The sequence below is a fragment of the Parasteatoda tepidariorum genome, chromosome 5 (genome assembly GCF_982258835.1).
Source record: "Parasteatoda tepidariorum strain Cologne lab strain chromosome 5, Ptep-v5.0, whole genome shotgun sequence".
In the NCBI taxonomy this organism is placed as follows: domain Eukaryota; kingdom Metazoa; phylum Arthropoda; class Arachnida; order Araneae; family Theridiidae; genus Parasteatoda; species Parasteatoda tepidariorum.
Genome location: NC_141759.1, coordinates 93,600,256 through 93,672,344, shown reverse-complemented (window position 1 = coordinate 93,672,344; position 72,089 = coordinate 93,600,256). Strand labels below are relative to the sequence as shown.

General features: G+C 29.4%; 2 protein-coding genes and 1 long non-coding RNA gene across 12 annotated transcripts; all 3 read right to left on the bottom strand.

Moving 5' to 3' along the window:
• Positions 1-16,766: 16,766 nt before the first annotated feature.
• On the bottom strand, positions 16,767-22,833 carry LOC107445011 (uncharacterized). 3 transcript variants are annotated; one of them, XM_016059319.4, is made up of 3 exons: positions 22,739-22,833; positions 20,743-20,830; positions 16,767-17,450 (listed from the first exon to the last, which is right to left on the bottom strand). In XM_016059319.4, exons 2-3 carry the CDS (start codon positions 20,822-20,824, stop codon positions 16,831-16,833), a joined length of 702 nt encoding a protein of 233 aa, XP_015914805.3. In that variant the 5' UTR covers positions 20,825-20,830; positions 22,739-22,833; the 3' UTR covers positions 16,767-16,830. The 3 variants fall into 3 exon arrangements, with proteins under 3 accessions (XP_015914805.3, XP_015914806.3, XP_042898166.2); XM_016059320.4 differs by having other exon boundaries at positions 22,765-22,827; XM_043042232.2 differs by lacking the exon at positions 22,739-22,833 and adding an exon at positions 21,406-21,447.
• Positions 22,834-26,130: 3,297 nt separating this feature from the next.
• Positions 26,131-30,654, bottom strand: LOC147809877 (uncharacterized). The gene is made up of 3 exons (XR_015433846.1): positions 30,433-30,654; positions 28,044-28,190; positions 26,131-26,312 (listed from the first exon to the last, which is right to left on the bottom strand). It is a non-coding gene; the product is annotated as an uncharacterized LOC147809877 (long non-coding RNA).
• Positions 30,655-36,803: 6,149 nt separating this feature from the next.
• Positions 36,804-65,939, bottom strand: Pex5 (peroxisomal biogenesis factor 5). Of its 8 annotated transcripts, none has more exons than XM_043042233.3 (16): positions 65,723-65,861; positions 62,969-63,156; positions 60,688-60,723; positions 59,651-59,786; positions 59,398-59,548; positions 58,330-58,462; positions 55,250-55,366; positions 51,367-51,417; positions 51,108-51,262; positions 48,484-48,538; positions 48,235-48,378; positions 46,624-46,694; positions 44,991-45,182; positions 42,165-42,330; positions 40,721-40,878; positions 36,804-37,449 (listed from the first exon to the last, which is right to left on the bottom strand). In XM_043042233.3, the coding sequence occupies exons 2-16, from the start codon at positions 63,059-63,061 to the stop codon at positions 37,242-37,244; spliced, it is 1,866 nt and encodes a 621-aa protein (XP_042898167.2). In that variant the 5' UTR covers positions 63,062-63,156; positions 65,723-65,861; the 3' UTR covers positions 36,804-37,241. The 8 variants fall into 8 exon arrangements, with proteins under 8 accessions (XP_042898167.2, XP_042898169.2, XP_087020673.1 ...); XM_043042235.3 differs by having other exon boundaries at positions 59,663-59,786; XM_087164547.1 differs by having other exon boundaries at positions 59,663-59,786; positions 65,436-65,740.
• Positions 65,940-72,089: the final 6,150 nt, after the last annotated feature.

Here is a 72,089-nt window from a genome sequence, read left to right as displayed (position 1 = left end):
TTAAAGTCTTTTTCCATATTAGAAAGAAATTTTATATTTAATTTGTCACTATTAAGAGAGTTTCTATTACTTCTTGAACCCCGTTTACCTCGATTTGTACGCTTATCTTTAATATGAAAAAGTGAATAAGTTGATGAGTTATTGTAGTTAATCTGTGTATGTTGGAAGGTATCGTTGAGCCCATACGGCAGAATTGTTTTGTATAGAAGCATGTAGTAATTTTCTTTCTGTAGTCTTAAATCTAAATCCTCTATAATATCTAAGATATTAATTTTGACTCTGTTAAATTTATGTACTCTAAAATGATTCAATTCCAGGTTATTGATAGCCTTATTACTGTTAATATCAGAACGGTGTTGATTAATTCGAATGTTAAGTGAGTTACTAGTTTGTCCAACATATTTCATATTACAGAAACCACAGGTTAACATATAAATAACATTTTTAATTTTACAAAAAGATTTGGAGCTAACGTTATAAGGAACAGTATGTTTTTTGTCAATATTAGGGCAAGTTTTGCATCTTTTATCATCACACGCTTTATAGGAAGGTAAAGTTTCGGGAATAGAATGCAATTCAAAAAATCGTTTGCTTTCGCTTTTGCTTTCAGAGTAGCAGGATGTCGATCCGAAGTTCCCCTCTGATTTAGGCTCTCCGTACCGGGTACAACATGAAGAATAATTTAAATATTGAACACATTTTTTACCAGGCGCTAAATTGTGATAATTGTTTAATTCCATAAAAATAGGCTCAAAGAGCAACATCCTAAACACACGTAACGTCCTAAAGACTGGAAAAACGAAAACAGAAGGAGAATGAAAGAAAGTTAACAGTAGATAATATTAAGCGCTAAAGCTGCATTAAATATGATCACTATAATAATAAATAAATAAATACAAGAAAACACTAAGAAAGTTAAGAAAAACAATAAGTAACATTTATTGCGCTTAAGCTGCAAGTAAACAGCACTCATTAGATAAGTTCAAAATGAAGAATAAAACAAAGAAAAATTATAGACATATGAAAAAAAGACATATTTGAATAAAGAAATATAATTCATATAAAGAAAATTATAGACATATTTTGTAATCTGGCAATCTTTCTGCGAAAACATTTTTAAATCATTCTTGAAAAATAACTGTCCATGTAAGTTGTTATGATTTTGCTACTCGCTTTATAGTCCCCCCTTTTTAATGTTTTTTCTTTTTCTTTTATTTTTTCTTTTTATTTTATTTTATTATCTGTTTTTACATGTTATATTTACTTTTTATGATCTATTTTTATGTAGTTATTTTATAAAAAAATTTTTTTGAGTGCTCCTCACACTATTGTATTAATATATTTTGCTTTGGCTTTATTGATACAATATCAGAAAGCACTCTGTTTAGCGGATATAATTGTGTGGGCTGAAGAAAAGATTATATCTTTTTTATTCCGGCTTTTTTTCCGGTTTTTTAATTAACATTTCACTTTTTTTTTTTTTTTTTTTTTTTTTTTTTTTTTTTTTTTTTTTAAATAAAATGTTGTTTGTTGTTTTTTTACTTATTATTTCCCACCCCTTTTTTTCATATGTCTATAATTTTTCTTTGTTTTATTCTTCATTTTGAACTTATATATATATATATATATATATATATATATATATATATATATATATATATATATATATATATATATAAATGGCCGGGATAGCCTGGTCGGTAGGGCCCTGGGCCCATGTCCGAGAGTTCGTGGTTTCGAGCCCCGCCGGCCGAAGACTCCCCGTGTAGTAAATGGTGACTGATTCACGCTTAATCTGTCGAGTCGTAAAGTCCACCATGTTCCCATAACAAATCAAAACCACTGAGGGTACTGGATTGGAGATCGATCGTTCTCTAATTCAGGTCAAAATTACGATCTGTGGATGAATGAATGGATGTGTGAATGGGTCCGCCCTATAAAACGGGCTGTGAGGTGTGTGTGGCTGAAGACGAATTCTTGGACATAGGATGGCGCCACTGAAAACAAGAAACGCACACTATGCCTTAAATTTGCGCTGTTTCTCCTAGCAGGCTCGCCCGTGTGGCAAGTAGCATTAGAAACAACAACAACACATATATAAAATAAAACATACCGCATTAAAAAAGATCGGCTGTATCTTTAAATGAAAATAAATTATTAGTGTAGGATTAAAATACAATGAAGATAAAAATTATTGAAGTTTCTGGAAACGAAATAGACGGGTAGAATCAAAATCCGTTTCGCATGTAATATTTTGAACAGACCCAACTAAGTTATGAATCGAGCAACGGATAAGAGCGTCTGATTCAGAACATTCCAACCTAAAATCCTTTGTTGGTTTAAACTTCAATAATTGCTCTTTCGATTTTTAAATTATTTAAAATCATTCCTATCGTTTCATATTTTGGCTATAAAGGGAGGCGATTATCTTGTAATTGTAGGTCAGAAACATTCGCCAAATAGATTTGCCAACATTTTGTTGATTTTCACTTACATATTTGACTTAGAAAAAGACAGTGGCAATCTAAAACTATGAAATGAATGATTCTCCGTGGTTAGAATTAACTTACTATTCAACTTTCAAATTATTACAGTTAAATATTTTGACAGACAGAAAAAAAGTTGTATACTTTTCCGAAAAACAGAATATGTCATTCAAATTGTAATCCATTAAATTCTTCTGAAAACATTTGCGTTTAAAAAGCGCTAAATAAAACTGTAAACAATCGCAAGCAATAAACACTTTTTCTTAGTTGCAGTCAACAAGAACCGACAATTTCCTTTTTCTTTTACAACTTAACATTTAATCCTTTAAAAAGAAATTAAATTAAAGGACATCAATTGAAAATAGCAGAGGATTGAATACTAAGAGGATAATAAGTTAAAGAACTTCTAGATTATTGACCTAATGGAAGAGCGTTAAACGAATTTAATTTCATCCAGATTATACGAAGATTAAGGTAAAAGCTCGCTTGCTGAGAAAGAACTTCATTTTTCTCGAAATTAAATCTATGATGAACAATTAATTAGCAGGATATGATCCCTGACCTAAAAGTAGAGCACATATTATTTATCAAATGCGAAATGTTTCAGAATTCTTTAAAACGAAGGTTTTTGATTTCGATGTATATCTCGCAGCCTAAATGGAAACTACGGCTCTTTGCAAAACATCGCCTTTATTTTGCAATGCAAAAGGACAGTTGGAAGTTGTAGTTTGTCTATCACTACAAAAATTACAATTACAATTCTCTAGTATATAAAACATGTTAACTCGATTCTCTGATGAGCAGTGGTGGATCCAGCGGGGGGGGGGGGGGTCATGTGGGTCATAACCCCCCCCCCCCATCCCCCAAAAATATTAATAATTTTTTTAATAGTTTACAAAAGAAATAAAATATTTTGAAAATTATTTAAGGGGGCATATATACATCTAGGTGGGTCGGAAAAATCGATTTTTTTTTCCATCTAATTGTGTTCTTCACTGTTTCAAGAATCATAATCCAAAAGATTAGAACGAAATTCGTCATAGTTTCATCGTAAACATTAATAATGTTGAAGTGATTAATGCCTGTGGCATCGTTTTGTACCCATCAATCAATATGTTGTTAAGAATTTTAATAACTCTGCCAGTTAGTGCAACAATAGCAGAACGTTCCTTCGACGTCTCAAAACTAGGCTTAGAACAACTCAAAATCAAGAACGATTAAAATGACTCGCATTATTAAGCATTCATCGATAAATTGATTTGGATGTTGAAAAAATCATTGACAGATTTGCCAAAGTTTCTAAAAAAGCGCATAACATTTATTATTTAAAGATTTTAAATACTTGAATTATTTATGTATTGTTTGTTCTATTGTTCATTATGAAAAAAATGAATGAGAAGACTAGCTTTAAAAACCCAAGTTTTTTTTTTCTTTTTTTCAAAAAAAATATTTAAAAAAAAATTTTTTTTTTAATTATTGTGGGGGGGAATCTGAGTCTATGACCCCTCCCCCCCAGGAAAAATTTCTGGATCCGCCCCTGATGATGAGGTACCTTCTCATAGATGAAGGTTGACATTGTCGTTAACTACTCGCCATCCCTACATTGGTGACCTTCGGACGTGATCTGAACACGCCTACTTCGATGAATGGTCCACATTGAACAGTTGACATGCTACTTATTTGTTAACTGCGACATTATCCACCTACTCGATTTGATCCTACTCTGTCTCGATCACACACAACGCACACACTCGACTGCTTAAGGTCACAACGACAGTGAAATTAACACATCTCTCACGATCGGCACTCAAAAAGTACGGTGATCTTAATACAGCTCTCCCGGCTTCTCATAAAACAGCAATGATTCAAGTAGCGGTATCCGTTCGTCGAATTCTATCACAGATATACTTCTGGTGGGGGAGTACTGTAGTGTGTCTACCACCACAAAAATTACAATTACAATTCTCTAGTAGGAAAGACATGTTAACTCGATTCTATGTTGAGGTAACTTTTCATACATGAAAGTTGACATTGTCGATAACTACTCCTCTCCACACAGAAGTGTCTCCAAAATTTCCAAATCAGCCTAACCCTTTTTAAGCTTTTTGCAATGAGCTCAGATAATTTTAGGCTAGCAACTGCCAAGAAATTATATCATTCATTGCTCAATTGATTTGATTCATTGCCTGTTTCTCAATTCAAAGCGCCTGCATAAAGTAAGGCTCCTTGCAATAAGTCTAAACAAATTAAAATAAAAACTCACTAGCTGAAAACGCATTTCCTTTCTCCCGATATTGAATCTATAAGATGAACAATTAGCAGGATATCATCTCTAACTCAAAAGTTGAGTACATAATATTTTCTAAATTTAAATCATGTGCCCCAGAATTTCTTAAATTGACTGTTTTAGAAATCAATGTATAAGTCGTAGGTAGTTACGATGTTTACAGATATACAATGTTGACAGATCGATGGTAACTTGCTCCATCCTATGGGTAATGTTTTGATATCTTGTATAGTAACAAAATTATTGGTCTAATGTATGTGTCTTAGATTCGTAAATTTGCTGCTAATTCCACAAGAGATGATAAAAAATTGGTTGTGAAATAATTTCGTTTCTAGCTTGATTTCGGGTTGAGCAAAAATTTTGCTTATAAGAAAAAATGCTGTATTGATGCTATTACTATTAAGTCACGAATGTTTTTTTCCTCCCGAATACAAGCTAGAGAAGAAAATATTTTATAAACATTTTTTTCTTTCCATTTTCAATATTTCCTTCAATTATTCCTTTTCTTTTTTTTTACCATATTTAATTTGTAATTCTTTATCATTTAATTAAATCTTTAGAAGACGGCAGAGAACATTCCATGGGCATTCTATAGAACAACAGAAAGATTCTTAGCTTCTTCAGGACTATTTGTTGGACCATTGTATAGTGAGGTAAAATATACGTTTCTAAAAAAAGTTGTAAGGCATTTATGCTAAAAAATTTGAAATTTTCTAGTATTGGCTACCACTTTTATTTCAAAATTTTAAAACCTTTTTTTTTTTACATAATTGCAGATCAAAATAAATTTACTTTATGAATAAGTTACCGGCAAAGTATGAAACGCCGGCATTCTATAAAATGTCTAGGCATTGTATATAATGCAGGATGATTTTAGGCAAAGTATGAAATATGAGAAGTATTACATACTTTCCCTAGGTATTGTACATAATACCTAGGCATTCTATAGAATGACAAATGCTATTTAGGCAAAGTATGAAAAAAACGTCCTGATGAGGTTAATATGTAAATGTTGTGCATTTCTAGAAAATAAAAATTTTATTCTGAAAAAATAATGAGAGTGCCATTAAAAAAATTTTTCAAAATGCGTAAAGAAAAATGAAAGCTGTGCAAAACATAATTTATGACTTTCTTATTAAGGGAAACAAAATTTTCGTATTAAAAATTCACATTCAAGTCACAATTATTTTCAGTTTAAAAACAAATACTGCACAAAATATCAATTTCATCACCTTTACTAGCATGGCCATAGAAGATTTTATACTTTGCCGGTTTCTCATTTGGCATTTTATAGAATGCCTAGGAAATGTGTGAAATATAAATCATTTCATACAGTGCCGGCTAGTTTTAGGCATTATATACATTGCCTAGGCATTTTATAGAATGCCGGCGTTTCAAACTTTGCCGGAACATTAAAATGACCACGAATCTCTTGCTCATTTTATAGCGCTTGAAACATGTCGACTTTTATTTCCAAATCTGTGTATTTTTGAAGCAAATAAAATTTTTAAACAAGTAATATCTTCAGTTTCTTGGAATTATTTATTTAATTGAGTTACCAGTTTTTATCTTTCAAAAAGAAAAATAACTGCGTGCGGCCGGTGGTCCTTGATATGATAAAGTTTTTAAATAATTTACTGTTTTCGTTCTGACGTTTAATTCATCAAAAATAAGTTTAAAAAAAGAAATTTCCCGAATCATAAGTAATTAGCCGCTCCTCTTTGCTTGATTGAACTTTTTATCAATGTTGTAAACAGTGCCCCAAAAAGAATAAATAAAGAACTTTTTTCCATTTTTGTTTTGAAGACACATTAAGAATTATATCAGAATTTTAAAATTATTCATAGCTTTAAGTCATATTTAATTCAATCTTCACCGTCGTCTTTCAAATTAGTGACTTTAGGGCAAAAGATAATTGATTATATTTTCTTCCATAATAACTACATCACGCTTTCTAATTTTTTCTTCTTTTTTTTTGTGGGGTAGAAAGAACGCTAGAAATATCTCTTTCCGTATTAAGCGTAAATATATTTATAAAAAAAAAACATAAACAATCAATTTGCCATGTTAATCGAATAATAATATTTAGAACGAATATAATAGGGAAAAAAATTGAATATGTTAGTAAAAACATTGACCTTCTGTCTGTTCGTTCAGGAAAAGAAGGTATGAAAGTAGGTCTGGTATTCCCATGACCTTTCTCCTTCAAATTGATTGGATAATAATAACAACAATTTTTCTTTTTCTTGATCATATGAGATGGGCGATTCAAATCTACTTTCGTTTTTTCCCTACAGGCATTCTTTCATTTTGTGTAAACAGACATGGAGAATTTTCATCCGATCTAGATGTTGTGAAAATTTTTCCTCTTAAGTTGATGTGTCCCAGTTTTTAGGAGATGGTTTTAATTGTTAATAGATGATCGGTCGTAAAAAAATAAATTTTTTAAAAATGTCGCTTTCTAAAAATTACAAAGTCATATTTTTTGTCTGCTTTAAAAGTTTCACCCACAAGGTGGCAGCACTGTAACGATGACGATGCGATCTGTTATGATGGCGGTTATTGACCTAAAGGAGATTAAGTTTGAAAAAATGTGGTTTTCCATTTCGAACTCTCTGAACTGTGGAGAAATTACAATTTATGAGTTCCTCGTCTATTAAAAATGTCATGAAACGGCCAGTAAAAAAAAGAAGCAAAAACAATATAATTCGCTTTTAAGAAGAGAATTTAGTGTTAAGACGATTTATTAACTGATAATAACAATAAGAAGTGGAGAAAGAAAAAAAACACACTTCGAATAGATTTTTTTTCCTATGGAAAGAGAAAAATCTGAAATATCCAATTGATTTAAATTCTTTTACAGTAATAAAACATTTCTGAGAAAGGAATAAAATATTTTAAAGCAAACAAACGGCTTTATTTTATTTATTGTTTCACACCTTTTTTTTCTGAAGAAACTTTTAAATAAATTTTTATTCCATTCCGTTTTCTTTTTCAGAGAAATTGTACCATAAATAAGAAGAATGCTGAAATATTCAGCCATTGAGAGATCCATAGACTCTATTTCCAAGTCACTATCATCATCAAAATTTATCTGGGGACCTGAGGCCGTTAGCGGCCCTTTTCCCATCCGTCTTGAAACGTTATCTTTAAGGTGGCTCTTTCTGGTAATTGGAATGCAAATTGGAGTGAAAAGGAAATTAAATATTTTGTATTTTAGATAAAGTTACGTCACTACAAAAATAAGCTGCCATCGGCCTGAGGTTTATGTCTTCTCTTAAGTTTTCAAAATTAAAAACTTCATTAAATTCTGCGATGCTAACTTACGGTCTTTTCAAAAAATTTGCAAATTTAGCTTTGCAATATGATGATCTAAAAAATCTATGTTGAGATCGCGATCTATGTTCTTATTTCGGATAAACCATCTTGCTTGTGTTATTTTTCTGAGTATTTTACTGTCATCTTTTGAGTTTTTCTAGACGTAATGTGGAGTTGTTGCACCAAGCTGGTGATGCATGAGTTAGGATGGGACGAATCATTGAGATGTTGAGTATACGTTTAAGTCTGAGTTCCATTTTAGGGTTCTGAAGAAGGATTTGTAATTTGTGTGCAGGCTGCTTGTGCTTTGTTGATAACTGTTTTGACTTGATCTTTTCGATTAAATTTACTGTTTATGACCAGACCAAGATATTTTGCGCTTTTGACAATGGGGACAGTTTCGTTAAAGAGAACAACTTAATTTTTTGGGAAGACGGTTTTTCTTTTATGCTGAATAATTAGTAGTTTCGATTTTTTTTCCATTAACTTTAAACTTCCAGTCACCATGTTTCTATTTCCTTCAGCTTTTCTCGAAGTTCTTGTACGGCAATGTGGGGGTTTTGGATATATATATATCGGCAGACAAGATAAATTTTCGTATATATTTTTTATTTAATGTGTTCTATTTTCGTTTCAATTTTTTTGAGTGCTCCTCTCACTATTGTATTGATATATTTTGCTTTGGCTATACTGATGCAATATTAGAAAGCACTCCTTTTTGCGGATATAATCGTGTGAGCTGATGAAGAGATTATATCGTTTCTTTATTTTGCTTTCCGGATTTTTAATATTTTTTTAGAATAATTAATAATAAAAAATAATAAATAATTTAAAAAATAATAATTTTTCTTCTCTTGTCAATATATATATATATATATATATATATATATATATATATACATATATATATATATATATATATATATATATATATATATATATATATATATATATATATATATATATATATATATATATATATATATACTTGACCTTCATTTTAAACTAAATTTATAAATCTAAGCACTAAATGAGAAGCATAAACTTTTCTACCACTTAAATGAGGGAGTAAGGTGTCCAGATCGCAGACAGGTACACCGTAATCTACTATTTTAGTTCAAGTTCAAGAACAAATTAAAAACAACAAATTGCTAACAAAATCATTTCTAACTTAATCATAAAGCTTATACTTTTCCTGTAAATATGATGTTTGTATTGCCAACTACTGTCAAATATCATTATTTACTTGCAACTGCTCATCTCATTCAGTGGCGTAGTAAGGGGTGGGCAAGGGGGGTCATCATGCCCCGGGCGCTACTCACAAAGGGGCGCCAAATGGTCGGCAAAACAAAAAATTGCTGGATGATTTTTATTATAATTGGTTTCTGGAAAATATATTTTAATTTTAGTGCCAGTGTAATATAATAAATGTTAATTCATAAATAAAAAGGAACACTAATAGTCTAATTCAAAGTGTAATAATATATTCATAATAGAAATGGCACGTCTTGTCTACTGGCAGGGCTGACTCGACAAGCACTTCCTTATGGCATCAACGCTGTGTGGTTACAGAAATTATCTCCTTTCTTGATTTGTCTGATGAAACAATATGTTATAAAAAATATTTGAAGTTTACAAAGTACAAACATTCTTTCTTTCAGAACAATATTTATTTTTATTTCCATAAACGCAATGTATTTGAAGTTTACAAAGTACAAACATTCTTTCTTTCAGAACAATATTTATTTTTATTTCCATAAACGCAATGTAGCTTACGCTTGTTAAAACGATAACAATAACACTCTAATGTACTTATATGTACACGGAAAAAATTAGCCGGAAAATAACAACTAAAGGATCGAAAGGAGACACACTACAAATACAGCGTTTTGCCGTTTCTAGGAAAGAACGCAAACGCCGTACTTGTTGTGTGCCTGAGAAATATCTATATTAAAAAAAATAAATGATTCCTTATTTGTTACCTTCCGGATACTTTTTTTCATGACTGTACGTATCTTTGATACTTACGACAGGTTGTGGAAGTCTGCAACAAATTAGGGAAATACTCGAAATATTAACGTTTAAGTTATTTCGCGCATTCAAGGCATTCTTGGTAAGTAATGAAACAAATAATGAAGTCATGTTAAAAAACTAGCTCTTCAAGTTGGTACAAAAGTTGGAAACCTATTATCTTTACTTAAACTTGTAGCTCAGTTTGATCCGCTATTAGCAAATCATCTTTAACATGCCACAGAAACTCCAAAAACTGTCTCATATTTGTCAACACAGATCCAAAATGAATTCATTCATCTTCTGGCATCTACAGTTCGAAATCAACTAATAAACGATATCAAAAGAAACAAATATTATGGACTTTAGTTTGATTCAACTCCTGACATCTCTCATCGAGAACAAATGTCCCAAGTCGTTAGGTATGTAGAGGTTGATTTTATAAATAAAAAACTTTCCATCAAAAAATCTTTTTTTTTTGGGGGGGGGGGGTTATTGAAATACATGTTAAAGATGCAGCCTCGATCAAAAATACAATTATAGAATAATTAATTCCGATGAAATTTCTTTAACAAACTGCAGACCACAGAAAACATACATCTGTTTTTCTCACGTTCAACGTTACAATGGGAATTATTAAAAAATGCTTTAACAAAAACTGCAAAATGCAAGCTGTTAGCGTTATCATCAATGGGCTAAAGAATATAGTAGAACTATTTGAAAAATCAGCAGAGGACACTACCACTACAAGTTACACCAGAAGTGAAGTTACAATTCTGTTTCAAAATATACTAACTTTTAGTTTCGTAACTTTAGTTCATTTCTAATATGAAATCTTAAGGAGGATTGATCGTGTGCAGCTCAGATTACAAGATCCTAGAATGAATTTTAGAGAAGGGTTCAATGATCTTGAATCATTAGCGACTGAACTACCCGAAATTCGAGACAAGCTCTGTGAAGAGGCAATAGAAAAAGCGAAGTCTCTTTGTGAAAAATGGGATATTGATGCAACAATGCGTGTAAGAAGACGCCGCAAAATGCTCGCAGAATTGGCTAAAGATGTTGTTTTTTCCACAGAAAGTGAAATTTCTCGCTTTACGAAAAGCGTTCTTGATCGCCTGCAACAAGAAATATGTACCTACACGATTAAGTGACCTTAATTTCAAATTTGGATTTCTACTAGACATTGAAAATTTATTAAACGAGGCTAATGTTGATAACGACCTTGAAAAAAAATTGCAAAAATTTGGGCGAATTTTATAATACAGATTTCAATGGAATAGAACTTTTTATCGAAATATGTGACTGTAAAATGTTACTCCGCAGTAGAAAATAAATTGAACCTAAAACTCCGTACTTTCATAATCTCGTATGGAGAAGATGTTTTTCCAAATCTGAGAGTGGTACTTCTGACTATCTCAGTATCAACTGCTGCGAACGTTCATTCAACAAATTAAAATTAATTTTGACATATCTACGATCTACGAAGGAACAAGATCGTTTAAGTGACCTAACATTAAGTGTGGAAAGAAACAAATTTGTAATTATCAACTTTGATGATATTATTGATAAATTTGCTTCATCAAAAGCAAGGAAAATTTAAACATAGTAATTAGTTTTATTAATTTATTATAATCATATTATTATCAAATATATGTATCCCTTTAGAGATAATAAATATTTACTTTTTTATTGTTTTATTACTGCGTGTTTTTAAAATATTTCTTTATAAATATGTAAAATAAATAATATGTATCTTTTGAACTAATTCTAGATTATCATATACAATTCAGAATCTAGTCTTGTTTTCTCAACTGCATTTTTTGTCTCAAATTTAAAGTCTAGCTTGAGCCTATGACTTTATTTATTTTACATTATTTATTTAATAATTCGGGAGTATATTTTATATATAATACTATATGGTTTTCGAATGGGGGGGGGGCGCTAAAAAGGTATTGTGCCCCGGGCGCGAGTTAAGCTCGCTACGCCACTGATCTCATTCAATATTTTGTCAAATGCTTACCATCAAATCGTTCAGAGCGCAAAATAAAAATAACAGACCACCCTGAATAATTTTTGATCTAATGATCAGATCCTCACGTTCTATGACTCAATCTTAATGGTTGGAAGGGGTGACGTCAAATGTGCTAACTAAGTAGTGTAGATCATATTTTAAGTTACGAAACCAGATACGAAAACGTACTTTCTCTGAATAAACAAACCTTTCTTTCGATGGATTCCGATTTCTGACCTCCAAAATACAAGGGGTAGCCGCAATCTGGGAAATAGGGTCCTCATAGTTTGGTCAGGAGAGCAATCCAAAATTTGGACCCCTTAATGTTAGTTTTACTTGTTGCGTATTTTACCATGTGCCAGTCAATTGAAAAACCTTTTGCACACAATTATAAAATTCACTTGCGGAAAGATAATTAATTCCATGCAAAAAATAAGTTTTAGTTCAGTATTATATACTTTTTATTTAAGAATAGTCCAAAAAATGTAAATGGTAAGGTATACAATATTGTACATCATTTTAAAGAATGTTATTTTACATTACAAAATTTATTATTATCACATTTCTTTGACGAATACTATATAAGAAATTTCATCAAACATGTAAGTTCTCATATCCCAGCCAAGAAATTAAGTGCTGACAAAATAAAATAAAAAAAAATTAAGTTAATCTTACTTGCTCACTGGCGACAACCTTAAAAGTGTTAGGGACCTAAAACCCGACTAAATATTGAATTAATATTTTTTTTAATATTATTGCTATTATTTTAAATTGGAACAGGTACGAAATAACGTTAAAAATAATTAACAAAAAATATTTAAGGCATAGGGGGCGTTTCTTGTTTCTCAGTGGCGCCATTTATGGCTAAGAATACGACTTCAGCCACACACGTCAGAGCCCGTTTATAGGGCAGACCCATTCATTCATCCACAGATCATAATTTTACCTGAACCAAAGAACGATCGATCTCCATTTCAGTAAACCTAAAGCAGTGTTTCCCCAAGTGTGGTACGCTTACCCCCAGGGGTACGGGAACAGTTTAGCGGGGGTACGCATTCTTATGCGAAATATCATACATAAAACGAAAATCTCAAAAAATTTTATTTAAGAACAAGCTAGCCTTGAAAATTTACGATTACGCATCTTTCAATTGGCTATTTTTTGCAGAGTTAACAGTTAATAATTAGTGGTGTTAACAGCCAGTTGTGATTTTTAACTTTTGTGCAATTTTTTTCATAGTAAATTCATTTTTTTTTATAGTGGTACACAGCGTTACGAAAAATTTAGAAAGGGTACACAAAAGTCATAAGTTTGGGAAACACTGCCCTAGGGGTACGATTTGTTATGGGAACATTTAAAAATTTATAACTATATAATCAGAGATCCAAAATCAAAGCTTCATATTAATAATCTTTCACAGTGATCACGCAAAACATAAGCTTGCTCTTCATCATTTTATATGATAAAAGCTATTAATGAAATAATTGTGCTATCAGTTTTTAACGTTTTCAATAAAAAAGCTCAATCGTATTCAACCCTAATCGTATAAGTGAGCAACCCAGTTAAATTTAACCCTTTGCACTCCGATGTCGCCTCTATGGCACAATCAACAGTCACCACTCTAAAAATTAAATATTTTTATAACTTAATAATTAGTAATCATGTTATTTTAAGAATTTTAAAACTATATTAAAAAAATACTACATTATGTATTTTAAACGTTAGTGCTTACATTAGTTCAAACAGCATCTTAAAGTACTGAGTGAAAGATTAATTTCTGTCTTCAAAAGCATATTTCTTTCAAGGCAAAGAAATGAAGAAAAAGGGAGAATGTTTTTTTTTCTTTTTAATTATAAGAATTAAATTTAAAAAATAAGGATTTCTGGAATAAAAAGTGTTGTTAAAGCAAAATTACTTAGCCCATATGCACCCTAACCAGAAAAGAAAGTAGTAAATAAAACACTTTTTTTCCTAGATTTTATTTCAGAAAAGAAAATTTTGCAATTAATTTGTGTTTTTTTAATAAGTCTGAGGTCACGTTCACTTTACTGTAAGAATCAGTAGGTTTACACAAAGAATAACTTAAAAGCAGCAATGCCAAAATTTTCTATTAATGCCAAAAATGACATTTTTTAAGTCAAATGCTCAATTTTAATAGTAGACTCCTCTAATTGTCAGAATTCCATGAAATGTTGTTTCAGGGGTAATTTTTGGATGCTAAATGGATAAATAAGGTACTATTAAAAAATTTTAATGTTTCTTCAGAAAAATTATGTTTTTACCGCAGCATAAACTTACTTCTCCATGATTACAATTAACTGTTACACATATTTTAGGACACTTCTTTGAGAAACAGCAGTAACACTTTACAGAATGAAAATTCAACCAACCGCTCATAAGTTACAAGGGTTATCTGCTACTTTCCCCCTACTGCTTGTGCATTCCGAGGTATGCAATTACAATTGTCACTGCCTACTTCAAAATTCCTACCAAATTATGCACCATAGCCCCCCCCCCACAATAAAAAAGGTTTTTCACAGACTCAGGTAGATATTATATAATAGCAGTAATTTACTACATGTCTAACTAATCACAAATGAGCTCCATTTAAAGTTTATAACACATTTCTAACAATTATTTAAATTAATAATTATAAAATTATATATTATTTATATTAATAATTATATTATTAATTAATTATATTATAATTTATATTATTAATTAATAATTATATATTATTTATATTAATAATTTTTCTTTAATGCTAGATTATCTTGATATCAACACAGTTAATTTCGTGGCACATGAAGTTGATTTCACAGAATATTTTAAAAAGTATACTAGACTATGTTACTTTTAAAACTTGTGTGAAACAAACTAATGTCAAGTTGACAAGAATCAATACTTAAAAAAAATTTAAAATGTGAATTACATTCCAATTTATTGGTAAAGTTGAGATTGTGGTTAATTTTGACAACCAACAAACACCCCATTTAGGCAAAGACTAGAAACAGTCTCCTAACATCACAGCCTGAAAAAAAAAAAAAAGCTTGTCGATTTTACACAGTCCCTGAAATTAAGAACTCCATCTTGTAAGGATAAGCTAAAAATAACCATGTGAAGCAAATAGCCTATCATCATGCGCCTTAACTGGAAAGCAGCCTATGGCCTATCAGGTGTAAGCATTGCCAAGCGAAGTCTAATTTAAGAGGTCTCTTCGCCAGTAGCAGTATCAGTGACTATGGTTAAAAGGTTGAATTACTTCAAGTAAGGGTGTGGGATAAATGAGGGGTCAGTGAGATATGCATCAAAATTTCTTTTTTCCATAGCAGCAGACTACTCTGCATATTCTTCAGGTACACTAAAAGTGGTGAAAAATCAGGTTTTTGGTCTTCCTGTGATCAATCCCAGCATAAAGGGGTTTTATATATAACCGTCGTTGAACAGCCGACCCAATTTTGGGTTTACGACAAATAATGTTCATCACTTTAGTTTTTGTAATTTTGAACAAATTCAGAAGACAAGGAAACTCCTGGATCAGTACCCCCAGAGGTATTGATTTGTTATGGGAACATGGAGGACTTTTGGACTCGACAGATTTACCATTTACTACACGGGTGAGTCCTCGACCGGCTGGGATTGAACCCACAAACTCTTGGGCATTTGTACAATGCCTGACCAACTAGGCTATCCTGGCTGCATAAAGGGGTTGAATAATACTATCTTTTTGAGAGTCAAACTTCTAATTAGTTTTTTGGTAAAATTAAGAACATAAAGGCACCGTAAAGGACAACAACAAAAAAAAAAAAGAAATTGTCTGTAATTTAAGATAATTTGTTACAAGACAAAATTTTTACAAAAGATTGTGGAGCAGTGATATTAGTCAGCCAAAATTATCAAAATGTTAGTCATTAATAGTTTTCAAAAATTTTAATTTTGATTCAGTAAAATCTTGACTATAAAAAGGTGTATATGAAATCAAAAACTAATTTAAGCTAAATACTAGATTCAATTCAACAGGATAATTCATAGTATAGCTAAAAAGAGAATATTTGTAATACTTTATCAAGGTGCCCACAAAATAATTATAAAATAGTAATATCACAAGCAATAATGATTATACAGATTACTCAATACCTTTACTACAACAGCAGCACCAGATAAAGCTGCTAGCATTAAATAAAAGAACAATTAATCTTACAGATGACGGTATAAAGTAAAAAACGTCTAAAGCACTAATATTTAACTTAAAAAGAGATAAACAATCTTAGCACTCTAACATCTCACTACAATAATGGAAGAGACACTTTCAGTTTTTGACATTTTTTTAAATTTCTCAAGAAATACTTAAAAGATTATTTTGTAACTTTAGATATGTTTAGTTCATGCGATTTTTCTTACTTAGCAACAAAATGTATAACTTTCATAGATAATAATATTTTATATGGCATAGATCAGTTTGTTACTTACATGTATGTGATCTGTGGTTATATTTTATTTTCTACTTTAACTAAAAGCACTTTAATTCTAAGCCTTATATAATGGATTGAAAAGAAATTACAGCCCGACGAAAACTATCAATGCATTGAACAAATCTTTTAATTTTAACTTTCATCACAAAGAATTCAAATGCAAAAAATATCTCTCAAGGTTGACAAACAACTAAAATTTTATTGTGTTAACATATCACTACATTAAATAAATCAACATAACAGTCAATCATTATCAAAATTAGGCCTCACAAATGTTGTGTTGTATCTATGAGCCTTTATTTTTAATCTATACTTTTCTTTTCTTTCTTCCTCAGTTTCTGGTTTAGGATGATACCTAATTGTATGCATTATATTCGCAACATATTCCTTTGCATCAAATTTATCAGCAGCTTCTATTTGAGTGAGCAACTCGGTGCGAAACTCTGTTTCTTTTCTTAATTGTCTCCTAAGTTTGATTTTTGCAAAAACAAATTTCATTTTCTTTCGCAGCTTTTTAAGCTTGTGCTTTCGCATTTTTCGCCTGCGGATGCGAATCATACGGATTGCTTCCTTTTTCTGAGGCTGCTCTGGTATTAAAGGATCAATTTTAGTAATTATCACCCTGTTATCTACGATCGACTTTGGAACTCGGAGCAAGTCCTCGTAGACTTTTAAAGTGTTTATTGTGATTGTTGGCATATAAAAGTTTTTGTGAGGATTGTTTGTGAATAAGTCTATAAACTTATTATTTTGATGATGCGCAACATGTTTGTCAACTACCAATGAGTCAAGTTTCTTCACAGGACTTGCTTCATTTTTTTTAATTGGTACTGCTTTATCCCATACAAAACTACTCAGATTACCTGCAAAAAAATTATTTAAAGATTAAAAAATAACGTAAGTTCAAAAGTCACACAGAAAAACTTTTAGTTTATAAAATCAAATCAAAAGTAAATGAGTTTTTAATGCTCCCAAACGAAAAGGTGTCCTTCAACAACTTCACATTTACTTGTTAACACTATCAGAATTTCAAACAATCAGACAAATACAGGGCAGAAATGCATAGCCCATGGCCTCTGACACATCCAAATGCTGTGGTTAGAAAAACTACATTTTCTTTGTAGTTTTTCTGACCACAAACTACAAAGTTAACTACTTTTGTCAAAGTTACTACAAAGTTTACTACTCTTTGTAGTTAACTACTACTATATTACAATTGTTAACTACTTTTTTTTTAATTGTAGCAACTAGAAACTACTTTCGAAATGTAATCACTCCTTCATTACTGTTTAAAGACAAACTTTACTGGAGGGCTTAATTTACACCCATGTTCAGAATGGTTTTCAATAAAAAATTGGTTCAGTTAAATATGAGGAGTTATTAAGAAATGTTAATTCATGTTTACATGAGATAGTTTGAATTGAAGTGGATTGAAAAAACAGTGATAACATTGCGTCAAGGAGCATCAAGAGATGCACGAATTGAATTTTGTGAGCCGTAATAAAAAATAAAGAGATTTTTTTTAAAAAACATAGAGAAAATTCGTATAAATACTGACCAATAAAATTATCCAAACAGCACATGGACTAAGGATGGTATCAACACAAATCAAGCACATAAAAAACAGATTACTCAAATGTGCAACTCAAATTTTGTGTGCCGTAATGATATTGAAATATCAAAAACCACGAGAAAATCAATTGCATTAATACAGGGTATCCGCTACAATTTAGTTTTTCAAATTCATGACTAATTCCAAGAATTTTTCACGACTTAACGAAGCTACTATTTTCTTCGATAAAAACACAACAATAAATTTAAAAAAGCATTATACATAATAACATTAATTGAAATGATAATTATAACCAAAACTGTTATACTCTGCATCTACATATTTATAGATTTCAAATTTAAAAAACAGAGTAAAGAAAGAGTTGCAACTGAAAAAAAATACCAAAGCAAATTTTTTTTCTTCTTTTTTTCTGCAGAATTATATTCTAAAGATACTTTTCTTGTTCATCAGAAAGGAAAGAAATACTCCCGATTTTTCTGCTCTCATTTCGGAATTAAAAATATTTGCCAATGACTGGCTTGCTTCAGCTAGAATTTGAAATTGATAAAAAAAAAAATAATAATAAATAATAACAAAAATTCTGAAATCACAGAAATTTAAAAGATAATTCGGGCTAGAAATGATATTTTTTCTTTCATTTTTTGAAAGAATACCATAATTTTTTAAGAACATGATAAAAAATTTTATATTTTAATAAAATATGACTGTGAGTGGGGATTTTATTACAAATTCAGATATTTAGTACACCATGAAATTGGGGGGAGGGTGTAAATTCCATTTTAAAAATAAGTTTGTTCAGCGATCTAAATTCCATGACTTTTCGTGATTTTTTTTTTTTTTAAAAAGTAGTTAAAATCATGACACTGTTCAATACTAAAATTCATGACTTTCCACGATTTCTCATGACTTGCCAGGTGGGCAGATACCCTGTTAATAGCAATAGAGAAAAGAAGAAAAAAAATCACTGATTTACAATGTTATCAAGCGTGTTGAAAAGTGATTATTAAAGTGTACGATCAAAACAGAAAGGATAAATGAAATTTGTGATAGGTATAATCAATGCAAAATTAAGCCAACTAAAGAATTACATTGTGACAAAAAACATCAAAACAATTAATTTTTTTACTAATGAATACTAGGGATGTAACGAATATTTGGCCACTATTCAAATTTGGCCTTTTTGCTGAATATTCGGTTGGCCAAATATTCGACAAAGTATTTTTCAAGTAGAATTTTTTTGGGGGGGGATTTGAATAGATTTAATAAAGAATAATTTAGAATCATATTTTTTACTATTCATTTTATTAGAAATTGTTTTTACATATTTGATAAGTTCTTAAACTTGTTAATTTATATTCTGAAAGACAAATGGAAAATTGAAACGAGATTACTTCATGCTGAATCATGAGTTTCGTGTTGGTGATTTTTTTTTTAATTCTATACAGTTAAGTCAATTTTGTCCTTTATTCAGCATTTAATGTTTTAATAATTGAGAACTTTTCCTGTTTATTCATTATTTGTTTCATATTTGCTAGTTTTTCTGTATTAACTAGAGAGCAGCATTATAACAAAGCGTTTCCAATGGACTTTATTCTTTTGTTATCAATATTTTTCTATACGGTAAAATAGATAACAGGGTAAAACTGTGATTCACAACGTTAAAGTTATGTTTCAGAACTAATAACATTTTTTTTTTCTCTCTAGCTTTTCTTACTTGCAACTTTTCGTATTATCAGCGTTTTTATTATGATGGCATTTTTCAAAGAGCACATCTCATTCTTTTATGGTCGCTTCTTCCAAAAGTGTGACAATGTGAAAAAGTTACATTGAGATTTTGAGCGTGAAATTTTTCATTTAAAAATTAAGAACAATTTGTGTTTTGGTTTCTATCCCGTTTTTTTCTTTTTTAAAAAAGCTTTTATTTTCATCGATGTTTATATTATGATGCGGCAATTAAGAGCGCTTTGAATTAGACTTTCAACTTTACTTTTTCTTAAAAATATAGTAATTGGAAAACTGAGATTAATTTTTCCTTCAAAAATTAAGATCGATTATTATTTTTTTGTTTTGCGTTTGAATATAATCTTTTTTCTTAGAAATTTTATGATAGCACTGCATTTCTAAATGCATTTCTGAAGGTCTTTATCTCTCTTTACGTTTTATGAATTATTTTTTTCCTGAAAATATTATTTTTAAATTTTTAGCAGTAAAGTTTTGTTTTAGGAATTAAGATTTTTTTTTTATTTCTCTTTTTTTCAACATTACAACTAATAAGTTTTTTATTAGCTGATGGTCAGTTTTTTATTTATCTTAAATATTTCCAATCATCTTAAACATTTTTTACCCTATACCATTTATACAACCAAGTTTTGATTATTTTTCAATAAAAAATAAAATTTTTTATAAATAAAAGATAGTATTAATAAAAAAAAAATTATTGAAAAAAATATGTTATTCGACCATTTAATATTTGATATTAAGCCAATATTTTAAGCCAAATATGAAATATTTGGCCATATCACTATTCGTTACATCCCTACTGAATACCTTGTACATCAATAAACAGAAAAAAAGAAACGTACCTCTTTTTGCAATATCTTTGCTCAGTGATGGATAGAACCATATAGGAGAGTTAAATTTCTGAAAAAACTGTCTGAAAGCCATTAAAACCTGAAAATAGTTTGCCATTAATTATAAATAACCCGTAAATTCTTATTGCTACAAAAATAAAAATTTTGCATAAGACAAAAAAAATTGAGCAAAATAGTTGCTTTTAGTAGCCTAAAGCATGAAAATAGTTGCCGAAAACTATGAATATAGTTTTGCCCAAATAAGGACAAAAAAAATTTAAATAATATAATTAAAATTTTATTAAATGACTTAATTGTCATATACCATGATCCATTTAGTCAAGTTGGTTGCAAATTTGCAATCATGATAATTTTTATATAAACGTTAGTGCTCTAGCATTAAATTTTAATATAAAAAATTAGTATATTTTCAGAAAAAAAAATACTTTTTCATTAAAAAAACATACTTTGTCGAAAAAAAAATTTCTTTTATCAGTAATCGATTTAGCAAATATATATATATATATATATATATATATATATTGTGAATAATAATTACTCAAATTTGAAATTCAAGCATCATAATATTGTATTAAAAATTGGGTTGTTTGAAATCATGCAGAATTTCGTAGCAATAACTGTTGAAAAGGCGATAGATAAACAAAATAGACTTACAATAGAATCAGGGCAAATTGAGAACATTAAAAAGTGATGACTCAAATTTGCAATTGAAAATTTTCAACATCTTTTATTAAGTAAAAAGAATTCATTGCGTTCAGAAGCTCCTGCTGGTCGCAGATTGTCATCCCAATTCATGTTAAAAAAAATCATTGCTATGAGTACAGAAAAGTCTCCTTTTCGTGAAAATAGTTGCTTTCTAATACTTCTCAGGCAAAAAAAAGTTGCAATAGTCGCCTCAGGCCAAAAATAGTTGCAAATAGTCGCCTGTAGTAATCCGAAGATCATATAGAAAGGAGTCAACTGCCATATAATTAAATTAATTATGCAGAAAAGGTTATTTTATAATTAGCAACACTGAAGTAAAAAGATAACTCTTAATTCTTTTAAAACTTCAATTCTAAAAAATAATCAACAAAACATTAATAGTTGCAAATAGTCGCCTGTAGTAATCCGAAGATCATATAGAAAGGAGTCAACTGCCATATAATTAAATTAATTATGCAGAAAAGGTTATTTTATAATTAGCAACACTGAAGTAAAAAGATAACTCTTAATTCTTTTAAAACTTCAATTCTAAAAAATAATCAACAAAACATTACATGTAATTTTAGAAAATATATCATTTGAAAGAATCAACTTTGTTATAACTATTAGTGACATCCATAAACATTAAAAATACACAATAACTTTAGTTAAGTTTGAACTTGTAATTCTTTATTCTTCTTTCAGAAGATTCAAGCCTGTTACAAATTCGTCAAACTTTTCCCAATTTTTCTACTTTTTTTCAGATGTAGGCTAATTTTTTTTTAAATCACAATAATTTATAACAGACCCTCTTCAACAAATCACTTTTACTTAGGTGTAAAGGTCAAACACTATAATCAGCAAACACTATAGTCATCAAACACTATAATCATCACATCAAACACTGGCAAAATAAATTATATCATATAGATATAGACGAAAATTTTGTCGAATATAAAAAGAAAGTGATATGATATCACCCTTTTGCTATTTTAAAAATATTTCTGTAAGATTGTTACGAGCATATTTCTATAAGATTGCGAATATAAGCAATAGAAATGTTCCAAATTAAAAAATTTATTAAATCGCTTGAATTGCTACATCATCATCAATAAAAACTGTAAAAAAGAAATTTTAAGGTTGAAATTTAACAAGTTTTCAATTGGGTATTTTAGCATAATTGATTAAATAAGCAGGATTTCCTCTTAAATAAAAATTGGAAGTAAAACATCATACAAAACTTTCCCCATAATAATAATATACTCAAGAAATGAAATTATAAGACATTATTATTATTTAATACCTATATTACAATACCGCACAACATACCGTATCCAAATGTAAACAAAAAGTATTTTTGATGAACACAGTTAAAGTTCGTCACAGTTAACGTGCTCGAATTTAAGAAAATTATCTAGGATGTTTTTATATCTCAGGAGTCGTTCTCGCACAATGGGCTATTGGCGACGGTCTGGGAAACATCCCTGAGGTTGATCCGAAGACATGCCATCACAATTTTGATCCACTGCAGAGGGGATGGCACCCACCTTCGGTAGTACGACGACCTGTGGGTTTGACAGAGAGCCTGATTGATTAAATTTTACCCACGAAAAAAACTACCAATCAAGTTCTCACACGCATTTGCAAGTTTTTTGCGTGTAATGTTGGCCCTGAAGATCCATATCACTGAGATATTTGGACTGATATGATTGAATTTTGAAGTCAATTCTAAAATAGGGTCACAAGACATTTAAATCTGGCCCAAATACAGTTTTGCATGTAATAATGAGAGAAGTTAGCTTTGTGGCATAAAACCCAGCTGCCATCACAGTTGCAAGTGCGAGTCAACTTTATAAATAATCAAAGTGGAATTATTTTTCTGTGCTATACAAACAAGAAATCACCCTAAAAAAACATGAAAAATTCATTCAAAATAGTGCGATTCAGGTTCGCAACCTCCAAGTCCTACGATTATTTTGTATACTGCTACTGACGCATGGTAGCTTACAATGGAACATGGTAGACCTTTCAAAGTTAACAATGCAAATGTGAGTTGGTGTTAAAAACAAACTTTTTACGACAGCCAATTTGTTACGATGCTTACTCCAGTTGACTCGTTAACTGGGTTGGTTTCAAAGGTTTACAAGACCTAAGGAAAATGTAGATGAAGGTTGATAGCTGAAAATGACGTTTATAAGTGATGTCAGGCTTGGAGGGGAGGAAGCGGTTCATAAAATCATGCCAGTTTCGGGAACGGGTAAAGAAATGTGACATCACACATTTTCATTAGAATGAAACAATTTAAAATTACACTACAAAGTTTATATAATTTAATTAGTTTTTAGATTTTTTTTCCATCGAAATACGCACACATCTTATCCAGTGGACGGAGGTTAGCGCACTGCAAGTAGCAAAACTGATGTAGTCGTTACTTTTCTCCTAACTTGTAGCTAGTTAAAAATAAATAGTGGAGTGGCGATACAAAAAGCAGCATTTTGCAACGATTCTGGCAACTGCTTTCACCGCTTGTTTAGTAAAGAGAGGCTTCAAACGCAATCAAGGGCGCCGGCAGAATAATACAAAAGGGGGTGCAACCCTCTAACAAACTACTCCCCACCCCCCAACCCCAAAAAATTGCAAATATTCTGTTATCACATTTTGTTTTGTTATTATATATACTTTCATCTGTTAATTTCCTTCAAGATACATTTCTTCATTGTTAACAAGACATTTAAAAAAAGTACGTGGTACGAAATGTGGAGGAATGGATCGTGTTTTCGGTAGAAATGTTAAAAATAACAATCTCGAGCTGTATGCCTGCTCTAGTTCCGGTTAGAAAGTTGGCAATTGCTTACTACATGTTATTCTGCGAGGCGATATTTTCAAACGGATAATTTTGTTTTCAATAAAAGAAATAAATGAAGTAATTTCTGAGCTCAAATCTGCCGTATTTCATAAGATAAATATGTTATCATGTAATTCTGGTGAGTTTGAAGTGAAAATTTGTTTTAATTATTTAGAGATATATTGTTTAAAACGGTGACACGCTCCATAGAGAAAATTCTTAAGAATCCTTCATCGATTTAGTTATTGAGGCCACACCGTTTGATCTAGCTATAACGGAGGCAATCAAAATTAGCCTAACTTTTCCAGCTACTACGCACTCTATTGAACGCGCTTTTAGTACAATGCGACGCATCGAAATATGGAATCGGTCTACAATGCCTCACGAGAGGTTAAGCAGTTTGTGCATGCTCAGTGTACATAAGAAAAGAATCAAAGATGACTCAGAATTCATTGAAAAAGTTATAAACAGATTTGGACAGCTAACAAAATGATTACAATCTTTGTTTGATTAAACAGTTTTTTAATTGTTATGTATCAATAATTACTTAATTATTTGTTTTGGAATAAAAATATTCTCAATAAAAAATTTTTATACTCTTCAATTGTTTAAAAAAAAAAAGCCAGGGGGGTGCAAGTGCACCCCGCTGCCGGCGCCCTAGCTAGTAGTATATGTTTATGTAATGTAACGTGGCATGTAACAAGAGTAACAAAGGGGAGTAATAATATAAGGAGGTAGGGATTTTTAATTCAAAATGCAATTAAATTCTATAAATAAACAGACAAAGCGAAAGCGTTCTTCTTCTGAATTTATGGATCTTCTGGAATAATGGATGAAACGTAGATTAATCCTAACCCAAGTAGCACAATTCACAAAAACGATATCGTAAAAACTTAGCTTTGAACATTGTACAATATCGTAGCGAAATATTGTACTATATAAAAATGGACCCCTTTTATAACGTATATTCAATATTGCAAAACAATATTGTACGATATTGTAAAAACGCTGGGGAACGTCGATCGACATCCCTCTGCATTTACAAACGTTGTACAATGCCGACCGACATCGTCAACACGATATTCAAAAAACGAATGCTGCGGAATGCCGACAATCGCCAAAATTACGTTATTTGAGAAAATGAAAATTAGTTTTTGAAAATATTCATGCCTGCTTGTAACCTGGAAAAAGCTGATAACAAAACCGTTCTAGCTTGTTTAAAATTAAATTATTTGTTATTACCAAAACTTATAGAATTTTTAAGTTAAAATATTAGTTATTAATATTTAATAAGTTTGGGTAGGCAGGTATATTTTATTATTATTCTAGAAAATAAGCTAGAAAGTAAATAGTTTTGTTAAGATATTTTTTTTTTTCAGGTTACAAGCAGCCATTTATACTGTGAAATAATTTTAATATTTTAAGTGATTTGTGCAATAATTTTTACAGCATCTATATTTTACTATGTAGATTAAAATTACAATATGTTTAATTTAAAACTATAAACTTTTTTGCTGTGACGTTTTAGTATTATATAATCTGTATTTTACTAAAATAGTATGTATGGAAAACAAAATTCCTTATCTTCACAGCATCATGTTCGATTTTAAGAAATCTGATTAAAAAGATTAAAAAAAGCAATATTCACACTGATGTTGTAATAATAAAATAACAGGAGTCACTTCCTCAGATTTCTGATTTAAAAAAGGGTAAGCATGGTAGAATAAGCTGCGATTTAATTTACATATAGCCTTTGTCCATTTAAGTGTAGCTAAAATATCTATTAGGGCATGAACAGTTGTCAAATGTGTCAATGAAATATAATTTTTATTAAACAGTAAAGAATAATATACTAATTTCTATAATTTATTGTATTCTTTAATACAATCAATTGTTTCTAAAACAAAACTGTGTCAGTTGAGGCAAACTTAAGTCTTCCTGCCTTTCCGGTCGTCGACGGTGGCAAGAACTTCACCAAATTTTTAAGCTTTTTCTAGTCTGCTAGTTTCTTTAAACAGTCTGAAGGTAGTAGCTGAAAAAAAATGAGACATGAGCTGTGGTTAATTTTAATATTTTTAAATTAAAAGACAAATAGTTACATTGAAAACATTACATGAACCAAAGTAGACATAAGCAAAACGCAAGTACTACTAGCAGCGTTTATGCTAATCCCTAGGTTGATAATTCTTTTGTATACAATCAGAGCAGTTTTTATGTTTTCAGGAGCACTGGGCCTGCTTTTACATGGGGGTCCTTTACGAGTAAGTTTATAACATAAGGAAAATATTATATTTTATAATATAAACAGTTGGAAAAAAGTTTTTCTTTGAATAATTTTTAAAAACTATTTAGTCACCTTTCGATGAGGTGATCCAGGTTCTAATTCCAGTATCGGCTGGGATTGGAACCCGGCTAGTCAATACAACTTCCACATCTAACATGTGCTTACCACAGAGCTGATTCAGATATAGTGAAGTATTTTGTAAAGGTACCGCTAAGTGGTAATAAATTTGGCTTGGACACAGATCCCTGTTCTCTAACTATTAAAACTAAGTTTCAATTAGCAAACCATAATTTTATTTAAAAGTGAGATTTTTTCCTCTTGATTTTTAATATGACAAAATAAATGCAACAGATTGTGTTTATAAATGTAGTCATTCATCAATAAATAAATATTTAATCTATATATTTTTATATTAAAATATTCATTTTTAATCTTATATCAAAATAGATAAGTTAAGTGGAAAAAAAATTTTAAAAAATGTATGTACTCATTGGAATTTTTTTTTCCACAAAATTTCTTTAGAGAAAATCTGATAATGTCAAAGAGACTATAAACATATTATGAGAAAAAAAATACCAGTTACCAGTTAATAACTCTACTGCCTCAAATAGACTTTGAAAGGGAAGAATGACACTATATCAGGAAAAAAAACATCTGAATTCATCAGCCCCCTTTTTTTTCCTTCTATTTTTGACACATTAGGGTAATTTCCTTCTAATATAACCTCAAGCTTTAGAAATATACATTTTTCACTAATAAAATATAATGTAGATTTTAATTCCATGCTTTTATCAATCAAAGGGTAGAATTTTAATTAACATTATTTGAATTGTTTTTTTTTTGAAAAAATTCATACTTATTAATTACTTTCTACAGCTATGCATATCTATATTAAGACAGCATTAAATGTGCATTTTAATCTGTACACATTTAATGCTATCCAATCAATCTCAAGAATCAAAAAGATTTTTAAAAATGTAATTTCAAATGTGTTGGAATATAACACACACCAAGAAAGAAAGTAATTTCAATAACTAAAATTAATTAATGCAGCAATTTATTTAAAATAAATTTTAAAACTAAGAAAAGAAAACAATAAAGTATCAATACTTTATAACACCGTTTTTTAACTTTCAAAATCAATGATTTTTTTTTTAAAAAATCATTTGATTTAAATCATGTATTAAATTATGATTTAAATCAAGCTGATTTAAATCAACAAACCCTGATAGCCAGTAGTTGGGAAAAGACGCCATGAAAAACATTACAAAACTTCAAGAGTGATTAACTTTTGAACTTTGAAACATACAATGCTGTAAAATGTAAAAGTATTAGTTTAGAATACAAACTATGCAAAATAAAACAGGAAGGATCAGTGTAATCAATTTAAGGAATAACTTATCCATTTTAGTGCATGATAATGACTCGTAAAAAAGTAGTCTTATTACAAATTTTAAAATTCTATGTTTATAAAATTACCCAAGATGGCGTTTGTAACAGCTGAGGGGCTTTCAAAACACTGTTTCCCTTTTCATTCTAATTTACAATACGTCATCGCCAATTCCAAGATGGTGCTGAAGTAAAAGAGCATAAATAGCCTTTACAGATGGTTTCAAAATAACATATCTGAAAGAAGAAAAAATATATATATATATATATATATATTGTTTTAATAACCATTACAAAATGTATCTCATATTTTATCATCAATTAAGATGATATAAGTAAAACGGGCATGGGATTGCTGAAGGAAGGAATTATCTAAATTTTTCATTTTTATAATATATTATTTATGACTTCAGTCACTTTTCACTGAAAGAGTTCTTGCATTAGTTCTTTACTTTGTATATGAGAAGCTTTCAAAGCAATTGCCTTTGCATAAATATATTAAACATTGCAATATCAGATCGTATGTGAACGAATCCAATTATCAAGAATTCTATGTATAAATTGTGTGCGGAGAAATACCCATACCATCAAAACACTTATCACAGTCATATTTGACTTAAGAATCACATAAGTCAAAATATGTTGCAAAGTTGGGACATATTCAGCTATGGATTGCTTTTGATTTTGATATGTACAGGGTATCTGCGACATTTTAGATTTTCAAATCCCTGACTTTCCATCAATAATTCCAAGAAGTTGTCATGACTTACCGAAGTTACTATTTTCTCCAACAAAAACACAACAATAAATTTAAAAAAGCAATATAATAACATTAATTGAAATGATAAGTATAACCAAAGTTGTTGTACTCTGAATCCATGAGGCAGAATTTCTTCGAGCTATCTGCGACAAAACTCTCTAGCACTAATATCTTTCTGCAAAATACCTTTCATAATAATAAACATGTATGCTGCTAATTTAAAATAACAAAAGCGCTGTGCGTAAAAAAAACCCTATATATAGCTTTTTTTTAAATTGAACGTGTAATTTTTATTATAACATTACATGTAACAATTTCACATTTTTGTTGGTAGGCCGGGGGACACAGAAATTATTTCCTTCACCTTTTGTAACTAATCATCACAATAAAAAAAAATTGCAAATCATTAAATATGCAGTAGTACTTGGCGAAAAAAAAAAGATTGACGACGAATTCACATGAATCGGTCGCCTCAAATGAGTGTTTCGTTTCTGGATTAGGCTGTTGTATAAAGATATCAGATTTAAAAACTACGGAGAAATCAGCAGCAATAACTGATAAAATTCGACAGAATTATCAATTTAAAAAGTAAATATCCAAATACAAGATTCCAATTTAACAGGTTGTTTATTGGGATACTTAAAATCCACATGAAAATCAACATCAATAACTGACGAAAATACAACAGAAAAAATACATCAATTTACGCTACTATCGGCGTATATTGAGCCTGTCAAAAAGTTATTATTTAAATGCATGATTAAAATATAACTGGTAAATTTCTGTCAAAAAATAAAACAGGTAATTTTCGTCATATTTCAAGTCTTTCAGACATTTTTTTAGTCCGAGAGGAGCAGACAAATTGTTATAGTGCACATAACCATAACCAATAAAAGTAAACAAACAATAAAAGTAAACAAACAATAAAAGTAAACAAGATCTTTGGGAATATCAGAATTGAATAATGTGATATAATTTAATAGTTAACAAACTTCAACTAAAAAAAAAGAGGAAATTGGCGTAATTATGGCAAATATATATACACATATCAAAACCCCTTCTGAAATTATTCATTACTTGATTAATGAGCTATTCGGTTCGGTAAGTTAAGTAAGATGTAGACACATAAAATTTTCATGATTAAATTTTTTTTTTTTTTGTAATTTAAACATTATATATATATATATATATATATTAATTAAATACATTAAACGTAATAATAATTAAACATACATATATATATAGATAGATATAGCTGCAAACTTGTACGGTTGAGAAAAAAACTTCTTACTAGCAGCAATATTAGAGATCTTATTAAATCTTCAGTAGACATATTAAATCAATCTAGTACACATACTAAATCTTCAATTTAAAATTTCGAGAAAAAAAAACATTTCAATCTACCATGACAAATTAATAATTAAAAAATATGCAAATATGATCTATTTGTTAGCTCGCTTAGCTCTTAAATTTTGAATTAGTTTAGTATTAAAAAATATTTTTCATCGAACGTACAAGTTGCAGGTGTGAAAAAATATAAACATAAGCATGTGAGAAGGCTTAACACCTCCAAACATACTATAAAATTACGCCAATGTTTCTGAATATGAGAATTGAATAATGTGATATAATTCAATAATTAAGCAGCCTGGACATGAAAAAAAAGGAAATCGATGTAATTAACAATATATAATTATATATATTAAAAACAGCACATACCTGCCAAGATCAGAGAATTCGCAGAGAATTTCAACATGGTGCATTAATTCATCTTCAGCTGGTTTGAGTTTTCGGTCTCGCTTAATCGAAACACCTTTCATTAAACTTACATTATGAGCTAAGATATAAATATTATGAGACGAAATCAGATTTAAATATAAGAAGACAAAAGATAAATAGACTGCAGGTGTAATGGAAAATGATAAACAGCATCTTAACGGGTTACGGTTGCGAGTGGTTTAAATCGTAGTTTTCAGTATTTAGTGAAAACGATCGATGTCGTGACAAAAACACGATTACAATATTGATATCAAATATTGTCCGGGTGTTATGCGGATATCACTAAATTTATATTTCAAATTTATTTTTTAGAATTATAACAATTTGAATTCATTTTTTGTATTTTAAATGATTAATTTTAATTTAAGAACACAATAAAGTTTTAAATCAAAATTTTACAAACAGATTTTTAATGTGAAATCGACGGGAATCGTACAATATCGTACACACAATTTCGATTTTCGCCAATATTGACAATGTCGGTCGATGTAGACTGAAGCTGTTACAATATCCCTGTGCTACTTGGGAAATTCAAAAAACTATAAAAACAAGCTTCCAGTGCTGGACAACCTAGTTGCCTCCAGAAATCTTTTCAGAACAAGTAATGAACTCACATTGAAAAGAAAATCACTTCTGTTTATGTGGAATTCTACCCAAATAACTTACATGTTATGCATCGAGTGAGAAATCCCCAAAAAGCTTAAAAGTCCATAAATGTTTCTCACTAGAGTAGAACTATAAATTTTCTTATAACTTATAAGCTGACTTATAAATTTTCTTATAAGCTGAGGTTCACATAAGTTGACCGAAGTAAACAAGAGGTTATTTGACTTTTTGCGTTCTTCGTAAAACCACAGGAACTGTTTATACAAATCAAAAACTTTTTTGCAAAAATTATGAAATTAGTTGCATTAAAAAACTGTTCCACCAATTTCATACTCGTACTTCATCGAAAAAAAATTTGTTTCCACAGATTCTTACCTTCAAACTATAGAGATAAGCTTCAATTTTGGAAAGTGTGATTCCAAAAGCTTAGTTCTTTTTTGCCGCTTTACCTTTCGCTCTTAATGAAACTTCTTAAACCTACAATTCAAATCATTTGTGATTTTGTTAACAAAATTGCTTCAAGAAAAAATAGTTTTTAAAATTTGAATTGTTATGAGTGCTAATTTTCCCATCCTTTTAAACAAAATAAAAAATTGAAGACAAAACAGTTTCAGGGAAATAAAAAATGTAAAATATGACAAGATATACACTGAGTGACCAAATTATTATGACCACCTTTAACCCGTAAAATCACCTCGAATTCTTCTTGGCATAAATTCCGAGATGTTGGGAGGTGGATTTTGACCCCATATCCGGTGAACTGCACTTTTCAGGTCCGTCAGATTGGATGGAACTGGATCCAATTGTTTGATGCCCAGACGATTCATCAGACCACATGACCCTTTTCCAGTTATCTACTGTTCAATCTGTATGCACCATTGCAAACTGGAAACGTCTTCTAGGTTTGGAACAGGTCGTCGGCTCCCCTAACTTATACAGTGCGGCGCATAGTTCGTTCAGAAACGTTAGCAGTTGCACCTTCATACTCCGCTATTTAACACACTGTTGCTCTTCTGTTGGTCTGGGCAACTCTGGCGAATCTCCTTACAGCTCGAGCATTCCGTAGCCTGTGACGACCACAAGCCTGACGTTGAGAGCCGGCCGGTTTTCTGCTTGGTAGTTCACTTATTGGTACACTTTAATGACTGCAGCTCTCATGAGAGCAGAGGTTTTGCTGGTACTGTTTCCGACGCCTCGTGCGCACACAATGTTCAAACTCAGTTAAGTCACGTTTTTTGCCCATATCTGCACGTGTAACACAGTACAATTGATAGTTCACTTGCCTTGCATTTCCTTTCTGCAGCTATCTCGCCCCTTAGCGGCAACACTGTGACGCAATTCAACAGGAAGTCATCAGTTCTTATTGCCAAAATGTCACTGAAAAATGAGATATGCGAAATTCCTTCAAATCAATGTGCTTAGAAAAGGCGTTGCCAGATTTCTTATCCAATATAAGGATTTCAAGGACTAAGAGAGCAGTTAGTTCAGTGCAGATAAAGATAGGCCTTCTATTAATACCTTAATGGTCTAGAAAAGATTAATAATTAAGTAAGGTGATCAGTATTTCTAAACACTAGGAGGCTCTGCGCCTTGATTGCTTTACTTGCTCATTCGTTGAATTACTTCCGTCTAGCTTCGTATACTTTTATGAAGACTTAAGATTAGAATCATAAACCTTTTCTCTGTACAAAATTCTACATATATATTTGGTTCTTCAATACAAATATCTAAACATAGATTTCAACATTAATTTGAAATCGCAAGCAGTTTACAAGCGTTTAAGTACGCATTTCTAAATTTCAGTATTCAGACACAATTTAAAACTAACTAGAAAATTTTATGTTTCTACAAAAATGCACAGTAAAAATTTTGGAACACTAAAATAAATTTACATGACCCTACAAATATCTATTTTCTATTCTAAAATCAAGATAATTCATTTAATATTTTTCGAGACATTCACTAGGATTGCAGCAAGCATTTTTATTACAGTTTTAGAAATTGATAAAAAGTTAAAATGTTTGCAAAATATCTGTTTATGATCAACCTATACAGTATGCTAGTTTTAGCTGCTGATCAACTTTCTTCCAACATTATTAAAAACTGGCAAAAACTATTAATTTTAGTTCAAACGTGCATCTAAAGAACAGATGGGAATAGAAATTTATAGAATTAATTTCAACTTTCTTTTTATTTTTGTTTTTTTAGGGGTAAAGTTGGTATATATTTAGGCTTAGCTAAGTGTTGTATGATAGAGGTATTTTTTCATTTTCTATGTTAGCTTTAGTAAGTATCTAATGCTCAATATTGTATAATAAAATAGCTAAAAAAATAATTTATTTGTCTTATTATAGCCCTACATAGTAATTTTAACACTGAAAACGAAATTCCTTACAAATTGTCTGCTAGCTATAAATAGTAAAAACACTTTAAATTACTACTATAGTTATTAATTTTAACATTCTCATATATATTCTAAATAAACCAAAACAATTGCATTTTGAGGAAATTGTGTTGAATTCAGCAAAATATATACTGTCCAAAGTGAAACCTAACTTTGATAGTCATGAACATTAACTCTTTAATTTAATAATATGAAGGAAAAAAAACTTTTTTTTAGCACTTATTCTTTTATGTATTGTCAAGATACATTTATTTAAGAGCATTTTTATCTATAAGACAATATTTACATACGTTTTTTAATGAAATATATACTAATTTTAGAGCTATGGGGGGAAAAGTGGGTACATTAAAACATATTCTTTTGTATGTAAAAAGATACAAAATTTTGTTTTCTTGCATTACAGTAAGAAAACAATCAAACAAAATTGATAACTTAAGCTTTATGAATCTAATGTATCTGAAATGCATCAAAATTTTCGGAAAAATAAATTTAATATATGATTTTAGAGCTTTCTTTAAAAAAAGGTCGATTTTATACCCACTTTACCCCACCTGACCCTATTTTATTTATGTGTTTCAAACATGGAAAAGAAATTTCGCCTTTTAACAGTTTTAAATATTAGGGCTTTACACATTGTAGAACAGTTTATAACATATATTATAATAATGTTTATAACATTGTAGAATAACTTGTTTCTGACTAAAATCTCTTTTCTTGATTACATTAGCCATTATAAAATGAGATTTTTCGGTTCAATATCAGAGGGGAAAATGAAGCCTGAAATTGATAATATCTTGAAAAATGCAGCAGAGTTGCATATTGAGAGTGCAATAATCTCACCGAACAGTCGCTCAGTAGACGTGCAAGCGGACTTGCAAGTGTTTCATCAAACATGTAAAATGATTGGCGCTTTCATACACTGTGGACCGACGGTACGACGAGATTGATGGTGGTTGAATGAATTGTGAAAATGTTGAATAAAACAATGTGAAAAGCACGCTTTTGCATAATACGAGGAGAAAATCGACATGGTGAAGAAAAAAATCTCATTACCGTAAAAGGGAAAATTAAGCACTTTTTAAAAACACTTAGCCCTTTAAGGGCTTTTAAAAAACCAAAATCAAAAATAAGCACTTTTTAAAAACGCTACGCACCATGTGTTGTTTTGCTATAACCACTATTTATCAGAAATTAGTTTAAATTTCCATGTATTGGTTCATTTCCTAGACTGCACTGCTTAGAATTAATTTCATTTGATTTTAGTTTCCCTTCATGATGAGTTATAGCTGGACTCTCTTTCTCAATCCCCATACCTTCTGCCTTATCTCTTTACCCGCATTGGCTTATCACTCAATGATGCCAGGTATAAAAAAAAATATTACACAAATAGGTAGCTAAGGACCTGTTAAGTTTTAAAGGGTGATATACAGCAACTTATCATTAAAGGAAACTAAAAGCATTTAAATTTTCGATAGCTTTAAATAATAATTAATGTTAATGTGTTTAATTATGCTAAAAATTGGATACTTTTTAAACACTCAGTTTACCATATCATTCGGGTTATTGTGAGAAATGTCCCAGACATCAAGACAGTTTGGCTGACCGAAATCATACTTTTGAACTAATTTTTAACTCCAACCTCCTATCACTTTTAGAAAATTCAAATCGAACATAGAATTTAAAAAGGAAAGAAATATGAACAGATTTATTGTGCACCTGCACCCAATGTTTGGCATCTTTTTTTTCTTGCCAATTTAGCACAGCTTTCAACAATTGCCAAAAACGGAATAAAGTATTGTAACCCAATTAAAAACAAAGTTCGCTCGTATTACGATCAACTTAAAACTATGTAGGGTATGCCAGGCAATGGCACTTACCTTTAAAAAATATCAGAGTAGGCACTAAAAGAGCATAACTAAATCTCAACTATTAAAAAAAAATGTTGCATATTGAGATAATACCAAACTATTCTTTTATAACACTAAACATGTTTTGTTATATTTCTTCAGCAAGTTTTATAAAAAATATTGCAATATATAAACACAAAACTATTATTTAACAACACTAAACTCACTTATAAAAAGCGTATCTTATTTCTTTTTCAAAATACCTTGAATTATGCAAATCTTTAATCACAGTTTTATCAAATGCACAGCAATAAAAAAATTTACTTTACAGTCATACTAAATCTATTCACATACAACAAAATTTACTTCTTAACAACCACTCAGCTTGCACGATTCTATTCAAAACAAAACACACCTCTAATTCAAATTAATTTTACACTCAGGTGTACAACATATTACGCGTCACTTCAAAATTAATTTGAAAATTGTTTAACTATGCGGGCAATGCAGATATACTGAAAAAAACGTCTGAATAATTCTCTAAGTTCCTGGCAAATATATATCTGGCAATTGAATTTTAACTTAAAATAAACAAATATAATGATTTTGTGCTAGCGCATCGCTTTAAGTTTTACATGAAAATTCATTACAAATAAGTCGAAACTTTCGCGCTTCCCATTTTCCAGACTATTACATTATAATTTTCTGCAGACACAAGCGTAATCCAAACTCCTTATTTTCAGTTATTATCACCGATAATGGTGAGAGAGGAAAAAAATCTCGAAAAACTGATGCAGATCATAACAAATCTTAGCCAAAAGATGATTCTTTATAAAAACAGTATTTACATGAAAAAAAGCAAATAAAAAGATGTACACAACATTAATCATATAATACAAATTTTAGCAAATCACAAATGGCACATCTGAAAAGAGTCACCATGAGTATCAAAATTATGTATACTTCAGTGACACCTTAATATTTTCCTTAGTAAGAGAATATTTTCCTTGGCCTAAATAATTTCTTTAGTATATATAGCAGAATAAACAGGATGGAAGCTATTGAAATTTGCACATCATCACATTTTCCCCACTAATAATAATGATGTAATCCTTCAAAAATCGAACTTTAACTGCTAAATAACAAAAATATTAAATACTTATAGCTCATGTGCAGCAAAAATAATTACATTAATACTTACTATAATCAGTGGCCTAGTTAAGCTTCTAATTATAGATTAAAAATCATAATAAATTTTTTTATCATAGATATAACCAGATAAAATTTCGAATTAATTCTGTTAAGTATAGAATGAAGAAAGACCAGACAGAATTGAAGAAAATTATCCTGAATTAAAATGACTCTATATTTGAATTTTTCGAACTATCTCTGCCTTATTGCTGTCATTCAAAAAATTTAAAGTGTACTTTCTTAGGAAAATAAATTTAAATATGTATAACAAATTAATAAACTTTATTTAGAAACAATGCATTACAACATATAAGCCAAGAAACAATTAGGTTTAGTATTATACTAAATAGAGAAATAATATATTAATATGAAGTTTTCACACACAAACACATCAAAGCAAATAACACACAAATATTTTTTTTAAAAAAAAAACAATGAAAATTTATTACTTAAATCAGGAAATTTTACAGGAAGTTCATAATATTAATATCATAGGACAAAAGTATGACAAAAAATCTGTTATTATCAGACAGAGAAGACATTATTAGTTATGAAGTTTCTTTGGAGAGCTATTTATTGTAAAACAAATAAGGTTATGAATAATGTTTCGTAAATATAACTTTATATACTAAGATATTCAAATATTGAATAGCCTATATGATGAATAAACTACAGTAAATAGCCGAGTTCATATAATTTAATTAAACCTCCATACCAAATTCTTTATTGAGCAAATCAAGATCTTTTCTATCAACAGCAGGATATAAATCTGGCCTTTTTAATAGAGTTATTGCAGTCCGAAGGGTAGACCAAATACTGCTGGACATAGCGGCCTTAGATTTTAAACCTTGGGGACCTCTGCCAGCATTCTGCAAATTTAGTGCTAATAGAAAATGCTCAACAGCTTCCCTGAAATAAATAAATATATTGTTTATTTTATCACTTTATCATAATATGATGTTTCTTACTAGAAATAAAACATTTCAATATATATATATATATACCCTGTGGCAGAAACACGGCGACACAGCGACATTGTCGCAAAAAGCGACTGAGTTCTTGCAGAAAGATTTTTTTTTAATTTGGGAAATAAAAATTTTTGGTTTGTCACAAACAAAAGTTCTCAAAAAAGATTCTGCAGAAACAGAAGCTGTTTTACAAAAAAATAATTTCTACAGAAAACGAAAATTTCTGCATACGCAATAATGGTTCTGCCAGATTTTTTTCTTACAGAATTGTTCTTAAATAATTGTTTTTCTAGCGTATCGCTTGTGATCCTCCGTTAATCTCCAACACAAACAGTTACTGGATTAAAAGGGGAGCAATTTTTTCCCCTTTATTAAGCTATTTCTGGAAATTTGCCAATTTCTGCCGCACTAATTTGCTTAGTGTTTTCTTATGAGAACAGAGCGTTTTATATTTTTTGCACTTATGTGGAAAATTTCATGCGTAAAAAGATTTCGTTTTCTTTTTTAAAAAAAATCATGTCTAGCGAAAAGGTTATTTGTTGCTCTTGTGAAGCAACAATAATTTTAAAAAATTTAAAAACTCATTTTTCAAGGCGGCATTTCGAAAAAGAAATAAGATGGAAGTAGACATCTAGCAATGTCAGAGATTTTTTTTCTGGAAAGCAACAGGAAAAGAGGAATGAAGCTTCCCACGCTACTAATATTGGAAGAAGAAAAAAAAACGTTCTAGATTCAAACCAAATAGTAAGGATGAAACAGCATCTCCAACAAATCAAGAAATTTTAGAAGCAGTAAAAGGTAAAAAAATAACTATACATAAATATACTTTTTTAAAGATAAAATGTCGATATCCTCTGAATTAAGTCGTCGATATAAAAAAACACTCGCAATCTAACGATAAATGAATTAAAGTCTGGAAGATATCTCACTATCTACGATTTTTTGGCATGCGAATGAAAACCAGATTGGTGGAAAATATTTACTGGCGAAACACTTTCAAACCGGTTTCCATACGCATACGAAAAAAATCGCATCCAAATACCGATGTTTCAGTACTGATGAAGACTATTTCGTTTCGAGATATTGAATAGACTTGAGCGTATTGAGTCGGAAACCGCGTCTGCGTACTTCGTATGGAATCAATGTTATATATTTACACAATACAGTGGGACTTCTGTTACAAATCACAAGCGCTGTGTATTTTTTCGTTCTGAACTTAATCTGATCACAAAAAAGTTTTATTTACGTTCATTTAAAAATATATATATATTTCAATAAGTCAGTACAAAATCAATTGAATCTAATTAATCTGTAATTGGTTTCATATAGAAAAAATTTAAACAAAGATTGCATAAATTTTTTTTTGCTTTCAAAATTCGGTTTTAGTCAATCCTATTTTATTATTGATTAAATTTTGATTACTCAACTTCAATATTATTTTTTTCACCTGATTTGTTTCTGTACCTGATATAACTACTATAATGCAACATTAAATCATACTGTTTTAAACTGATACTTCAAATTCAGTTATCTTGTTTTATAAATGTAATCTTTTTGTCCATTCTTAGCTATATTTAAGTTCTATCTTATTACAGGTTCTGGGTAATCTTTATTTATGCTCCAATAAGCAATTTTGTCTGCAGATCTATACATTTATAATTTTTCTTAATTATCGAAGATTATGCAAATTTAAACTTAAACAGTTTAAACTTATTAAGAAATTTAAACTTATATTATGAAATTAAGAAGAAAAAATCTACACAGTTTTATTCTATGCATTTAGGCTTTTTTTATAAACACGAAGTGCATTTATTATTATAAATTCATTCCACATATATTTATAATGATAAAAATATCTTGCGGAAAGATATTGGTTCTAGTTAGGTTTGTCGCAGAAAGCCAGAAAAAATTCTGCCACAGGGTATATATATATAGCACAATCAATTACATCAAGTTTGACCATTTCACTTACACCATGCTAAAGTCGATATAATGTCTCCTGCGATCCAAATGAAAATGGATCTTATAACACGAGGTCACTGTATCATGAGTACATAAAATTAAGCAAATATTTACTTATATAATTTATATATAGAGGACATTTTTTGTCAAAAACATTTTAAATAGAGATATGAAATTGAGAAGAAATACATATTTTTAATTTAACAGTTTCCAGTATAAATTTATCTATACTGAAAAACTTGTTATACTTTCAAATCAATAAATGTAAGACTTTTATAGTTATTGTGGTGTTGAAAAAAAAAAACAAGCATCAATTAGTTAATATTCTCTCATATCATTATATAAATAAAATTTGTAATTAAATTTAATATTTCATTATTTAAATAATTTTATAGTAGGGTTTCAATAATCTCGAAATGAAAACACAATGAACTTCTTCATATTTTGTACAAAATTAATTCAGTGAAAGACTCCTCACTTTAACATTTAAATATGATTGGAATCATTTTTAAAATCATATGAAAAAGACAAATCAATAATTGTGAAACTACGAAACTCCACATGATTTGTTTCTGCATTTGCTTAAAACAATAATTAGGTATATGACACATGAATTCTTCACCATAGAAATTTGATAAAGTAAAATTTTTAATTGACTGCTTTTACTTAAATAAAACGGCTGAAAAAGTGCTGGAACAATATATGCAGTTAGGTTATAAGCCTGAACTATATATAAAATTTTCATGAGAATGGGAGTTCTAATCTAGTAGGCCAAAGACTCCCCGTGTAGTAAACGGTGACTGGTGCATGTAAAATCTGATGGGTCACCAAGTCCTCCCTGTTCCCACCACCAATTATGCCTCTGGGAGGTACTGAGTTGACGATTGAGCGTTCTCTGGTTCAGGTCAAAATTATGATCTGAAGTTGCATGAATGGATGTATGAATGGGTCTGCCCTATGAACGGGTATGACATTTGGGTGTGGCAGAAGTCGAATTCTTGGCCATAGATGGCACAATTGGAAAACAAAAATAATCACACCCCTTGCTTGATTGCCTATAACAACAACATATATGTATAATTAGAAGGTCCTTAAATTGGAATGATCGAATTTTGCCATTTTTACGAGCATTACTTTGTGCTAACTGAAACTTTTTATTTAATTATTTTTTGTTTTAAGAGAGCCTAATCATCATTTTAACTAACACAGCAATTTATCAAGAAGGAAGATGATCATAAAAATATACTTACTTCACAGCATTAAGATTAATGCAGCTTACTCCTAAGTTAAAACGTGAACGAATAAGCCCTGGATATAATTCAAGGGCACGATAATAAGCTTCAAAAGCCTCTCCAGATCTATTGCTATTGGCTAAAGTTGCACCTAACCTGTTCCACAGCAAACTATCCTAAAATATCAAAAAATAAACTATTAATAATTATTTAACAGATTAAAGTTTCAAATAAGGATATTTTTTTATTCAAATTTGCTTCCTTTTTTGAATTTTCAAAGTTAGAAAATTTATTACTTTTTATTAAGGGCATTTATTCTATTAAATGTCAATTATAATGATGTAATTGCTGCTCCATATTAACTTCAAAACCAAACATTTTTGCTCTAAATTGCTCCAAACCTATCCCAATCATTTCTAATTCAACCTTGTTGTGCATTAAATTTATTCAGAATAACTATTTTCTAAAATAATGCTAAATCTATTGCTAATTCGAAATTTTTTAAGCAATTGTACATGATTTGTTCAATATAAATATATTTTGATTGCAAAGTTAAACAATTGGCAATTACAGTTAATTTTGTATGATTCATATACTATGCTGTATTAATAAGTAAATTGTAGTTCTAAGTAATTTTAAAAAATTGTTCTGAACACTTCAAGGTTAAAAGTGTTGCTTGAAACTGCTTTGGAAATTTGTTGCTTCACATTGTTTTTAACATATCACGCCAGAGAAGCAATTAATTAAAAATTTAATATCCCTTTTACATTAAAACATATCTAAAAATATTAGTTTCGATAAAAACTCCCTTTTTTTAAAAAATAATTTTTACCTTTTCCTAAGTGATATCAACAAATAAATAAAATAATTTTTACTTTTTGATCTTTCTTAAACACTGAAACAGGGTTCCCACTCAATTTTTTTAAAAAATTCAAGGACTTTTCAATGACCTAAAATCAAATTTTACAAGGACCTAATTGGTACTACAGTTATATGCTTAAGTACATGTCAACCAAATTTTACAATTACGTCGAAGCAGAAAATGCATATTTTTAAAGCACAATGCTTATTTGACAAAAAAAAATTTAAAAAAATATATTTATTTATCAGTTTATAATACAAATAGTTGATAGTTACATTGCTATTTTCAAATCACTTAAATTCCAATTGACAAAAAAAATTCAAAAAAATTTTTTTTTTAAAATCTTCCTTTGAATTTTTTTTTTTTTTTACTACTTCTTTGTAAGAAAGATTAGTATTATTTTAAATCCAAAAAAATCAAGTACTTTTCAAGTACTCTATGGCAGAATTCAAGGACTTTTCAGGGTCCTGATTTTTTTGAACAAAATTTAAGAACTTTCAAGGTTTTTCAAGTACCGTGGGAATCCTATGAAACAAATGTTTAAAATTAAGTTGCTTTATTGTCAAAAAAAGATAACGAAATATAATTTGAATTTCTTACTTCTGGTTTTACTTGTAGAGCAGCTTTAAAGCAATCAATAGCTTTTTCATACTCCCCAGATAAATTGAAAAGAACTCCAAGACCATTTTGTACATCTGGATCAGGATCACTAGGATTCATTCGAGCAGCTTCAATAAACATATCTTGAGTTGCTTTGTGTTTATCCCTACAAAATTAAAACATTTGATCTAACTGCTGTTCGACACATTAGAAATAAAGAGTTGAGACTAGAAATATACTAGTTCAATAACTATCAAACTCAAATTGACAATACATGCATATCTGTGTTTAAAAATCAAATTATTTTGATGTGCAGGTAACAACCTATTCTGCAATTTCATTCTTCCATGGGCTTTGAACACGAAAATTCTGCGATGAAAGTAGATTTAATCAAAAATAAACTTTTATAAAAAATTTCCAAAATAGAGGATCAATATTACTTTGCTTGGAAAATGGTATGGAAATGGTTTTTCTAACTTTAAATAAATATTTTTCTTATAAAAATATGGCAGGGTAACATGAGTTTTTGATTGACTACTATACGGCCGTCAACTATGGATGTGCAACAAAATCCAATTCGAAGCCAGAATGGAAATTCAAACTCAAATCTGCAAGAGATTGTTCGTTGGAGTGGGAGAAGAACATTTATCGAGAAGTGAGAAAGAGAAGAAGTATTCTTGCCATTCTAATTGATGATGTCATCAGAGCCATTGTGTTTTGCATCCACCCACCTTTCAAAATTTTGTGCTCAGGAGTGGATTTATCCTTAATAGTTGTTCAAATATATCATGGCTAAATTTGGAAGTGTTGCATGTATGGCAGTGCAGCCTCAAATATTGATCATCAAAATGATAATCATCCTCATGATTATCAAAAAATTTTTAATTTTTCTTTTGCGTGTGCTCCATATATGACAGTGCGCCTTTCTATCAAAAATTACTTTAAATTTATGTTATATAATAAAAAAAGTAGTGATACACATGAGTATAACACATGAATAAAACAGAGATAAAATATTTTCTGAGAACCATAATTAAGCATTTGTAAACAACTAACAAAATAGACAGTTCACAATGAAAATCCTTACACTAGAAACAAAAAACAGGGTAATAAATAAAATAACTAATTTTAAAACTATCAAATGAACAAAATCACTATATAAAAATTTAAGAATTTAAAAAATTTTAAGTAAAAAGCTAGGTAAATTAGAGACATTTATCATTAGAGGTAATTATCATTAACTTTTCCAGATTTAGGGATATTGAACTTACATTTTTATATGCTTAGGAAAAATACATAAAAACTGATGACTTTTGATTAAGAAAATATGACAAAATTTATTGTTCTCCTGGGACATTTAGAGGAATATGCAACTATGCGATCAGATCAGAAATAAGTAGTAATACATATAATATCTAAAGATATCTACTTCCAATTAATAGAAACTACAAAGTTAAATATAAAAAAAATTTATTATTACTAACAGTCAAAAATAACAAAAACAGAGTTTTCCATTTACTATAACTTTCCATTGTTGATTTTATTAAAAATTAATAAATAAAGATGATTTAGGAAAGAAATACTATTTAAAGATTCTGATAATTAATAATTCATAAAAATAGAGAAAGAGGCTTTACTCAAGTTTTTTTTAATAATGCAATTTTCAAACTTTTGATTATTTTGTTGTCATAATTCTTAAATAATTCAGCAGTGAGTTAATCAGTTTCATCAGATTTATGACCTAATTTGAATTAAATTAAGAATATTTATATTGCACAGTTGTAGAAAATTTTCAACATATTTTAAGATATCAAATTAGCACACAGTTTTCACTTCTATATAGGATGCTTTTTAAGGAAATTAAAAAAAAACATTTTCCCTCATTACTGATCACTTAAGTTTCATTAAGTTAGGAAAATTATATTAATAGCAATCAACACATTGCTTGTTGTTTTGAATCTAAATTTAAAATTTTTCTGAAGAAAAAAAAAATTAAATCACATAAGAAAATTTTTTCTTAAAAATAAACAAATATTTTTTTAAAAAACTGTTAAAAATGCATTTTTTAAACAAAAGGTAGCTTAAAATACAAAAATTTATGTAGTATTGGGTTGGCAAAAAGTAATTTTTTATAGCTAAATACAATAAATGAATAAAATATTTTCCATTCTATTCGATAACCGTTTGACAACTTTCTGGTAGCTGCCATGATCACTCGCTTGTAGAATTTCTTGTTCTTATCAGCAAAAAGTCATACAAGTGTGATTTGAGGTTCTTACTAAAATTTTTACCATTTAAAATTTTGTAACCTTAGAAATAAATGATAATCTGATGCTGCAAAGTTGGGGCTGTATAAAGGATCGCAAATCACAAAGGATTAGTATTCAACCACAACAATGAAAACATCTTGAGCAATGTGTACGAAATTATTGGAGCTTGGTTAAGAAGTGATGTCCCATCCGCCATATAGCTCCGACTTTGCACCTCAGATTATCATTTATTTGTAAGCTTAGAAAACTTTTTAAATCGTAAAAATTTCAGCAATAGTATTGACCTCAAATTGCACTGAGTTTACTTCTTTGCTGGTAAGGATCACAAGTTTGATAAGCATGGGATCAAAAATTTACCAGAAAGTTATCAAAAAGACATCAAACAGAATGGATTCATTAAAGTCTATTCTTATAAAGAAAAAAAAATTGAGTTCTATTTTACAAAAAAAAAAAATACTTTCAAGCCTTCCCTATAAAAATACACACCACTTGTACCAATTTTTAATAGTCCAGTAAAATGAACTATAATATGTATTTCAACTTGTTGATAGCTTACCCTGGGAGCAGTGATGTAATAACAGTAGAAGTATCGTCTATCATATTTTGAGGTACTAAATGTGTGTATTTTGGATTTTTATGTAGCCACTTTACCAGAGTTTCACAGGCCTGAATAGGTAAAGATTCATTTGTATAACTAACAGCCAAAGACATAAGAGCAGTTAAATTATCTGGGTCTAATTCCAAGCACCTAGAAAGAAAATTTAGATGGAGTTGAAAACTACAAAAAGCATAAAGCATTGAAATTCTTTTAAACTTATATTAAAAACAGAAAAACAATAGTGAACAAATTACTTATCGAAATATTTGTAGCAAAAGAAGCAATCTAAAAGAATTAAAACAAGAAGAGTCAAACAAGTGCAACATTTGTTCCTTATAACCGAATAACTTATATTGCATTAACTTATTTGCGATAATAAGTTAATGCATCCTTAATAAATTATCAATATAGTACATCATTTACTCTTTCTTTCTTTCATTTAAAAAAAAAGTTAGTTAATTTACTTTGAACCGTCTTATTGTTTGTTGTGTTATTATTTTTCGGATAAGATTTGTGGCCCAAAAAACACTGTCATTTGCAGTTCGCGCCCTTGCTTTTTTTTAAAAAAAAAGTCATGTGTTTATGGGACTTGTCATGAACTTTCAGTTGTCTTCAGAACGTTAAACAAATCTTTCCAAAAAAGAATTGGCTGAACTGGAGAAGTGGAAGCAAGAGTGCAGAATATGTCTGCTTGCATGAACTGGGTTCAGGGAAAATTGAGTCGGATTTTTTTTTTTAAAGTCCTACGTAACAAAATTTTTTATTGTAAAAAAGATTATTATAAGAACTTAAATTTAATTTCATAAATTATTACTATTTCAATATATTTTGATTTCTATTATTTTTAATATACATGCTAGTTTATTCAAACAAATTATTTGCACTTTGTAAAAGAAAAAATATCATCAAACCTTAATTACTTATTAAAAACTTTTTTTTACAAAATTATAGAAACTAAAAAAATAATAATAACGGCTTTAATTTTGGGGCACATTTTGAACCAAAAAAATCTGTATTTTGAGGAAATATTAGACTCTGGAGAATTTTCTGCACCCCTGGTTGGAATGTAAGTAAAATTGTTATGAATCTCAAAAATATTGCTCTCTAAAACCAGTTTGCTCATTAAAAGCAAATTGCACTCTAATGGACTGAGCCAACCACTAGTTCCAACCAAGTATTTTTTACTTATTTGTTAAGTCTAGGTTATCCTTAATTGTTATAACTGAATTCGACTGTAATCAGACATTCTGTTGAGAACTGTGGGGAATTCTGGCAAACTGCTAATTCAAATAATAGTTAACAAAGAATGAAAAGAAAAATAGTAGACAAGATTTAAGATATTTTCTAGCGGTAAGCATAACAAGCTGAAAATTGAGACAATTGTTGCTGAGAAAAATTGTGACATAAAATTTATCTAAGAAAGATGCACACAATAAAAAACTGTATTTAAAGAAACATTAATCCACACTTTATTCAAACTATAATTTTTACTCTTCAAATTGCTGGAAATTTTGTTTTGAATATCAAGACGTTTTTTATAAACTTAATTATTATTACCCAAGAAACGTTATGAAAATATGAATTTAATTACTTTTTGGAAGCAGATATTGCTAAGCGATCTTGTTCATTTTTAGCTTGACTTGTACCTAAATATTGCCATGCCTAGAAAAGAAAAGAGTCTTTATTAGATTCTTAAGAATTTTTAATATATTTAACATGAAGAAATATATTAAAGCAACAAAAAATAAGTTAAAAACAAGGAGAAATCCAACACTGTGTTTGATAAACACTACAAAAAATTAAAATTCTTTTGATAGTAAAATGCTTATTTTACTGTTACTTTCCAATAATCTTTCACTTAAGTACCATGGTTCGTGATTTTTTAAAAAGAAAATAATAAAATCGGGTTTATAAATAATCCAATTATAATCCAGCTTTTTTGATTTAAATTTTTTTTATTTTTAATTTTTTTTTTTTTTTAAAGACACTCAAAAAGTTTATGTTTCTAATTAGTATAATTTTTTAAATATAATTATCAAATATTACTAAAAAAATAATAACAGTCTATATCAATCAATATTACTGCATTAAAAAATTTTATGCTACATATTACATGTAAATGTATGATTCAAATTAATTGAAAATTAAATGGAAAGGTGTCCTAATAAACTTCTGAAAAACAAGCTAGCAAGCAAATAAAAAAGCTAATATCACATTTATTTATTTATTTTTATATTTGGAAATGACAAAATAGATAGTGTTGCCTTATACCTTTCATACATTACCTTCGATATAAAATTACTCATTTATTCAAGAAATAAATCACATTTTAAAGAAAATCATACCTTAAGAAAAAAATCACACTAAGAAAAAAAAATCTTCAAGATTCAGAAACATAAAATAAATTATTGTTTTGAAGAGTATCTTAAAACTAGAGATTGATAGGTACCAATATTAATGTAACAATAATGTACTGTAATTTGTAGGTACCAAATTGTTAATTCTCTGGAAATAGACAAAAAGATTATTCAGTTAAAGATTATTTCAGTTTTTGGTCTTTAAAATTTTTTTTTTGCTAAATAAAAGATTCATTTAAACTCATAATTTATATAATTCCTTTACTCATAGCGATTCAGAATGTTTCAGTTCAATGACATTAATATTTGGCTAGAAACAGTGTATTTGTTATAGAGCATGCTTTGATAAAACTGCAATACAAATTTTACTAAATAGGGAGAAGTTCTTCAGAGCGTGAAAAAAAAAGAATAAGCTAGTTGGATAAGTGTTAAGATGACACTCTTAATTCCCACGTTTAAATTTATGAAATTAATTCATTTTCAAAAAATCTATTAATATGATTTTGCAATTTATTAATAAATTATATTAACGTTACAATTTTAACTCTGAATTTTTTTAATAATTAACAAATTGAAAAGAAAATCAATGTTTTTTTTAAAATCTAAAAACAAATTTGTAAAATTTAATCACCTTTCTAAAAATGAAAATTGAAGAATAGTATACAGTGTTCAGAAAAAATGTGAATAAATTTTGAAATAATGCTCACTACATTTATGTTTTAAAACATACAACTGAATAAAGTTTATATTAAGTTGGTTTGCTAAAATTAAATGAAATATAATTAAAAGAATTCGTAAAATCCATCTTTCTTTGCACTCCCTTGAAGGGAAAAAGAGCTACTCACTTCCATGTGATTTGGTTCTTTCTGTACGGCTGCCTCAAATAACAAAACAGCACTTGGCAAATCCCCACATCTGAGCATTTGAAGACCTTCCTCAAAAGGAGAACTGTGATCATTGTAGGGATTTTCTTCTGAAAATGGATACACCTAGAAATTAAGAAAAAGAAAAATATTAATATCACTCTAAAATAAATAACTCTTAATTTAGCCTAAAATGATTTTGAAATTAGAGAAGTGATTAATAGTATTTACTTTATAAGGATCAACACCTTCATAATCAGATAACCAAGGATGTTCAACTTCATCTCTAAAAAAATAACAATTATAATTTAAAAAAATAACAATTATAATTATAATTTAAAAAAATAACAATTATAATTATAATTCTTCATAAATAAAAATATATTAGATACCGATAAAATGCCCAGATTCTAAAAAGCGTCCCTGCTACAGTTTCACACACATACTGATTGCCAATCAGTACCAAAAAAGTGACCCCTTCCTTACAAAGCAATTTATAAGTTCTTATTTTAAGAATTTCTTTATGAATTATTTGCTTCTAAAAATAGTTACACCAATGTTTACGGTAGAAGGTTAATGTTAATTACCTTCTAAGAATTAATCAATTGCAGTAACTGAATTGAAGATTGCTAACAAAGGCACAGGTGTTTGTAAAGTTCCGTAGGAAGAGTGGTGGAAGCAATCCTATGCACATGTGGTCAACATTTCCTCCCTGCTGCATTTAGGTCAGAGTCACATTGAAAGGTTAGAAAGGGGAAACTTGACACTTGACAGTTAGAAAGGGGAAAATTTTAAGGTTGGTTGGGACACGGAAAATTGATTGAGTAAAAGGAAGAGGATGTCACTCCTATAAGTGTCCTAACAGGGGAAGAAAACTATGAATAGAAAAGAGGTGGAATTGATCGGTAGATATGGAATAAAAGGGAGTGATCGTTTCTTAGAAAGAATCACCAAAAAACACCAGACAACATTAAGGTTACCTGCTCTGTCAATGGATGGAAGATAGCTAACCTCATGGAAAGTTCGTTATAGAACCTCAAGTCTCTCTGAAAAATTAAAAAGTCTGGACACAGATATAGTTTTGATTCAGGCAGGTTGCAAAAGCCATCTGCAGGCAGCAGATGTTTCATGGATGGCATCGTTAAAAGGTGCATAAAGAAAAGAATGGGTGCTATTCATTAAGAATAAGCAAAAGACTTTCAATGAGAATTTAAAAAGGCCACCTCGACAAGATGCTTTGTATCGGCCACTTTGGAGACCATCTCCGAAAAGACAATCTGAAACTCATGTAAGCATCGTAGTATTTCCAACACATTATATAAGAGCAAGGACAGTTTTTCAAAATTCCCGATTAGCAGAAGCTAAAGTCGGAGACAATAATATTACTGATGAACTGAATGAAAAGTGCATGGACCTCATTTTAGACGATAACTTGGACATTCCTTTCAATGGATTTTTAGATTCAGATTAATGAAAATAAATAAATTATCTTCATTTTTATAAAATATTTTGTCGCCCAAAGAATTGCTGCAAAAGGTAACTTAGATTTACTAATTTAAATTTACTTCCTTTTTTGCTATAATTATTTTTTATCTATTTTGTTTATTTATTGTGATTTGTTTTTAATTATGCCCAACCAAATAGTCAATTTTTAAAAAATGATGCTTTGCATTTTCTTCAGTAAGGTTTATTCACCCCAATCTACATCTCAGCGATTTTCGTCAAAATTAAAAGGGCCACTTCGTTGGTATTTTACGGTAACCCCTTTCTTCAATAAGCAGAGAAAAAAAAAACATTTTTATTCATTACGTGTTTTAAAAGAGCATGCTTTATTTTAAAATAAGTAAAAAAAAAAAATACTTTAATATTCAGTATCTTACAAATTGAAATAAAAGATTTATAAATCTTTCTTATGACACCATTGACAGAATAAAGTAATCCAATTTTAACAAACCGTTTTTCACCAGGTAGTTAAAATGACAATGAGCTTGAAAAAAGGGCTATTTTTTACGAAAATATGTTTCTTTTATTCTGTAAATGGTGTGTTAAGTTTAATAAATATTACTATGTTTTGCATCAATTTTGTATTTTTAAAAAGGAAGTATACATAATTTGTAATTTTTTAACACAGAAACTTTAGCTTAATACCAAATTTTTAAAATAAAAAGACAACTTAAAATTTTTTAATTAAACTATACAAAGATAGTTTGAAAAATTTTAAAGACTTTAAACAAATAATTCATAGAATTTATTTGTATTATATTAATTTTGCTATAAACAAAACATTATATTGTAATGTAGGAATATCTCATTCAAGGTCAGTTTGAGTCTTAGGAGAAGATTTACAACATTTGACAGCACTTTCAAGTACTGTATTGTGTGAATACAGTCTTTATATTATTTCTTATTAAAAAAAAGTAATAAAAATGCTGGGGGTTTACGAGTTTGCTTTTAATAGTATCAGCCTCAAAATCAGAAAATGAATCTTACAAAAGCAAAAAATAGAAAAAGAATTAACTATTTAAACATTAAATCAAAATGGAAAAACGCCTAAAGCAGCTAAAACCAAATTTGATTTATTTTAATTTAGACATTCAATGTTTGTTTGAATATCTAAATCAAAATCATATTTAAATGAAATATATTAGCACAACTAATTCATTTTTTAAAATTAAAACACATTTTTTATGGATTCTTAATTTAATTTTAATGTAAAAATTTATCAAACAAAATTAATTTTTTTCCAGCATAATTTGTAAAACTTGTACAGCAATAAAAACTTTTACAGCAATAGTTTTAAATATTGTTTAAACGAAATCTCCAACTTTTCTATCAAATAAAGATAATAGACTAACTTAGCCAATTGTTCCCATTCCCTTTGAAGATTGTCCCAAAAATCAGCATCACATTTTTCTTCTTCTTCCCTTTCATCCTCAGTTCGAACAAATGTTTTGAAATCTTTACTTTCCTGGGCAGACGTTTCCCAAGCTTCCTCTAAACTTTCAACGGGCTAAAAAAATATGGATTATTTCTATTACACAAAATTACTAAATACATTATTATAACTATACAAATATTAAAAATATGACATTTTTAAAAACCACTCCTATGCACCTTATTTTCTTGGGCAGATGTTTCCCAAGCTTCCTCTAAATTTTCAACAGGCTAAAAAATATGGATTATTTCTATTACACAAAATTATTAAATACATTATTTTAACAACATAAATATTAAAAATATGACATGTTTTTAAAAACCACTCCTATGCACTGACCACAGTGCTGACGTAAAATATCCTTAGTGGTAGACGGATCATGGGTTAAAGTCTTCTTGCCGTGAGGCTAACCGTGGGAGGTTTACGTGATTTTCCTCTCCAAGTAACACAAATGCTTGTTGGTTCCATCAAAAAGTCTTCCAAGAAGGCAAATATCTTCCAATACTTGATCCAGGAGTTCACTTTTATTCTGGGTTGGATTTAAAATTACAAGGAAACGGAATTGAAAATTAAAAGTCGTTAACCCAAAACATTTTGTCGGCGGTTCATTGATGGTTATAAAAACCATTCCTAAACCATAAAAATAATTATCTAACACAGGGTGCATAGTTAAATTTCATAACAAAAAATAAGCACCTTTTAAGTACTTTTTAAGCACTCAAAAAATATTTTTAAGCACTATATACATCAACAAAATGCAAAATAATTTTCAAAGACTTTACACGATCATGGTAAAATAACTAGTTTCTGACAAAGAACTCTTTTCTTAATTATATTAGCCATTATAAAACGACCAAGAGATTTTTTTGTTTCGTTATCAGAGGGTGGAAAATGAAGTCTGAAATGGAGAATATCTTGCAAAATGCAGCAGAGTTGCACTTGAGAGTGCAAGAATCTCATCAAATATTTTAACAAACTTATAAGATATGGCTCTCATAATCGTACCTCGGATTATCTAGGACATTAAAGAAAAACAGTTCAATGATTCCGGCCACGGAGTTGAATTTATTCAGCCGGGAGGTCGAACGCCACTCCCTGAAATATTGTATTGATCCATCGTAGGGATCAAGGGGAGTATTCTTCCACACTGAACTACAACAGGCTGTGAATAAAGCAAGTACAGTCCTGGATCTTATGAGGCAGTTGGCACTTGAGATAATCAACAAAATCCCTGAACTAGATATCCAAATTTACACAGATGAGAGCAAAAATGAAGAACATCAATCCGGGAGTGGAGTATATATTAAGACTCATCATAGCGAAGTCAGAAAAATTAAAATTAGAAACCTGGACAATTGCTCGGTGTTTAGAAGCGAACTGTTGGATATTGAAGCCGGTCTTGAGGCCATTTTGAATGATACTAATTATAGAGTGGTATGGATTTTGTCTGATAGAAAGAGTTCATTGCAGCACTTGAAGGACTGGTTCAATGTTGGTGACCGCACTAGTATCGTTATTTTGAAATTACTTAGACAGATTGCTGTGTTTCACAAAGTGCACCTCGAATGGATTCTCTCACAAGCGGATATTTACGGAAATGAGGGCGCTGACGACTTGGCAAAGCAGGGCTCGGTTGAGCCATTGTATTCAGTTGCCTCATTGACTTTTGACGAGCTTTACTCCATCAGGAAAAACAATAACTTAAAGTCTCGGAGGGTCCCTCCATCTCATGATTGGTATTGGCGGAGATGTCCAGGGGGCTCCATTGGCCTTTCCTGCGATAGAGCTGACCAGATGGCACTGTCAAGATTTGCCAGGGGCCACCTGAGGAGTGACTTCTCGTGCAATGGCAACAGGGTTTTTCCGGTTTGTTCTAAGTCCGGAGTGGAAAGTGCGTCCCTGTAGCACATTCTGGCTTGTCTCCGTATTTTGAAGGAGACTTTCGTGACGGACCCTTTGCTTGCCCTGGATATTTTGAGAGTGTATGGACTCATGGATAATGTCTACCTGCCGCTAGACAGTGAGGGGATTAGTCACACACACACAGAATCTCACCGAACCCAGCGCAGCAGACGCACGTGTGTCCTCCCATGTATTTCATCAAACATGTAAAATAATTGGCGCTTTTATATGGTACGTACCTACGGGACGCCAAAATAGATAGTTGAATGAATTGTGAAAACGTTGAATACAACAGTGTGAAAAGTGTACTTTTGCAGTATACGTGGCAAAAAATCGACATGGTAAATTTAAAAAAAAAAAAAACATTTTCGAAAAGGGAAAATTAAGCACTTTTTAAAAACACCTTTAAGAGCTTTTAAATAACGAAAGTTGAAAATAAGCATTTTTTAAAATTGCTACACACCATATAACAATCCTGCTGCTAAAAATACATAGAATTCAGGCAAAAGGCCAATAACTAGTTTAAATGTGCATATTTGTAACCTATTTAAAGGTTTTTAATTCATTCCCTTTTGACAAATGTATTTTATTTCTAGCTGGCATCCCAAATAATTAAATTGACATGTTTGCTTCCATCTTTAAATCAGATGTCTACCAATCCATGTAAACTCTGGGGAAACTGAAAACTATGTATTTTCCAATTTCATAAAAAAATTTAAATTACTAAAAAACAACTTACATGTTACTAGTAGAATACTGTGTTAAAAACTTATGTTCTTATGTTCGCGTTATTTTTCATTTTCTTCAAATTGAAATAAATAAAAGGTTAATAGTCAAGCTGAATATTTATTCTAATTATGACACACTCTGAAGTTGTAATCAGCTTAGATTTAAAAAAAAGCTGCTGGAAATAAAAAATAAAATTAAGCACAGTTATTTTAGGTAAATAAGCATGATTTAAATGCAGCACAAAAAAAAAATTTCAGAGAAACGTAAACAAACATACATCAAATAGCACACACATATTTTATGTGAGGCATGTGATACAGGGTGCGTAGTCAAATTATTCAACAAAAAATAAGCACCTATTAAGCACTTTTCAAGCACTCAAAAAATATTTTTAAGCACTTTAAAAAAATATCATAATTAAGCAGGGTTGGAAAGTTTTGGACAATTGGTTGGTTTCATCTTGTTTTAACCATCATGTTAAAAAAAGAACTCTTGGCATTGTTTTTGACAATTATGACCAATCAATTATTCAAATTTTGACAAAATCATGAAATTCTGAATGTGTAAAACAAGTGGCGTTTTCATACGCTATGGACTGACAATACACCAAAATAGATTGAGGGAGAATGAGTTGTGAAAATGTTGAATAGAACAATGTGAATTGTGTCTTCTTGTATAATTCGTAACGAAAATCAACATGATAAAGGAAAAATCTCATTTTGAAAAAGTGAAAATTAAGCACTTTTTAAAAACACCCAATGAAAAAAGCACCTTTAAGGGCTTTTAAAAGACAAAAATCGAAAATAAGCACCTTTAAGCACTTTTTTAAAATGCTACGCACCCTGTAATAGTATGAGCTGAGCTTATTTATATTTAATGCACACAAGAGTCATTTCAGAAAGACGCCCATTTCATAAACTGCACGTCACAATAATGACATAATAAAATTACTCTGATTTTGAAAACAATGTAAATAGCAATAACAATGAATGCATTCCTAAATGAATTGCATAAAAAAGAGATTTGTTTGCTACTGCACTAGATTTGCGAAAAAGAAAATCCATGTGTAAGGCTGCACTTCAGTAATGGCCTGTCAGAAATTGCTGTAATAAAGAATTTCAAATTGAAATAAATAAATAAAATAAAAAAACAAGCATAAATGAATACATATGCGTCAATGTGCGTCATAATAATGACATAATAAAATTATTTTGAGTTTGAAAACCATGTAAATACCCATAGCAATAACAGCCAGAAAAACAATGAATGCATTCCTAAATGAATTGCATAAAAAAGAGATTTGTTTGCTATTGCATTTGCACTAGATTTGTGAAAAAGAAAATTCATGTGTAAGGCTGCACTTCAGTAATGGCCCATCAGAAATTGCTGTAATAAAGAATTCCAAATTGAAATAAATAAGTCTGAACTCACGTGAGGCCAAGCAGATGCAAAATCTGAGCTCCAAATGTCTGCAACAACATGCTTGTCTCTATCAATATTTTCTACCTCCACCTCCCCATCACTGACTTTTTGTATAAATTTCATAAACTAAAAAAAAAACATTTTACACACGTCAAATATATATATTAATAGCAGATATACATATACATGTTTTATTCATGATAAACTGTGATGCATTTTCTATCATAAGAAAAATTTATAAATAAAAACAATTTTAATAATTTTGATAGTAAAAAATTTCAAGTCAGTATATAAACAGATATCTAGCAACCAAATATTTATATTATTCAGAACTTATGCCACACAGCCAGAGAACAAATTAAAATACCCTACAAGCTATTCATACAAATAAATCAGCGAAATTAATGAGCAAAATAATATAAGTCACAAGTTAAATTATATACTTTCATTTAAAAAAATATATATACATTATTAAATATCATTTAAAGGGGAAAAAAGTAATCAAAGCAAATTTTCTGCCAAATAGAATAAGAGTTTAAGAAACAATAAGTAATCATTAAGTGATTGATAAATACAAATAAAAAACCTATACCATTAAAATTAAATAAACAAAATAAAAAATTTATTTTCAGTTCTGTCAACTCTAATCCATTACATTTATTGCAGTTCTTATTTTGTAGTAAAAATTGATGATAATTACCACAAAAGTGTCACAAACAAAAATTGTGCTAAAGCAAAACTTATCAGCTGTCACAGCATATGATATAAGATTTAATTAATCTAATATAATAAATTGAAGTAATTGATAAATGCAGTTATTTTCAATAATTAAAAAACTAACTAAAAATCAATTGTTTTTCCCAAACATTTCTCTGCTCCCTTCTCCTTTATAAAGTTGTGATTTATCTTTAATTTCTTAGCCAAATTTTGATCAAAAATCGCTTTTATATAGTGGATCCTGGATGAAACACTTTTGTAAATTTATACAAAGATGAAAAATTTCTAAAAATTGATTTAGCTGATATAAAAACAGGGTAGCCACAAAAAAATTCAGAAGAAAAAAAACTTCCCAGACTTTTCTGTAACCATTGCATATATACAGTGAATTCGCGATAACTCGAATCTGATAGGACTGACGAAAAACTTCGACATATTGGAAGTTCGGCTTACCGTTAGCTTCGGTTTTGGACTTTCAAAATATTGTCGAATTATTTAATTAATGCTTATTAATTACAAATCTTCTAAATGCTTACAATATTTAAGATCATTTTTCTGACAAGCCATTTACGATGAGACTGTTTGAAGCACTTTATGATACCCTGGTCCATCGGCTGCAACTTTGCTGTTGTGTTTGGCAGGAGAAACTGCAAGTTTACTGCTTTCAAATTAGGTAGATCACTATGTGCTGTGCATTTATCCATAAAGAGTATCACATTTCTTCTTTTAGCGAAGAATTTCCGATCCAATTTTCTTACATAGTCTTCAGATAAAACTGATGTCATCCAAAACTTTTTGTTAGACTTGTAATCCACAGGATACGTTTTTACATTCTTGAAACATCGGGGATTTCGGTATTTTCCGAGATGCATTTCCTCCAACTAGGACAGTCAAACGTTCCTTGCTCATTTTACCCCCTGAGCAGTTTTCATCCTTTAACATCATAGTCTTATTTGGAAGATATTTAAAAATAAACCCATTTCATCAATATTGAAAACATCATTTTCACTGTATCCTTGAAGTATTGAAGTAAATTTGGTAACGTTTCATTTAACCACTGTTCACATACTTCAAGAGGGACAGCTTTAGCTTCTCCATGAAGAGTGCGAAAGACATTGTGTGTGTGTGTTGCAAAGGAAGGGGCAAGATATCAGCTCCTAGGTTTTTTTCTTGCTTTAAGAGATCCAAAAAAAAATCGAGTTAAAGGAGTGAAATTCGAGTAATCGAGAATAATTAACATGAAATTGAAGATAAAAGGGTCGGGACCTCATAAAAAAATCGAGTTATAGTAATATTCGAGTTATCGTACTTCGAGTTATGGCCAGGGGTGATTGTGAGCCAAAATCAAAATTCCGGAAAATTTCTTGAGTAAAAAAAGTTTAAATCGAAAAATTAGAAAAAAGTTTAAACAAGGTTTTTTTCCTTTTCTCAACATTTCTTAGTTTACTTAAAATATATTTAAAATTTTACACATAGCTATACCATTTACAAGTACCTATGTCGACCAGGAGAAGTAATTGAAATTTACAAATATGTTTTTCTTTCTTGATTTTATGATCATAATAACTATTTAGTGATAAAAAATGAATATTAATCTTGAATATAAGCTTATAAAGTATCTAGCACTCCCTTACAAATAAAAGAAACTGTGTTTTAAAGTTCCACCTTTGAAAATTTGATTTCCGGAAACTTTTGTGATCAATGATTTTTTGAAGTTTGTGAACCTTCTATCTCCGGAAACTTCCGGATCACGGTTATCAAAAAATCCGGAAATCCGGAGTTTTTCCGGAGCACAATCAGCCCTGTATGGCGAATTGACTGTACATATTTTTTATTACTTTTACACTTATGCCTTATTCATGCACAAAGTATATCACTAATAACTGACTATTAAAGTTGAAATTAAAATGTTTCTTTAAAGAAAAAAAAAAAAGGCTAAAAATGTCTTTTAGGAGGGGGGGGGGCAATGAGTAAAAATTACTGTATTTTTGACTTAAACTTTAACTTTTTTTCTGACTTTTTGGGTAATCTAGTTTAAATTTCAAATTGATATAATTCTCTGACTTCTCCTTGTTCTGTAATAACCATGAAAAACCAAAGATAAACATCTTAATGTCATTAATTAGAGTCAAGCAGATATCAGCTTGAAATTTTCAAGATTCGATCCAATAAGGATACATTGAATGTAGAGTTAAATACCATAAATTTGATGCAAGGTGTTTTTAGATAGATTTTGAACTTTTAAATCAGCAATTTGATCTTCAGATCATTCTCAGAAATTAGTCAATGTATAAGTGATAAGAAATACTTTTTGAAACATTAAATTTCTGATTTATTTAAGATAAATATTTGAAAACAGCAATAAAACATACTTTAGATTCCTTCAAATTAGGATCATTTACAGAAGCAACAAGATCAGTAGCGATTTCTTGACAATTCTTATTTTCAGCACACTGTTCAGTTTTAAAGTTTTCAGCCCAATCATTACCTAAAGTACGCTGATTTCTATAAAAACAAAAAAACAACTAAATCAAATTTGTGAAACACTTCAATTGAAATATAATACCTATTAGTTAGTTATAAATAGCTTTTTCCATGAATGCAATAAATGAAAAATCTTTCTCGTCATATTCATTTGCACCCTCTTGCTCCATTTACAGATGAATGCTTTATTTTGGATAGACTTCAATAAAATTATAAAGTAATAATCTTTTTTTCTATAATAATTCTACATCACATGTTACAAATGATATAATAAATATGACAAATCAAATTTTAGGGTTATTCCCTACAGTAAACTATTTTCAAGTTGTACAAACAAAACAAAAAATTTTAATTTCTTATAATAAGATACAGTATAAGGTACTAAACAAGAAAAACATACCAGTCTTGCTCAATATTTTTTAAAAAAAAATAAAAACATTTAAATTATTAAAAGTTTAATTAAATGAGGGAATATTAATATGGTGTGAGAATAATATTAGTTATGAGCAAATTTGAAATGATAATTTTCATAATTACATATTTAAGTATATGTCAGTCCTTAATTGCCTAATAAAATAAAGTGAAACAAAAATATCTTTCTTAACTAGTCCTTAAAAACACAAGAAAATATAATTATTTGCTTGAAGTTTATACCCATAAATAAAACAACAATGCATTTTTCTTAAACTATTTTCTCAACGGAAATTGGAATATCAATTAAAACATTTTTAGAAAATAAATAAATTTCAAAAATTAAACTTGTCATCTCTTTTTGTCAGAAGTAGGATAAACAAACATGTCGAAAATGATTAAAATCTAGATTTTTGATTTAAAAAGAATATTTTTGATGATTGATTTGATGTGGAATTACATAATTACAATGTGAACCTATTATAACTTCATAAATTGGTTTTGACATAAAATACTAAAAAAAATTTAAGTAGCAGTATACTCACTGTATATCTTGTTCAGATGTAATTAAATACTCATCTGCCCAAGAATTATCCAAAGAATCAAGAGAATTTAGTCGATTATTTTCATAAGCAAGATCATGAGAATCCAAGTAAGCTTCAACCCAGACATTTTCCTCAGAACTTTCATGCTTGACTGGAAAAAAGAAAATGAAAGAAAAGAACACGATTAATAAAGTATGTGTTTAATTCAAAATAAAATTTAAAGAAGTAATATTTAAAAAAAAGTTATACACACATTCTTTATTACCTTCAGGAGGCTGGTAGTATAAAGCATCAATTTCAGACATTTGATGCAATAAACTCTGCATATTGAAAGTTTCAGGAGCATGTCTTTCGGCTTGATTGGTGTCCAAAAGAAATTCCTTGACCAACTGTAGTAAAATTAATACCACAAAATAAAAATCACAATATCATAAAAAAAATTTTTCAGTTACTTAAAATTATATTTATGTAGGCAGGAGTTATAATGTTTAGAAGAAAGTTGGGTCTGTTAACGGACCCTTCACAAAATATTTTTTCATAAAAACGGACCCTTCATAAAATAATTTATCTTTTCATCGGACCCTTCACAAATTTGTTTATATTCATTATCGTTTCGTTAATCGAATAAACCCTTCCGGGGGAGGGGGGAGAAGAAAGGCTGTTCGAGACAAACTAAGTTTCCCTAAGTTCTTATTGATATTAAATCATGATTTTTCTTGTAAATAAGTAATTGATCAATTTATATTTATTCATAAATTAATCAATAGAATATCATGTAAATAAAAATTATTTTCTGGCAATTTTTTAAATAAAGTATTATAAATTTAAGAATTGTTGAAGTTTACTTAATGTGTAACACATTAAAAGTGGCTATTTAAAATATGTCAATTGAAATTATTAAAAATGTGAGTGATTTTGTTTCCATTATTCGTCTGCAATGAATATTCTGTGTTGAGCAGTTTAGGCTTAATACCAAATATTTGCATGTTCCATCTCTAATTTAGTAGCAGCAATTGTTGAGCAGAATCTTGTACCGATTTACAATTTAAAAACTTCTAGGAAAGGTTTTTAGCAATTTTTGCAATAACAGGACCCTATTTGCACAAATTCACAAAAGCAGGACCCTGGTTGAAAGAATGTGACTTAACGCTTATTTTATATTCACAAATTATAAGTAGTTTTTTCACAATTTTAATAAAACAAGACCTTTCACAAAATGTCTGGACAGACCCCTGGTAGGGAAACTGCTTGTAAAAGTTGCATAAATTTTCGTAAAAAGTTTATACTTACTTGATCTGATGCAGAACCCCGAGAAGATTGAACAGCCTAGATGGGAACAAAATGTAATATTAATTAAAACCAAATATATAAATTTAAATGCATCAAATAAGAAAGTTTTAACTGAACTTTTGGTATAAAATAATAATATTGCATTAGTAAAATATGAGGCTAAATATTTATTTTTAAAAATCGTCAAAGAAGTATGAAAAAATATAAAAAATTCAAAATAAATTTATTAGAAATTTTTTTCTCTTTAATTTTTTATAAGAATAAAATAAGTTTTTGGCATATTTAGGTCAGTATATTTAATATAATTCTCAACGAATGTGATATAATTCTGAACAAATGAGACTAAAACAGAGTAATATTAAAAGAATAAAAAAACAATCCAAAATTATTTGCAAACTTATATTCCTTGATAACAGATTGATTTTACTCCAAAAAGTAGCAAAAATATCTTCTGAAACAGAAGAACAAAAGGGGAAAAAAGCAGTATTTTTGCTATTTGAATAATTTTTAGGCAAGGCATACATGCACTGGCATACCTACAAACGCCAATTTTTGAAATTACAGAAGATTCACTAAAAAATTGCAGAAGAAATCACTTAAAATACAGAAAATTTTATGACATTCAAAACCTTATGAGAATTTATAGTAATTATGTTATTATTTATAGTATTTAATTGAAACATTAAATCATGAAATGCCTACAATTTTGTAATTTTATTTTAGTACAAAACGTCTGATTATATAATGAATTCAACTTCATTTTATTATAAAAGATTGATCCTCACATTGATCATTTCAAACAATTTGCTTAATCTTCCATTGCAAATAATAACAATAATGATAATAAAATTCCTAAAATAAAAAATTTTGAATCTTTCGCATTAAAAATAATATTCTTTTTTCATTTTTATCAATTCCTTTTCAATAAAATGACACAATTAGGAGAATTTTTGATTGATATAAATCAGATAGAACACAACGGTTGGTGAAAATGTAGTAAAATTGAATTGAGCATATCATTACCATGAGCAAATGACTAATCAAGCCAATTCTGAAGCAAATACAGATTTTTTTATTTATTTTTTTAAAGAATCCTGAATTTTGAATAACTGTATTATCACAAGCTAATTTTTTATTGTGTCGATTTCTTCATAAATCAATGTGATTTTTCAATTGTATTTTCGGCAGGATTGATTCGGCTATGGATTTCGGTTGTTGCTATGGATATTGGTTAAAAAGGTTTTAAAAAAAGTAGCGTTACGTTTTAATGTGATGGGCGAATTTCAATCGAGCATTTGTCTTCTCACTTTTGGACATACTCGATTCGCGATGATTCCATCGTATTTTACGTTGTCTTTATTTGTGGTAGTTATTGCTGCAGATTTATCAGCAGTTTTAAAGATTGTTATTTTTTTCTTCAAGTTTATTACACCAGGCAAATTTAGAAATGCATGTATATTATTTAACTGTGTACAGGAAGTGATTTATGACACAGGATAATGTTATATGCTTTATAACAATTAGAAACAAAATGAACTAGTTTATTTCAAATTACATGCATTGTATGCAATATAATGCGGTATGCATTATGAAATTTTAAGATCACTGAAAAATTAAATACTTCTGGAATAATTTGAACACAAAATAAAAATGTATGCATCCTAAATATTCATCTGACATAGAGAGGCCAACATTTTCGGAAAAAATTGCCACTACAAGGAGAGAAAAAAATATGACTGTCACGTCCAACTTTTCAAATGCGATATGAAATTTAACAGGTTAAACAGGTGGAAAATGTTACGTATAAGCTGATCATTGATTTTTAATGCCTTTTTTTCCCCATTTGTTCACAAACACCTAAAATTGCTTGTTAGTACCAGTCATTAAAATTAAATTTAATTAATTTGGATCACTAGAAATTGAAATAAGTGCTTTATATTTGCTATACAGTAGAGTAATATGTTTTTCTTCCCACAATACTGCTCCTTAGGAGACAGTTTTAAAATCATTAATTGCAATGTTCTTTTCCAATTTTCCTTTTGAACTTGAAGGTTTACTCGGAGACATATTTTTCATAAGGAAGATTAAAACAATTAACCAATAAATATACCGATGCATGGTTCCCCATAAATATATTACATAAATAGTTAAGACCTTAAGTATGTAAAAATTTAATTATAATAATATAAATTTAATTATAACAAATAATTACATAGGCTACAAGATCAGATTTTAAATAAAACTCATTAACATAAACCTTTCAAAAAAGTAGCATACACACCTGTTGACTCTTATCTTGGGTAAAGTGGCCGGCAACCTTCAAGAGAGGGTTGGTTAGCCCACAATCAGCTTCAATCAAGTCCCTCATAGCCATGTTAAGAGCCGGGTGTTTCGAAATTTAGCAAAATCAAATGTCACGGGAAGAATTAAGTGTCATGGGCATGCCACAACCTTCCTTCCTTACCATGTCTGAAAAAGAAATAAATTATCATTTTCATATCATAGCTATTTTAAGTCTTGATTATGCTAGGTACAATGAATTATTTCATAAGAAATTGGGATTTTCAAATTATACAGTGAATCTGCAAATCAAGATATATGATTTATGACAAAGAATTAGATTGAGCCATGACAGCTCCGGGGATAGAGCGTTCGTCTCATAATGATGAGTACTGGGTTCGAATCCCAGTGATGGCTGATCCATACGATATCAGCATTCGGTTTGCACCGATCACGTTGATGACATAAAATGACACAGTGATGATGATATCCTCAGTGGTAGAAGGATTATGGGTTAGAGTCCTCTTCCCGTTAGGCTAACCGTGGGGTTTTCTCTCTCCATGTAATGCGGGTTAGTTCCATCAAAAAGTCTCCCACGAAGGCAAATTTCTCCCAATACTTGGTCCAGGACTTTCCTTGTCTTTTATATTCGGTTCAAAATTACAAGGCTACAGAGTTAAACATTAGTAGTCGTAAACCCAAAAATTGGGTTGGCTGTTCGACAGTTATAAAATAGATTTGATTAGCTGCATCATGCTGTTTTTAAATAATACTGAAATCAAACTGTTATGAGTAAACCAAATCACCAAATCTAATATGGATGAAAAGGAAGTCCGATAGCTAGGCGCAAATGTCGCCAATTGTGAACCAAACGCGAGCCTTTTCTAAATATTTTTTTTAAATGTGAATGATAGCGATTATAATACCAAAACTATTATCTTAAAATACATAGTGTAAATATAAAATATTTTATATTGTATTTTGTTACTAATAGTTGTGACCTTGATCAATCTAACTAATAGTTTTGACCTTGAATTTTGAATTAAATTAAAAACTGTTTTGTTTACAATTCATTAATATTTGTTTATAGTCGAGCCAAGTCGCGAAGTGAATGACAGAACAGTTGACGGAATAAAAGTCGAAAACGTTCAATTATAAACAAATATTTACTAATAGTAAACAAAACAAGTTCGACTATAAACAAATTAATGATTTGTAAACAAAACTGTTTTTAATTTAGTTCAAAATTCAAAGTCAAAACTATTAGTTTGATGATCAAGGTCACAACTATTAGTGACAAAATACATTATAAAATAACTTATATTTACATTATGCACTTTAAGATAATAGCTCTGGTATTATAATCACTATGATTCACATTTAAAAAAAATATTAAAAAAATAGTTAGAAAAAAATTTATATTCAGTTGGCTACTCTAGTGCAATACCATAGAAACAGAGATTTATTTTAAGATATACTAAATTAAAATAATGTTTCAGAGAACAAAATCATAAAAAAAATATTTAATTAACATTGTGTTTTAAAATAATAACCAAATAATTGCTAATGAAAATTACCAAATTATTCTGAAAAAGAAATTAAAATTTTAAATTAGTAACTAGTAGATACCATCTTTAGCTCATCAATAAACATTGAAAATTTGTAACATTTAATAATTAATGCATGGTACACAAAAATAAAAAGCACACATTTGTTTGAGATCAATATTTTCTCATCAATAAATATTAAAATAATTGGCTCTTAAAAAAGTAATGAAGATTTGTTAACATTTAATAATACACATAAGGTACAAAAACAATAAAAATAACATATTTTTCTGACTTCAGTATTTGGAATGTTCAGCTCTTTCATTAATATTGTTAAGCCAAACTTAACATTTTCATAAAAATGAGGGAAAATTGGAGTAGTTTATGTCAGAGTGTAATACTGTTATATATAAAAAAAAAATGCTTGGCAATTATGCATTAATCTGCTGAAAGCTAATGAAAAAGCACAATTTATGCTACATATTTATTAAGAGATAATGGCAAAGTTAATTGGGTGTTACAACTAAATTGAAAAAGGAACATTTCTCAATTATTTCAATATAGTGAAATCACAAGCAAACTGCAAGATTTTGTTGTTATCTGTATTACTTTGATGTTTAGAATAAAAAGTATTTAAAATTTTAAGTCAGATATAGTACAAGTGAATCTTCTATATCAAGAAATCCCCGCAAAGTTGTTTACTTTAAAGAAATTTTTCAGGAAAGTGTAAAGAAAAGTCCCGTTAACATAGGAGGAAAACATCAGTGAAAATTTAATTCAACGAAGTTTATAAACAAAGAAGGTTTATAAAAGCTAATGGTAATAAGAATTTTATAATAAGAACTTGTCAAAACATGTTTTAACCGCGTTTAGTCATTATTAAATAGGTATATTATTTTACAAAATTGTAGTATTACATACAAAAAAATAGAGTGATTGCGAAACTCTTAATGATCTCTAGGTATCAAACAATAAAGACAGATAAATGGAAATGGAAACTTGATCCGGGAGATTAGTACGTTTAAAGAAACAAATTTTATTTCTATTTAAATCACAAAAATGTTGCATCATCAAAATTCAGAACAATTGTCACTGAAATTGCATGATTAACTAGGCTTACAGCTAAATATGTACTTTTTATTTTTTTAATGTTCAATACTTTAAAACATTAAAAGCTAAATAGATTAACGAAATAGCGGATAGCTTACTCCTTTTTTTTGCACACAAGCGCTTTAGATAAAAAAATAATAATTATCGTAAGCATTCGAATTAAAAGTTTTCGTTTTATATTTCAGTGATAGCACACATCTTAAGAGATGTTGCCATATTTTTTAAATTTGATTAGAAATTGTACATTGCTTCAGTAACAAGGACTAAATTTTACTGTAACATCTGAAGCGGTGGGTCAGATTTTTTTGCATGTAGGTCGGTTGACACGATTACATTGCTCCAATCAGGTTCTCCATCAGCAAGGTCAGGATCCTGATTAGTGTATATCCGACGGCTGATCCAGATGCAGTTAAAATGACTATTTATTTCGAATTTAAATGCGTAATAGTCGAATGAAAAAAGTACAGACTCAAAAACGATTATTGGCGATCGAAATGGGCTGCAGGTGGCGTAGAGCAGAACTCTTTTCCTATGACAACACTTCACATGCTTTCCCCATTAGCGTGTGGAAAGTCATAGAGGAAGGAAGTACGTTAGTTTCTCTCTTGATTTTCATATAGATTAAAATCTTTTAACTTGAAAAACTATATGGAACTGATAACTACATTAAACATAGTTCTAAAGAAAAGTATCATGGAAATTTAAAAAAAAAATTTGTATTAAATAAAGAGGAAAAATATTAAGAAAGGGGAAAATATCGTAGTACATTCCTATACAACTGAAAAGAGGAGGAGAGGGAAGGGAGAAGGGCTAAAGGCATGAAACCGGTCTCTTCCCAGATGGCGTATTCGAGTGTTGCGATCGCGAATATAAGCTATAATTATTGCTTAGGAAAAATTAGAAATCACGAAGAAAAGAAATATTCCTGCTAAACTGTTCCTCTAAAAGTTCTTAACGCAGATGCGAATTACAAATATACGTGCACAGGGAATGTGGTTTTTGATTACATCATAGCTCTTTTTTTTCTACTTCTAAAATCTTCGGATCATCCTCATAGAGCATTTTCACAGCATGCTATTTACTTATGGTGATCACACACCAATGTGATTCTCCCTTGCTTGAATAGTTCGTCGTACACGTAGTTTCTTAACATTCGCAACGCGTCTAGGGCAAGAGCAAGCAGTGTGGATAATCCTTTAAGGATGTTTTCCAGACCGTCGCCAATAGCTCATTGTGCAGCTCTAGTGTGACGCAAGCGAAATAAAACTATCTTGTTTTAAAAAATAAAAAATAAATATGCATCGTAAAAGCAAATATACAGAGTATTAAAGTATCCAATTTTTATATATTACTAAAATGCCCCGTTGTTTCATACCCCTTTGGAATCTGTAAGCTATTACGTTGAAGAATGACCTATAGATTCGAAACTGTTAGATGTGATACCTATATAGTGAAAATTCCTTAGGTTAGGAGTAAATTTCTTATATTTTTGTACTAAGATCAAACATAACCTTATTTGTTTTTGCTCCTATACTTATAAAATATACAGAGTATTCCGTACTAAATACCCTTAATATGTATTTTGATAAATCTTGTTAAAAATAAAGTCACAAAAAATTTATAGATTCTCAAAAAAGGGATGACTCCTTTAGGATCAAATTAACGGTCGCCACTGGTTGCAGGGCGGCAGAATAAAACAAATGAAGATTAAAAAATTATCTACCAGTCACCACAAGATCACTTCTTTTTTTAAGAAAAAAAAACCTAATTAATGTTAATTTTTAATAAATATGAAATTCAGCACTATTTGAGAGCACTATCAGCTTTGAAAGAAATACCTTCCGTTAGTTATATCAGCTTGTTAAAACCTGTGGCGTAACTACCACTACGAAAATTAAACATCAATCCACTGCTATATAATACATGTTAACTTGATTCAATTGCAAGATGCCTTTTGATAAATGAAAGTTGGCATTGTCGATAACTCCTCCCCCCACAAGCCCTACAACTGGCGACTGGCGAGTCACAAAATTCCCTAGTTTTGCACCTGCAGCCCATTTCCATCGTCAATAGTCGATAATTAAAAATGCCTGAAAATTTAATCAAACAATAAATAAAAATTACGTTTTCAGTATCGCCTTCCTACTGTCATTAGATTTGAATAGCATTGTTTTTTTTCGTTGTAAATGTTAATTTTCAATTCTAATATGCATTTTTTAAAGAATGCATTTCGTAAAATACATATAATAGGTTGTCATTGCGGAGCAACCTGTATTATACTAATTCATGTTACCTCATGTTCACTAATATTTTAGGCTTACACGAAGTTCTTTTTTTTTTTTTTTTTTTTTTTTTTTTTTAATCAAATGGTCGTGAACTCAGTGTGAAACATTTCAAAAAATTGAATTCTCACGAAATCTTTATCAGGATTACAAACATAACTGTTAGTCTATCCAGTATGGCCACAGTCTGGAAAAATATAAAAAGTGGTGACAAAAGTTTGATGAGGTTTTAGGTAGGAAGTACTTTATTTACGTAGCACTAGAGCTGCATAATGGGCTATTGGCGACGGTCTGGGAAACATCCATGAGGATGATCCGAAGACATGCCATTGCAATTTTGATCCTCTGAAGAGGGGATGGCACCCCTGTTTTGGTATCCCGATGACCTGCGCGCAAAGTTGAGTACTTTATGGTAGAACAGTTTAAGGAGGACCGATGCAGCACACCCTCGGTCCCCATGCAGGCTGATCAATTAATTTACTCCATCATTTTGCAATTACAGCACATTAATTTAAGACATACAGACCAAAAGGAAACGAATTGGGGTATTTTTTCTATGAATTTGAATTATTAATGATGTAAAAATAATAAAGTAAATAAGATTAGTTACAAGGAATCACACTATATATACACAAAAAAATGGAGAAAATGGAAAAGTAATAAATATAAATGCGTAATCAACTTTCGACACACCTTTTAAATATTGAGTTTTGCCAAAAAATGTTAAACCTTACTCACTGTCCCTCCCCTTTAAACGCCTCTTCATCACCTTCTCCCCCTCACATTTTCTTCAATCTGAGTTGTTCTTTAGCGTAGAAAGGGCCTTAAAGGCCTGTTTACACGGTCCAAGTTCTTGAATCCGAGAAATCGGTAGAATTTTTTTGTCCAAGAAACTGAATGATTCGTTGACACTATCCAAGTTCTTGAATGTCACTGATTGGTCAGAAGAAAAACTTGCGCATGTGCATTGTTCATATTCAACATTATGAAATCATACTTACCCCTTATGAAAATTTAAGGTATATTTAAGGTTGATTTGAGGTATTTTTGAGGTATATTTGAGGTATATTTAAGGTTGCAGAGAAAACAGAAATAAAAATTATACCTCGTAAAGGTTGTAATTAAGGTGTACGAGGTTGATTTATATATACTTCAGCTTGTTTTGAGGTTGTTTAAAATTCACTTCAAATCATCCAGACTGATAAGGTGATTTTTAAGGTATACCAGGTTTATTTTCTTACATTTGTAACAAAAGAGGTATTTTTGAGGTGTAAAATTTTTTACCTTATTTCAACTAAAAAGAGTGAGATATTTATTGAGGTATATGAAGTCATTTTATTTATACCTAAGCTTATTTTGAGGTTGTTTTAAATTCACTTCAAATCAACCAGACTGATAAGGTGATTTTTAAGGTATATCAAGTTGATTTTCTGATACTTGTAAAAAAAGAGGTATTTTTGAGGTATAAAAAAATTGACCTTATTTCAACTAACGAGAGTGAGATATTTATTGAGGTATATGAAGTCCTTTTATTTATACCTAAGCTTATTTTGAGGTTGTTTAAAATTCACTTCATATCAACCAGAATCATGAGGCAGTTTTTAAGGTTCACCAGGTTGTTTTTTTTACACTTGTAACAAAAGAGGTATTTACGAGGTATAAAAAATATAATTTTTTTCAACTAAAGAGAGTGAGGTCTTTATTGAGATGTATGAAGTCATTTTATTTATACCTAAGGTTGTTTAAAGTACACTTCATATCAACTAGCTCACTTCCCAGAGTTCCGTGCTAGCCGGCAAATGGGGTGTGTGTTTACAATCGAAAGTTTCTTTAAAATTCGGTAAGTGTGCTTGACATTTATTAATTTAGCTTTGTCACTTTTAATCAAATACGCTTCAATTTTCAAACTTAAATTTCATTATTTTTGTTTTAAAGACGCGTCCTGATCTTACATTATTTAAGTCGGAGGATATTCTTTGAGGCTATTGTTGTAGGCTTAGCAATAAGACAGATCAATCTAAATATTTCTCGTCGCTGTTTAGGGTAACGTTACTGGTGAATCGTTACAGCAGGTTACGCACAGTATATTTTATTGTTTGTAATTTATTCAAATATAACTATTCTTTTTGTTTTGCTTAAATGTATATGTTTTAACGTAGCAGTATGCAAGCTGATTGAGTAAAAGGTTCATAATTTCTCTTATAAATAAATCACTGAAAATTGAAAGTTAACAGTTTTTATATATTGCAGGTAATAAAACAAATAAATAATACTATTGTAAGGAACGAAATGCATATTTGTTGCCTTCAACAAAAATCTAACATACATATTTAACTAATAAAATAAACATATACAATAAAAATTGCAATCAGGGTAAATACATCACACAAAAATTTTAATATTTCTTCAAAAGTTGCATTTTCATAAAAATATATATTTACAAACATGAAGAAAAAAAACAATCCTGTTTTTCGAAGTAAATATTCATTTTTTTAAATTAATGTTTACTTTAACAGGTGATTCTAAGGTAGGAAACAAGTTTACCATATCAAATCAACAAATTTCATAAAAAAATATATGAGAATTCCTAATAAAATCTGAAATTTTTTTTAATAAAAATATATGTAATATGAGATAAGATTCAAGCTAATTTTAGTGAACTAATTTTTTAACCCCCCTCACAAATTAATAAAGCAAACTTCATAAATTTTCATAATCTGAAAAATATTTTGTTTTTAAACTCCAGAAATGATGAGAAATTGGAAATTCTAACATTATCGCAGAGAAAGAAAAGAATTTTTTTTATTTTTAAATGTGCAGAGTAAATAAAAATATAACGCTAATAAATAAAGAATTTTGAAAATTAAATTCTAATAACATTAAATTATGTAAGGATCACAGAAAACTATAATATCAATGAAAAAAAAATCAGAACCGAATAATTTCGGTAATAATAAGTGATTGATATTAACAGCGATTACATTATATATAAGCGGGGATTACTGAACTTACATATACATTGCCTCTAGAGAGAAAAAAGTTATTCTAATTCTAGATTGTTCACCACATTAGCAAAATAAATTTTTCCAGTGTCATCGCACTGGATGGAAATACAAACAGAAGATATATTTGTCACAGGAATTAAGTTAAAGTTGCCAGAATTAGTTACTTGTGTAATATGGCTTAGTTCAACATTAAAATTAAGATTAAGAGAACGCTTCTTTTCATCAGAAATCATTTCTTCAATAACACCATAATAATTCCAGCAACAGCATATTGAATTCTGACAAGTACAAGTTACTAAAATTTTTACGAAGAAATTAATGCAGCCTAGTTTAAGTTTACTTGCCCTTTTATACATAAGCTTGGTTTAGTTGAGTATCTTAAAAGTATTTGTATGTGTATCACCTATTAAATAGTATCTGAAGTTAGTTAGCAAAAAGGCAACTATAGGTAAAGGAAAACTCCCTTATGAAAATTTAAGGTATATTTAAGGTTGATTTGAGGTATTTTTGAGGTATTAAGGTTGTTTTGAAGTATATTTGAGGTATATTTAAGGTTGCAGAGAAAACAGCAATAAAAATTATATCTCGTAAAGGTTGTAATTAAGGTGTACGAGGTTGATTTATATATACTTCAGCTTGCTTTGAGGTTGTTTAAAATTCACTTCAAATCAACCAGACTGATAAGGAGATTTTTAAGGTATACCAGGTTTATTTTCTTACACTTGTAACAAAAGAGGTATTTTTGAGGTGTAAAAATTTTTACCTTATTTCAACTAACGATAAAAAGGTATTTATAGAGGTATATGAAGTCATTTTATTTATACCTAAGCTTATTTTGAGGTTGTTTTAAATTCACTTCAAATCATCCAGACTGATAAGATGATTTTTAAGGTAAACGAGGTTGTTTCTCTTACACTTGTAACAAAAGAGGTATTTATGAGGTATAAAAAAATCAACCTTATTTCAACTAACGAGAGTGAGGTAATTACGAGGTATAAAAAATATACCTTTTTTCTACTAACGATATTGAGGTATTTATGAGGTATAAAAAAATATACCTTATTTCAACTAAAGAGAGTGAGGTATTTATTGAGGTGTTGAAGTCATTTTATTTATACCTAAGCTTGTTTTAAGGTTGCTTAAAGTACACTTCATATTAATTAACTCACTTCCCAGAG

Excerpts from the sequence above, each read along its gene's own strand:
- LOC107445011 (XM_043042232.2), bottom strand. The coding sequence starts at position 21,432 with ATGTTCTCAATTTGCCCTGATTCTATT. Across the intron at positions 20,831-21,405 it reads CAATTTGCCCTGATTCTATT|GTTTTAATGGCTTTCAGACA; the intron begins GTAAGTCTATTT and ends AACTATTTTCAG. Across the intron at positions 17,451-20,742 it reads CAAAGATATTGCAAAAAGAG|GTAATCTGAGTAGTTTTGTA; the intron begins GTACGTTTCTTT and ends ATTTTTTTGCAG.
- Pex5 (XM_043042233.3), bottom strand. The coding sequence starts at position 63,061 with ATGGCTATGAGGGACTTGATTGAAGCTGATTGTGGGCTAACCAACCCT. Across the intron at positions 60,724-62,968 it reads CCCAAGATAAGAGTCAACAG|GCTGTTCAATCTTCTCGGGG; the intron begins GTGTGTATGCTA and ends GTTCCCATCTAG. Across the intron at positions 40,879-42,164 it reads CTCTACAAGTAAAACCAGAA|GATAGTTTGCTGTGGAACAG; the intron begins GTAAGAAATTCA and ends TTGATATTTTAG.